The sequence below is a fragment of the Ixodes scapularis genome, unplaced genomic scaffold (genome assembly GCF_016920785.2).
Source record: "Ixodes scapularis isolate PalLabHiFi unplaced genomic scaffold, ASM1692078v2 PGA_scaffold6__148_contigs__length_123643588, whole genome shotgun sequence".
NCBI lineage: Eukaryota > Metazoa > Arthropoda > Arachnida > Ixodida > Ixodidae > Ixodes > Ixodes scapularis.
This window is the reverse complement of record NW_024609881.1, coordinates 57,319,119-57,380,066: the sequence shown is the minus strand read 5'-3', so window position 1 is coordinate 57,380,066 and position 60,948 is coordinate 57,319,119. Positions and strand designations below refer to the sequence as shown.

Genomic DNA, 60,948 nt, shown 5'->3' with positions numbered 1-60,948 from the left:
AGGGAGGGTGGGGGGGGGGGGGAACCGCGAGCCGCACTTTAACACTCAAAGAGCCGCAGCTTGGCCACCCCTGCCCTAGTCCGTCAATAAACCCTTTTCAAAAGTGCCTGCCACCTAGTGGTTGTTGCATCGATTATCGGAGTCCACCATTGTTTTGGGCACACACTCGGAGCACGTTTTGGATGCAGAGTTTGCGTCGGCGTTCGGCGTGAAGTCTGCTTGGCTCGGCTCGCTTCGAAAACTAGTGCTGCGTCGGCAAGGACTCGGATCCGATCGCGCGCGTCACGTGGCCCAAGAAATGGTGACCGCCAGCGCTGCTCGACGGGCCTTTGAAAAGTGTTCATCGCAGTACATGTGCCCGACTGCAAATTGTGTGCCTACTGTGGCAGGACCCGGGACTGCCGTCCGTCCTGAGTGCTTCAGACGCAACCTCGGGACTCGTCTGCAAAGTGGAGCAATTATGTCTTTGGCTGCAGTCCACGTCCTCCCGAGCTCGCCGTAATATCCCAACAGATGGCTTGCCTAAAATTGAGAGCGAATTAGCTTTGAATGTGCAATCGAAAAAACAAAACAAAGAACAAAGCTATTTTAGTATTTTGCCACCTGCTAAACTTGTTCTCACATGGGGGGCAATGAAGCACGGACGACTTTTCTCCTTAGTCGGAAATGTTTGCTTATTTCCTGCCGTAGCTAACTAACCTCTTTTTGGTCGATGTCACCATTGGCCCAGGCACTGTAATTATATACTAAAAATAAACTGTCTTCGTGTTTCTGAAAACAAAAAAAAAATTACCAGAAATAGGGGTAGGGCATCCTTTGGAATGTCACACCAGGCACATAAAGCTTCGGAAAGAAAGCTGCTTTCATCGTAATAAGCATGAAACAAGGCCAGGTCTTGTACTCTGGGACTGAAGCTATGGGAGTCACTCATGGAATTTCGAACATCCTGCCGACCCTTTAGCTAGTTGCTACATCTGCTTCACAGCCACAATGACTTGCTACAAACAGAGAACAAAATTGCCAGAGCAGTTCAGAGATATAATCATGGCTTGCACTTACCCGTAACATTGGCAGTCACTGGGCGGCCTTTCTGCCGAGCACGTACCTTCCACTGCCTACATTTGCGGACCTTCAAATTTGTTTTTCTTGGCAAAAACAAGTGTGAACGACCACCAGCATGAAGCGATCACGTCACATGCGAGCCACATAGAGCCAGTGTCAAGTGGTGGTCATCGCTTGCATTACTTACAATTTTGCTTCGTCATTCATCCCTGCCCTCATCGGTAAACATGTAGTGTAGTGTATCTGCATCGGCGCACGAGTTGGGAGCGTTTGCAGCGCCAAAATGACGGTGCTGCATTAAGACGTGGCAGGCTCCAGATGACCATGCAGAGAAAAAATCCATTTCACGGCAACAGCCGTTAATGACGAGGTTCTGCAGCGGGTTCTCAGTAGTTTCCTGTAGTCATGGCTGGAACAATTCCCTGCGAAGTGTGATATCTGTCACATAATGCCTCATCACAGTTTCATATCACGTGACATTATGGTTAGTGTGACTGTCTGCAGTCTGTGTGTGGTACACTTTGGCTGCTGCTGCAGTTCATTTAAAGATGACAGAAAGGAACCCGTCATTATTATTTTTTTTTTTTCAAATAAATTCTTTTTAATACTTTGGGGAACAGGACTGCCCACAGATACAGCTTGAGCTTGCATTGCCATGCCTCTGGTAGCCACTGTGCTGCCTTTAAAATCTGGTGACCTCGCTCTAGAGCTAAAAACAAGGGGCATTTTTGGCAAAATTGTGCTCCCACCCCCCCCCCCCTTCCCCCCGACGCTGGCTTCGCCGATCGGCCCACACTCTTCTACGTGCTAAGTCGCTACAGACGAAAAAAAAAGAACCACTCAACACATAGCCACTGTTGTGTTCCAGCACAAACGACACCAAGCCACACGGCCGCAGGAAACGACGGAAGGGGACAGACGACACTGGTTGTTTTTTTGTTGTTGTTGCCATCACGGGGTACTTCTAAAGCATGTGGCGATTTCATCTAACATAGTCGGGGCACACAATAATGGAGTCCGCCGAAGCGCTCTTTGTTCTGCGCGCACTGGTTCTTTTGCACTGTGCCAGGGCGGTGGCCTTCGCACACTGTTCGTGCGGGCACCACGCCGGCGTCATGTTGGGGCTGTGCCGGCATCATGTTGGGCTGTGTTAGCACCTCACTGGTGTCAGCGCTGTGTCGGGACAACCATGGCACCATCTGGTACTGTTTCAAAATGCCGGCGTCATGTCGGTGATGGTCGGGCACCACGTCGGCAATGCATCGGTGCTGGCATCATGATGGTGTTGTACCGGCAGAATGTTGACGCTGTGTTGACCCCACGCTGGCATCATGTCAGAGCCACACCGGCACCAGGTTGGTGTTATGCCTGCACCATACCGGCTGCATGCTGGGAGACCTATCGCTGTGCCTCCACCTCCATGCTGGCATGGGGTGACGTAGAGGGCGACACGGCGCCGGGGTAGCGCTGACCGCTTCCCAGGGAAGACTGGTGGCTGCTGCCGCCCATCGACGATATGTTGGTGCTGTACACGTGGCTGCGGTGGGAGGGGTGCGGGGGTGGGGCTCCCATGCAGGGGGGTGTGACCCCCATCGGGGACCCGCCCACCGGGGGAGGGGTGGCCATGGAACCGCTACCGGCCGTCATCTTGGAGAAGGACAGCAGCGTTTCTGGGAAGTTGGGCGGGGTTGCCGGCGTGTTGGCCGGCGTGCACATCTGCGGGCGGGAAAACTCGGGTCACTTACGGGTGTTCTGCATTGGAGCATTCAGGGGTCAACGTTTGCTATAGTCACCGACGGTAAGAACGGCAGGGGATGCTTCAGTTGTCCCGCCTCCAGCGCAAGCTCCCTACCTTTCACAACGCTTCGTCTTGTGCACTCCGAGCGCATGCATATAGCCAATACACGGCGGAAGGCGTGGGGTACAAGCTGGAGTCCGGGCATTTGTATAACATTCCCTGCTGTTTTCACTGCCAGTGCTGACAGGTCTACCGTGACTAGTGGGCTGGCTTCTTCTGACTGAACTGGCTGCTCATGCACAATAAACTTCTGCAATGCTGAGGAGCCAATCAAGGCAGCAAGCTTCCATTCGCACAATGTAAAAACAGTATTCGTCACCTGATGCCATAGAGGGTTGATTACTATGGGAGCTTTTGCGTGAATAACAACATTTCACAACGTCAATGGGACACTTCAAAAGATCAAACGCCACCCCCAGAAAAATAGTTTTTAAATGTCTTGACAGGCATGTCTATAACCCCCCCCCCCCCCCCTTGACAACAATTTTATCATTTACTTTGCAAGATGTTTTCAGTAAGGAGCAATTATGAAACTTTGAGACAACCTCGAAATAAAATTGTGTTGCAATACAAAATGAGTTTAGCAATACTTCTTCTTTTGGATTGAGTTTATTTGGTGACATACACATCATGCCCCGGAACTTAATGTTCTTTTAAGTTTAACTAGTGTACAAGACGCAACACAGAACGAGCTCTCTGTATAGAAGAGTGCTAACAACTCTTGGCTATACCTATATTTCTCTTTATTTCTAAGGGATGAATTGTGTGTCTTGCTGTCTTAGAAAAACAAATTGCCGGCAGCATCCTGCAATGTAGATGGCCACTATGACACCGACAGAATTGAAAACGTGCGGCAAAGTATCCTAGCGCGACATCAATTCCAAATAACAAAATTTTAAAATACAAACTCGGCAAGGTGGGCAATGATTAAATTATCTTGATGCATTGGGATGGAAGCAACATTATTCTGTTGGCAGAGTTTGCAGGCTATGGCTCCAAAAGAAATCAAGTCGCGCCAACAGTCAGCAGTGAGCAGCGGGTTCGGACAGTTACACTCGGATATCAATTTTCAGAGACTGCAAGGCTGCCATGCCCGCAGATGTCACTGGTATCCCTACCCAAATCTACACGCAGTATATGGAAACAGTAGTGCTGTGGCTAATCACTCATAATCAGTATGATGAACAGCTGATCACTAAAATTCAGTACAGCTGACTCCTGATTAGTAAAATTCAGTACAGTTGACTCTGCTAATCACTTAAAATCAGTACAGTTGATTCTGCTAATCACTTAAATTCAGTAAAGTTGACTGCTGATTACTAAAATTCAGTACACTTGACTCTGCTAATCGCTGAAATTCATTATTCACGCCGGTATGTTAACTGCCTCCGCGAAATAGTGAACCAAATACCATTTTACTGTAGCAAAGTTTATGCAGGACAATATGGCCGGTGTGTGAACACAAGACTCGAAGGACACGCACTGTCCCTGCAATCATCACCTTTTGGATATCTTTCAATACGCGTTCGTGACTGCCGATGCAAGCCTTTATTTACCCAAACACAAATCCCCAAGCGGTTTCATGATAAGCAGGCGAGAGAACTTTTTAAAGCGCAGGTCATACTATCCAAAGACGAAAATTATGTTAGTGCACATTCCCTAGGGTCCTGCCAGCAAAGAAACTACAGTATTTGAGCCTGAGACTTGTATATAGGAATGCCAACTCGCAACGGAGTCTTTGCCCTTTCTTTGTCTTTTTCTCCTTTTCTATTTTGTGTTTCTTTAATGCTTAGTCAACGCAAGAAACTTATTTATGTGCATAGCTCGTTCTTTTACAAAGAGCTTACAAATAATTATTTTCCTATTTTGATGTTTATTATTTTCTCGTTGTTTTCTTTTCTATCTACTACTGTAAACTTCGTCCTCCTTTCCTAGATATTAAAAAGTGAGTTGTTAGTAGCGATCTGTGTTGTCCCTGTCTTCTCCCCACCGTGTTCTTGTGCTATTTTTCGTTTACTATATTCAACCAACTAGCCCATCAATGAATTTTAGTAAAGGGTGGTGATTAATTGGGTGAAATTTTTTATCGATGCCCAGCCCTAATTATAATTAGTATTCCATGTTTTTGGAGTTTAGTTTTTGTGAAATTAGAGGATGAAAGATTGGGGTTGATTGCAGTTTATTTTTGTTAGATTCCCAAATTCTCTGAAATTCAGAGTTTAATACTCTATTCCCAATTTTTTTTTAAAATTCAAAATCAAAATACAGTTCGGGACATAAACATAGACTAAATTCACCTGAACTCACATGTAACGAATAATATTTCTGCGGCTGCATTTAACATTGGCACTCTGCCATAGGCAATACTAACTATCCCAGAACAAATTTTGTGAAGTGTTACCTCAATAACAGTCAATGCTCGGAAATAACTAAACTCATAAACGTGGTCGTTGGAAAGCATGGCAGCTTCAGCTGCCTTCCTTCTCCATTGAAACATCCGAGTCCATAGCTATCACTGTTCTAAAAACAATACCCCTCCTTCCTCTAAGCACACAAATAGTATGATCCAGAGTAGAAACCTATACAATGGCCTTGGCCGTGACCCAGAGGTACCTTAACCCTCTGTCCCGAACGAACCTCGACTAAGACTAAAAGGTAGACCTCCTTTTGTCACTAGTTTGAGATTTCAAAGGAAACTAAAGTGGCCTCTTCTCATAAAATTTATTTGTAAAAGACCGTCTTTTTTTCTGCTTCACAAGGGGTGGGGATTTCCTCTCAAAGTTGAGAGCAGACGACGTTGTGACGTTATTCGGGGAGAGAGACGGAAGGAAACCCAAAGGTCTTTCAGGCCTTTGTTTACCGACGCGCGAGGCAGACGGACATGACCGGGTTTCGCCGGACAGTCCCCACGCCACATCTCGACCGCCCTTGTTTCAGCCGGGGAGGCGGCGAAAGCGGCGATCGAAAGCCCGGTTGCGTCACACGCGCGCCGCTGCCCAGTGTGGCCAACCTTGACCTCGTGGCGCGGACCAGCTTTCCACGCGATGCATTCTCAAGGTCGACATAGAGGAGGACTGGGACGCGGGGGCCCCTCCCAGTCGATGACGCAACCGCGCACCGGTTTTTAAACCGTTGTCGCGCCACAAAATAAAAACAAACAGTACACCCGCTTCCCGTCCGCAGCTTTGTGAGCGGTTCGGATCAGAGCAGACGACAGGATAACCGGCCGATAACAGCCGACGGGACAACTCGGATAGCAGACGAAAATGGAGTACGGAAGAAAGCTGGGACGTAGCAGCTTCGGTAGCAGACGATCGGGCAAAGCAGACAAGATAGCGACCGAAAACACAGCGTGGAGAGCAGACGATCGCACGGCAGACGCTGACGCAGAGCTCGGATGACGCCGGCGGCGGCATTTTGCGGCACGATCATTTTCGCTGCCAGCCGGCCTAATGATTGCCGCCTCGTGCTCTCGATTGTTCCCGTCTCACGCAGTCTGGCAGCAGTCTCCCGTTCCCTCCTCCGCGCCGCCTCTCCTTTGGCAACCGCCGACGGCTTGCTTATGCCCGTCACGAACCGCTCTCACGCCGTGTTCCCGTGAAACAGCTACAAATCAGACACAAATACACAAGTAGCGGAAACGCGCCGCGGCAGGACGACGCAGCAGACGACGCGAGACTTTCGGCGAGTTGCATCACACCGTCAAACGCCGTCCGATAGATGCTTCTCGAAAGCCCGTTGTGCATGGCGACTTTATGGTGGCTTTTGCATGACTAGCATGAACGCCATTTTTAAAGGTCACAGGGCACACTAAAGCGTGAAAAGGTGTAGACGCAGTATTTAACACCTTCCTTGTTTAGGGTGTGCGACGCCGTACCGGAAATTCTCGTCGCCCCTCACAGTATCTCAAGTGTGAAAGGGTGTAGACGCAGCAGTTTACAATCTAGTTTAGGGTGTGCGCCGTACCGGAAATTATATTCGCCCCTCACCGTTATCTCGAGCGTAAAAGGGTGTAAACGCAGCATTTAACACCATAGTTGTACCGTGCGCCGTACCGGAAATTTTCGGCGAGAGCGGAGGAAACTCGGGTTGCTGCGCGGAGATCGATTTGGTGATGTTGAAACTCGGCGTTGCGAAAGATAAACAGAAGAGGACGAAACGGACGAAGTCTCAAACGCAACAGCCTTCCGGCTGTAGCAGACAGCGCAGGACGCGTCGTCTGCTACGGCGGCAGATCTTGTAACCAACATACTAAATTTTAAACAACTTATGTCCCCTTTTTTTTCTTTTTTTGCACCCTATTAATTATTGTGTAATAATCTACATTATGTACTCGTCACTTATTATAAAGAAATATATTTATTACTACGCTAGATTCCTTTAATGAACAGGTATCCCAAGCAAAGCGGCAGACGGGATCTAGCAGACAACAGAAACAGGTTGATGACAGCACAGTCGGCAACAGCGGTACATTATCACTTCAATCATATTAGTGCTTGGACCAGTTTTGCGAGTTTTGCTTTAGACACCCAAAGAACCAATTGAGTAAGTTAGCTGAGTCAACACTGCTGTGTGATAATGAGTAATAGAAAATATATAAGAACCACAAAATAAAACTGCACAGAAAAGTAACCGAGATGGCATAGTTGTCTTGGGCAATAAAAAAAAGAAAATCACCGCACGTTTTAATGCTGCGGTGACGAAATCCCCTGCAACCACAACGTTACGGGAAGAAAAAAAAAAAAAAAAAAAAGCACAATTTCCGTTTGTGAAATCAAAACCAGTTGTGGGGCAGATAAAAAAAAAAGACAAAACAAATACAAAACGCGTGAGAGTGTTCACGTGACATGACTAAGACACCATTAAATACAGATTTAAAAAAAAAAACAAAAAAACTAGTGATTTAGCATTTTTGGATGTCTATAAAACAATGGCACGAAACCAGCCAAATATACACTGCGACAAAAGGACAATTACGGTGCAAATCGTTATCGGTGTTATTAGTTAAGGAAACGAGCTACACAATAAAACAATAAAGAGGAGCGTACGATATCACCAGAGAGAGAAGTTTGTATACCATCAACAAACTTCCAATGAACGACGAATGACTCGTTCTCTTGTTTTTCTTTTCGTTCTTTCTACCTCTTTCGTGTCAAAACCAAGTGATAATATATATATTAAAAAAAAAAAAAAGAAAGAAAGAAAGACTACGGAAAGTTGGGGCAACGCTAGACACGATAACTGGCCGCACAACAACGCTTATCAGCCGCCGGAAGTGGCTCACGTTCTCGTCTTGCCGACTGCACGCACCGTCACCTCCACACGAACGCTTTTCGTCGGTGCAATCAGTACAACGCTCCAGCTACCATCAACACCCACCCTCCCAAAATTCCAACAACAAATGCACGTGGTCGCATTTAAAGAGTTCCCCGAGGGAAGGGGGGAAAAAAAGAAGGGGGGTTGGTTGTTCCCCCCCCACTGCGCGCGGGCGCAGAGCGAGCCCCAAATGCACGTCTACGGCGTAGTGGTCGCAGGTTCCCATTGAACCCCACTCACCGCGCTGAAGTGACCCGCGTGAGGATGGCAGCTCGGCACGGTTGCTTCTTGGAAAAATATGCTCAGGGCAGTCTGAAACGGCAAAGCGGAGCGAGCGTCAGCGAGCTAGACCCCTCCAAACGCTCCGAAGCACGTCGCTAGCGCTGCTGTAGCCATGTTGGCTAGTCGCGAAGGAAGGGGGGGTTGATGTTAGGATAGGGGATGCCCTTACCTCGAACTGCCAGTGAGCCGCCTGCAGAAGCTGCTTCGCCTGATCCCTGGCACATCCGGCGGCCAGGACAAACTGATTAATCATCACCTGTTCCCGCAACGAATCCATAACCGTCCGGTTTGTGTTCCCCCTGCCCGTGGCCAGCCGCGAAAACCACCACCTCTGTTTTTTCCAGGCACCGGACCGACGAGGATCTCCCGTTCGTGACGTCAGAGGCGCGGCGAGCGACGCGATTGGTCCGTGGTTGTGGGCTCCCGCGCCGCGATTGGCTTAAGGGCGCAGGGACCTATTTCCGCTTCCGTCTCCGCGAGCTCCCAAACAGTGCGAGTTGGGGTGGGGGGTAGGAAATGGGCTGTGTTTGTAAACAAACCAAAGCAGGTGCTTCGGCGACGCCGCTCTCTGCTGCCTCACTGGTCCAAACTGGTGTGCCGCTTTTTTTGGGGTCGCCTTTTCAGCAAGAGGAAAAGAAGCGGCGACGCGAAACGTTGCCCGTCCGAAGACGAAATATAAAATGCACGAGAAAAAAAATAAAATGATGTCGTGCGCGCTGTCACAGACGGCGTCAACGTTCTCGTTTCGCGGGGATGGTTAAACCCGATCGAACAGTTAGGACTCCTGTTGGTTTTGACGGGGCTTGTTTCAGTTGGATTTAGCAGGAAGCTACAACGCTTGAGTAATGTTGGTCACTGAGGTTTGCTTGAGCAGCCCACATACAACTCTGGTCTCGAAAACATGCGTGTGATATATAATGCTCGTCAGGGGATCGTTCAGATCAGCTTTGAACTACACGGGTTTAACAAATCGGATGTTCGCGATGCGAAATGGGGAGATAAAATGCGGCGCGGAATGTGCTTTTGTGATGATACGCGGCGAGCTCAAAAAGATAAATATTTACCCACGTGACACACCGCCGCTTTCTCTCTCTCTTTCTTTTTTTTAACCCGACATGATTGAAATCGATCTCATTTTATAGGTTTTGCTGCTCTTATTGTTTTGTATGACTAGGCATTCTTTGTTGAAAGAAAAGACAAGTTATCTGTAAAAAATAAAAATAAACGAAATCAAAACTATTAATGCCGCAAATATGGTCGATCACAGCTCCGCGAGCCTGGTCACATTTCGCTTTGTAACACTTCTCCTGTTGGTAGACAGCCTTATGGTAAATTAGTAATTAAACAGAGGGCGAATTGTATTAGTTTGTTCGGTCATATTTTTACTTTATGCATAAAATATTGCTCGACAAAGCCACAAAGCGTTGAATGAACGTCAGCTTGGGCTAGGCTAGGCTATTGTCGACTCTGGACTTGCTTGCTTGTGGCTTGGCCGGTGGGTTGGCTGCTTGACTGGCTTATTCATAGCTTATGGGTTGGCTTGGGTCGGGCGTCTGCAGCTTTGCTCGGTTCTTGCTGTTGGTTTGGCAGCTCTAGAAATGGATGTCGTAGACGTGTGGTACAACAAGCAGGATTACATAGAAACGGTGAGTCATCCTAGGGAGCAATAGACGGTTTCTGGTCACCTTCCGCTCTCAGCGAATGCCTTGCAGAGGTGAAGCGACAAGCTGTCACCACTACTCCACAGCAAAATTCGTCTACGAGTAAATCGGTTGTAGTGGCGAGCTATTTACCCTTATACTTCAATAGCTCCTCACATTCCTTCGTCCAAACGTCAGTTGACGTTCTGCTACAATACCATCTTCTGGCGACGTTGAGCTACTGCTCGTTCTCTGCCGTTTCTGGGTGGCGGGCTGTCAGACGCACTCACGTACGGGTTCTAACCTTCCTGCACAGCCTTGGACATCACCCAGATCATATTTTTGTCTTGCAAATAAATAATTTTTTTTTTTTAAGATTTTATTTAAGTTTCTCTTGGGGAGAACGGACCATAGCCACTGAGCTTGTTAAATATATATATATTTTTTTTCTTTGTAAGGTTAACTTTCCAGTGCAACCAAAAATAAAACGGCAAAAAAACACTTTTTTTTGTTGCTTTCTTAGAATGGTGCACAGCAAAAGTCATTTTGGAACCCTAGGCATTCCATTCTAGCCTTTATCGCATCTGTAAAGTTGGTATAACATGAAAAATGATTTGTTTCCTGTCAGCGTGACAAAATAGTCAAGTTGCCATAGATTTAAACCACAAGTCTCATTTATTCACTCCCCTTGGGGTGTTTGCATGGCGTAATTGAGACACCTTTCTAGTTAGGTGGGAGCAGGGAGAAAAAACACCCCCCAGATCAGATTGCAACAATTGTCCTTTCCCTCGAGACGTCGTCTGCTCCACTGAATGGATTGTTAAAAATGACTGGATTAGCATGTGCGCAATGTGGGAACGCATGCTGCTTAGACAATTTCAAGCGTCCTTTTGCTAGCCTAACGGGGTTTTTCGCTTCCATGGTAGATTTGAGGAACGAATTAAGTGGGCAGCATTCTGCCGTTATTGGTCGTGCCGATCAGGAAAGAGCGTAAGTTAAATACCACGCTGCCAAATAGGATAAATGTGAATGCAGCTTGTGTGCACTGCAGAAATTCCTCACCGGTCTAGACACACAATGCCGGCGGCTGTTAAATTTGGTCCAAAAAGACTTCTTGGGATTAAAAAGCAGCCGTGCCTGCTGGCGAATGGCCAGGGATCTCGGGACGACGCTCAAACTGGGACCGAACTGAGAGCAGGGTTTGGCTTAAGTCTTAAGCAAAACAGTCCCTCAATGTCTAGATGAACTATACTAGTTTAATGACTATATTTTCTTTTTTTGCAGAGCAATCGGCAGGTGACATTTGGTACGGCACAAAAATGCGCCGCCAAAACTGAAGTGTCGGGCATGCACATATCAATCATTTTTAGAAATTCTTTCGACAGTATTAATTTACCATCATTGACTCAATGTGAATGGATAATTATGCTTGGATAATTTACGGAGAATGGGAAGGAACACCCGTTATGTCGACTAAGACGGCGAACCAGCTGCACTGGCTATACCCGCCGTGCCGGCAAAAGCAGCTACTATTTGGAGTTCTTGAAGAAAGAGATTTATTTATTTTATTTATCAATACTACCTGGCCCAAAGGGCCGTGGTAGGAGAGGCAGAAGAATACAAAAAGAATACCATTGAACACCAGGGATAATGTGTCCCAAAACATTATACAATATAAATAGCACCCAGCATACAAAACAATAAATATTAATAATACGGAGTCTGAATTGGTGACTCAGCATGAAGAAATGTGGCCTAAAATGTTATACAATGTATATAGCACCCAGCATACAAAACAGTAACCATTAACAAGTCATCTAAACATGAGAAAAAAAAATTTCAATCTATTTTGAAAAAAAAAAGACAGTGGCTTTATCGATAAAATAGTAAACAGAGTCTGAATCGGCAACATCAGCGGGCAGCTTGTTCCATTCAACAATGGTCCTAGGGAAAAAGGAGTATTTGAATGTGTCCAATCGCACTTGATAGTCCACCATTGAACGCGCATGAGATGATCTGGTGTTTAATCTGCCTGAAAATGCAATGTATCTGGAAGTGTCGATATTGCACTCTGCCTTCATGTTCCACCTATAGGATAAATAAACTCGAAGAAACCGGGCCCCCAAGGGCAGGACCAAACTCTGAGGTCTTGTAAACAGAGAACCAATAAGCAAGGTGGCGTCTAAAAAACCAGGAAAAGAAAGCGGATGAAAAGTTGGGTGTGATCAGCTCGTTAGACTTTTCATCAGCCTCGGTTTTTCTTTCAGGAATGTACAATGCAAGTGTTTTCTATCCATAACGAAGCCGGAAAAGACCGGCCACAGCCTTGTGAGCGACAGTTCGCCGTTTCCTCGCGTTCGTTGAAGGGCTCGCTGGAGCTTTGGGCCTGCCGGGGCCACCGACGTCGGTTTCCATGCCCCGCCGTCCCATGGTGGCCGAACTTTGTGGGAGGAAAACGGCGGACCTTTTCTTCTAAATTAATTATACGGGCTCTGTGACTACTGCGCCCGGAAGCCGTCTCATTCTGCCCAGGCATTGAAAGTGGTCCCAAAGGAGCAGCAAATCGCGTCGCAGGGGTCGGCACGTCGTGCCGTCGAACTTTGCGATACCGGCAATTGGTCATGGAAGTGCCGGCAAAAACGGAGAGCGGATGGGAGGGTCACCATTCGTCGTGGCCTCCTGTCTCGCGTCTGCTTCGGTTTTCGTGGACTGCCTGGCGGCGGAAGAAGCGTCGCTCACGTCCGCTTTTCCCGCTTCATCGCTACCAGGACCGCATCGGGTGCGGGCATTGCACTTCCGCGACTTTGTTGGGCGGAAGTCGAGGGACCGCCCTCGAGGGCGCGGTAAATACGCAGGTCAGGGACGCGCTCCGAGCACCACACCATGGCCGGGCGGGAACCAGACGCATTCAGATTCTCCGAAATGCCTGGACAAAGATGGTGCCGCAGTCATCACAGTCCTGCATCCAGGGAGGCCCAAGTCAGATCGGCGTATACCATACTTATGGTTGCGGCTCAACTCCGGACGTAACTGATGCTACGAGGTAACGGGATGGATCGAGCAGCGTCAAAAACGCGAGTCGCTATGCCTTTTCTGTTTAATAGGACACGTACGGAAACATGACGAACACCATCATGGTGCGCTTTTGATGCTCTCTGATTGGTCCCATCAGTTCGTACCATCGGCTGTGTCCGAACTTGTGGTGAAACGAAGTACACCTGGATTGATGACACGATGCCGCCCTTTTTTATTTTCTTTTTGTTCAGGCATCTGGAAACAAAGTCAGCAGAAACTCTGTGCTCTGCGGCAGCCACAACATCGTCCTCAATGGCAAGGTACGCAATCCCAAGCACTGCTTTTCTGCGGCTCCCGCCACACTCCGATGACTTAGCCAAACTTTGGCTGGCTGGTTTGTAGAAACCTCTGTACAAAACCTTTACTAAAGTCTTAAAAAAAAAAAAAAAGTATTTGAGAGTACATAGATTTGGTAACCCTTCCCTCTCTCTTCGTGCTGGCCAAACAGGAAGGGAAGAGCGCTTGTTTATATCAACGTGGGGCAAAAGATGATCCTCGACTTTGGGACTAAAGAGTGTGGGGGTGTACGTCCACTGTGCTATATTTCATTCCACCATAACCTGGCAAAGAGTGAACACTACAAACCACCTCGAGCCAATCGGAGCAACGGAGGCGGAGCATGTGACAGCCTTTGCCAAGGGTAGGGGGTGGGAACGCAATTTGAGCAGTTGGAGAAGAAGGGAAGCTGGAACTCTCCTCATAACCCGGGCCCTCTTTTGTGTGTCCCAGACATCTCTTTCGTCCCCCTCGGAGATTAGTCCATCACTCAGGATTCATACGAAAGCGGCTTTGCTCCTTCTTCCGCCCGTTGCTTCGACAGCACTTCCCTAACTGGTGAGATAGAGTGTAGTCACGCAGCTCCCTCCGATGTGCTGAATGGCTCGAAGAGGCCTTTGCGTTTGCACTTTGCCAAGTTTTGGCAAAGTGCAAATGCAGTGCAAAGCGCAGAACAACTTTTTCCTGCGTCTCGATATTCGAACAGCTGCAGCTTGGGTCTCCCGCATTTGCATGTGGCAAGCATTGAAACGGCGAGGGCTACATTTTGTCGCCACCGTAGTTAAAGATTAAATTTTCTCGCACCGTTTAGGTGGACAACTATTCAAAAAGCTTTTTATACTTTTAAATCATACCGTAAGTTAGTACTAACTGACCCATCGAAGGCCACTAGCTCGCGAAAATGACCTGTAGCAAACCGAAATCTCGTCTGATCCCGCCTTTAGCCCCTCCACCACACGTGTTTACAGGAAACCATTGCATCCGCGATTGGCCGCCGCAGCAGAGTCGTCGGCTCTTACGCTCCCAGGAAGTTAGTCGCAAGCGACCAGCAACTGTGCCGTCTTGAGAGAAATTGACCCCGTCTGAAGTCGAACTAAAATACAAGACCGAAAGAAGCAAAATAAAGATTTTTTTAGAGCGAAATGTGTTGTATGGGAGCTCCTAGCAGTTTCTAGTAAACGCACGGCTGTGACTGGAGAGGCGTCACACTACTGCTGCGTCAGTGTTTAATGGCCACAATGCCTGTGTCGCGTCTCTGACGGATGTGTTTAGCGTCCCGTTCCGCCCACGCGTCGAAAGTGGCACCGATGCGGCAACGAATGACGTCGAAAAAAGCCCGAGCGTTGTGCTGTCGATCGTCGCGATCCCAGCGGTTGGGCGCAGTTCTGGTAAAAAGTGCGGAAGAATGCGCACGTCGAGGGCTTTCAACTCGTAGCTGTCAAAGCTCCCACGGGCTGTCAAGCTGGAGAGCGACCTGCAGCAAAATGGGCATCTGCAAAATCTGCCACCAATGTTGCGACACCGTCAGGTTCATGGCCGGCCACAGCATGACGCCTTTATGACATCATCGGGCGGATATCGAAGTACCAACTAAAGACGACCGTCCTCTTCTGTCAGAAATGTTCGCTCATTTCCCGCCATGGCCAAGTAGCACCTTTCCATTTTTGCAGAGGTCACCATTGGCCAGGGCCCTGCAATTACGATAAGTAGGCTATCTTTCTGTGCTTTTAAAGAAATAGCAAATATTGCCAAAAATAGTGGGTGGGGTATCTTTCGGGGTTGGGGCATCTCACTGGATTTTATGGTAGTAGAGTCGAGGCTGGGGGGGGTGTGCGACAGGAAATGCCGCAAACTTAGCGTTCCACTACCGTCGGAATGCTAGCTGTGGCAGGGCTTTCTTTCAGAGATATACTATGCACAACGATTTTTGTGCCATCAAGGCACACAGTGCATACCACATTCTTCTGTGTAGCGTCCCTGCGAAGTAACTCGCATTACATTCTGCTTTACCGCTGCCTCTAACCTCAATTTCGAGCGAGACGGGTGAAAATTTCTTTGATAGTTTTGAGTTTGAGTTTTGAGACCTAATACTTTAGGGGCTAACCTCGTCGTTCCCTCACAGACCATCATCCAGTCCAAGTCAATCATACGCGGGGACCTGGCCAATGTCAGGATCGGTCGCCACTGCGTCATCAGCAGCAGCTCCGTCATCCGGCCACCCTTCAAGAAGTTTAGCAAGGGGTGAGCGAAATGACATTGCCGCATGCACAGCCGAGACGGAACACCCGTGGCTCTCGCACGGGCATCCGGGGTTCGATGCCCGGCGCTGGACATTACTTTTATTAATTCGTTCTTCTCCATACTTCTAGCAGATTCGTGTTTACCCTTACCCTGAATGTTCGACGCTCGAGCATTCTAGGCCGAATGTTTGAGATGCAGAGTGTATTCAATAAGATGAGGAGCCCACCGTGACCTTGCCAAATGAATTCGGCCCTAGCCAGCTGTGATGCCAACACCTCGATGCCCGCTTCTGCTTTTTCGACGCACATTCCCTCTCTTGCTTCTGGCTCTAGTTCGCCAATTAAATCTTTAATTTCAGTTTTACGTTTGCCGATCCCTTTTCGTCTGCGACAGTATCGTCGAAGCTTCCCGACACGGTATCCAAAGATAGATAAACCACGTTCTCAAATCGTAACTATCGCCACTTGCATCCGCCCTGCACTAGGCAACAAAATGGCGACACCCACGCGACAGTCGGGGAACAAGGCGTCGATAACCCGAGCCGCAGGTTCTCTATCCGGGTTCCCGGGAACCCATAGCTTGCGCGAGAACCTTGGCGGGTTCCCTGAACTCCCAAATTTTCCCCGACTGTCCCTGCACCCAAGTGAAGTGTTCTCTCAGCATCTGACCCACCGATCGATGCGCAGCTCTACGTCGAATGCTCTACGTCGAATGTTCCTGCAATGTTGTGCCGCATCTGTGTCAAGACTGAGAGGAATTCCTCAGCTGCCACGTAGGTACGCTGCCTGGAACGGGTCTCTGGCTGGTACTAAGACGTGTTCCTGGCGCCGTAATTTAGGGTAGATGGGAGTTTCTCGAGACCTAAAAGTTTGAGAGGCCGCGCTCGAAGCGTAGCCTATGTGGCAGCTCTAGCGTGAATATTCCCGATTGGAAGCCAGCGCTGCGATTGGGTGTCCCTTCTCTCGCAGGGTGGCCTTCTTCCCCCTGCAGATTGGGGACCACGTCTTCATAGACGAGGGCAGCGTGGTGAATGCAGCGCACGTGGGCTCTTTTGTTTTCATCGGAAAGAACTGCGTCATTGTGAGTTGGGGAAGCGGCCGGGAGGGCGAGCTTGTGTACGAAATAAATGCAAAGATGAAGGTAGACCGAAACAGGATGTGGTGTACCTTTTTTTAATCTATCTTCGTCCCTGTGTTTTTGTTTTGTTTTGGCCTGTCTTTGTCCTTGCGTTTATTTCATCTCTACTTCCTTGTATGCAGTGCACAAATGAGCCGACACCAGCAGTTTGTTGCGAGCTTTCCTCTACAGTAGACTCATTAATTCAAACTCTAGGAAGCCACGAATTTTGTTTGAATTATTGGGAACATCGAGATATGATGCAAAATAACTTTAGGGTTTGTTATATGGATGATTACATGTACAAAGCAGATATGGGAGGATTTTCTTTAACTTATATCTACATAATGTACGATATAAGTTCATTCATCCCTCAAAAAGTGTGTCTATCGAGGACTGTTTAGACAGCACATGACACGTAAAAAATATTAGTTTTGTTCATCCATAAAAAAAAATGGTGTCTATCCTAGACTATAAGTCTCGTTGAACACGCTTCCTACTAAGCACCGGTGCACTGCGGTAGAGCAACACCCGCAGAAGCGAGCTCCACGGGGCATTGCTTCTCCGCAGTGCATCGGTGCTCGGTAAGAAGCATGTTGAACGGGGCCACGAGAACAGAAAGTATGGATTACATGAAAACGCTGTTCGAACTAAGCGGCTCATCATTACGTACAAAACATGGCAAAAGGGCAACCAAGATTTCTAAATTTGTTTGAATTGACCGGAAGTATGAAAAATCAGAGTTTGAATAATCGCGCCCGTCAATTTCGTGCACTTTTGTCTCTTCTTTCTTTCAGTGCGACGTCTACGAAATTGTTGTCAGGAAAACCCTTATTCTCATCCAATGTACTTATCGCCGGAATTGTGCAAATCATACCTATTTACTCGCTCGAAACGTGCACGAGCATAGTTCCATTTGTTAGCTCTTCCATGGTATCCCTCACCACTACCAACACACTTCTCAACTCGGTCGTTATCAGTTATGTCCGCTCTTCCTCCGCGCCGACTCAGGGTCGCCGCTGTGTCCTCAAGGACTGCTGCATGGTTGCCGACAACACGGTGCTGGCTCCCGAGACCGTGGTTCCTGCATTCGCCGTCTTCTCGGGCTGCCCGGGCAAGTCTTTTACCACTTTCTCGAGTGTGGTCCGTCGACTTCTGCCAAAAGTTGCGTAAAAACGTCACGCCGTCGCCGGCCGCGATCCGGTTGGTGTCGCGGCACCGGCGTTGGATGTGGCAGACGCCTGTCCCACTGCGGATTGCTCTCTGGCTGGACGGTCCATGGAAGTTTTAGCAGCTGGTAGTTGGGACACCGCGATGAGAGCGACGACGCTCGCATTCTGTCATGCTTTTTTTCCTGAACTTCTGCACCCAACTGCCGGGACTGCTGTATCCGACGGCACGACGTTCCGGATTTGGTGACGTCGTTTTTTGCCACTTTGGGACCGCTTTCGATGCACGGGTGAAATGGGACGCCGAACACGCCCGAGGCGTGTTCCAGGCGCCATGGTCGTAGGATGGATGAGTGGATGATTGCAATTGGGCTTGCACCTCGTAGCCTGGCAACGTTTCTAACCCTCCTTTCAAAATTTGAACCCAGGGTCCAAGAGTCATGCGGAGCGCAAGTTTGTCCGCCTCTTTTGCAGGGCTTGTGGTGATGTCAGAACGCCGAGATCAGAGTGGCTGTAATTGAGGGATAGTGGGTAGACCTCGAGGCTGCTTGCTTTGAGGTTTACCCACTATCCCTCAATCAAAGCTCGGCGTTCTGACGTCACCGCAACCCCTGCAAAAGAAGTGGACGAACTTGCGCTCTGCATTGAATGTTGCCAGACTGCTTTACCTTTCCACAGGATCCACAGCCAGGAATATGACTAGTATATAACTACCTAAAGCAAAGTAGGGGGCTGCATGCAACACTTGCATAGTCACTCGAGCTGTTGAATGTTGCACTGCTTGTACAGAACTGTTTCAGTTAGCTACGAATGTTTTTGGATATATAAAATCTTGGGCACAAAAATAAAATGTGTTGTTCACATCAAGTGTTAGGTTATGGTCTTGACTCACCACTCCGTTAATATTTTGCTGCGGTAGCACGTTTGCTGACAGAAAGGAACCAAGTTAGACCAAAACCAAAAAGCAGCGTGGAAAATGTGACGTCAAAGACATTGGAATTCAGTTCGGTCGTTTCACTTTCTGCACCTATGCCTTGAAAGTTTGTTTGAATTAAGGTGTGCTCGATGTTTTGGGGGCTGTAAAAATGACACTTATTGATTCTAATATTTCTTTTTTAATCGAGTGCATCAGATAGCTTAATATTTCTCATGTATGCTGAGTTACCTGCCGTCATCGCACTAGACTGAAGGAAACGTGATGTCACCCAATGGGATGGTATCAGGTGCCATGACCATCCCATTGTCACGACACCACGATGCATTCATGGTATTAAGATGAATGTGATGCCAGCCTGTGGGAATGAGGTAGTGTTTCCTCGCTCCCTTAAGCAGTCCCATAACCATAGAGACAACCAGCCCAGCACAGCTCAATACACGCTGCGCATTTTTGTTTTCCCCCAATTTTACCCGAAGGATTAAGATAGATCTAATTTTTCTCAGTTGCTGGGCCCCTACGGACTGTTTCTGTAGAAACCTATGGTCTTAAAGGTTAAAGCACGACGAGGTCCTACCACAAAGCCCTCCACTCTTTCCACTTCAGCAGAGCAAACGCTGGAGAGGAGGAAACCAGCAATTGTGGCGAGCAGTGAGCTTTATGGGAGGGGCTTCACCTGCTTTTCCTAACCTACAACAGAATATAGGCCAACGCGCTGTTCACAAACAAGTCCTCACAAGGTGTGGGCAAACGCGCAGTTTCCGCACGAGGTGTGGGCCCTGCACTTGCGCAGGAACCAGATTCCCGTCATGTGGAGCGTCTGCGCCTGTGCCCTGCCAATGCGGAGCGCAAGTTCGTCTGCTTCTTGCACAGGGATTGCAATGATGTCAGAACGCCGAGCTCTCATTAGCTGGTTGAAAAAAATAGTGGGTAGAGCTCAAGGCATCTAGTATTGAGGTCTACCCACCATCCTTTTAATCAAAGCCAATCAGAACTCGGCGTCGCTCTGATGTCACTGCAACTCCTTTGCAAGAAGCAGACGACTTGCTCTCCACATAGCAGCGCCACGGCAGGAGCGTGACATCAGCGCCGCATGTTGGTCCATAGGCGTGCATATTTGCCTGGAAAGAGGCCGTATTGATTTACAATGTTTCATTTGCAGTTTTTGTTCACTTGCTGAACTGTAGGTGCAGACAGAAAGTGAGCGTGTGCACCCTCTTTCCTGCAGGCCTGTTCAGCGGCGAACTTCCCGAGTGCACCCAAGACTTGATGATAGACTTCACTAAGGCCTACTACCACCACTTCAAGCCTACGGAATCAGCTGCGCTGCAGAGTAGCTGAGGCTCTCCTGGCAACTTTTTTTTTTGGCATTGCCTTTCAACAATAAATACATATAAATTAACAAAAGACATACAGATATTGTCCTTGAGAATTTTGTGTAATAAATATTACAGACTGCTTGGTTACAATGCTCACTGTAGCGGATATGCTGCGCGCATGCTCAAAGTGCCCGAGACGTTGAAGCCTTGTCAAAAGAAGGAACCTTGTGCTGGAGGTGGGACATCCAGAGCTCCTCTCTGCCATTCTTACCGTGTTAGCAGCAGTTATGGTTGTTCAACAGATGCCCGGACTAGCGAGAGTACTACTGTACCATGCTAAATGTCCCGAGTTTTATAGACCAATTCAGAAAAAGGATTTCTGGATGACGGTGCCATTTTCAGCATTAATGCACATTGTTCATGCTGCTCGGTTTGAAGAGCGAAAACTGTGCATGCTGGGCTGTGAATGCAATATTTCTGAAAAGTAATGTTTGCTTGTAAAACGGCGCATATAGACTACATGGAACTCTTTGAAGTTGTACCGGTGGTGCAGAAAAAAATAGAAATTCTAAAACCAACCTCCGTGAAAAAAAACAATATTGACTTTTTTAGAAAAGGGCTCATGGGCTGGTTCCATTTTCAGTGTTTGTGCATATGGTGCACGATTTGCTCGCTTTCCAAAGCGATGTACATGCGTGTGCTGGGCTGAGGAAATCACATGCAGAGCTGAGGAATTGTAAATATTGGAATGGTGTATACTGGTACAGTATACGTCATCCTCCCCGGAGTTTACAGTTGGTGGGGCTATTCTGCAAAGCCTCCGTGCTGTAGCAGAACTGTTCAGTGCTCAATTTTCCTCAGCATGGACTGTCCCCGGCACCCCCAAGACTGCTGACACTCTTCGATTCCCACATGTGGTACCACTTGGAAACGTCGAAATAAATGTAGATGATGTAATTGAAGCAGTGAGACACTTGAAACCTTCCCAAAGTGCAGGCCCGGATGGGGTGCATCGTATGTTGTTAAAGGTCGGCTCTGAACGTCTCAGCACAGTCCTTGCACGGCTTTTCACAAACTATCTGCAAGGTGACTCGGTTCCCCACAAGTGGAAACTGGCTCTTCTCACACCGGTGCACAAGGGGAGGATGACGTATACTGACTCGGCCCCCACATCGTCTGTTGCCTCATACAGGCCCATCTCGACTACCTCCATCGTGTGCAGAACCATGGAGCGGATTTTGAACAAAAGGCTTCTCCAACATCTGGAGCAGCATGACCTACTCTCGCCCTGCCAGCACGGTTTTAGGCCCGGATAAAGCTGTGGGTCAGCACTAGCCTCCACCGTTCCAATGTTGAGCTCGTCTCTGGACGAGCACATACCCTGTCAACTCCTGCAACTTGATTTTAGGCAAGCTTTTGACAGGGTTGACCATACAATACTTTGTCAGAAGATGTCCAAGATGGGTATCACCGGCTGCCTCATGAACTGGATATCTGACTTTTTGCACGATCGCTCCCAGAGAGTTATATTCGAAGGAGCCGTGTCAAGCTCAAAACAAGTTTTGTCTGGAATTCCACAAGGGAGTGTCCTGGGACCAACTCTTTTTACCATCTTCATAAGCGATGTAACATCTTCGCTACATTGCACATCCCTCCTTTATGCAGACGATCTGACCATAATTCATCCAGTCCAGTGCCTCGTACACTATCAGCAACTCCAACATGACCTTAACGCTGTTCATGACTGGTCAATAGAAAACAGGCTCCCACTAAACATCAACAAGTGCACATCTACGTTCCTCAGTACATTTAGAGGCCTCATCACCGAACAACGAGCTTCCTCCTGAACGGAGCGGCGCTCCCTGTTATCGATCGCACAAGACTCCTCGGTGTAACATTTGACTTTAAATTAACTTTTGCTGTTCACATCGGTGAGGTGATCTCAAGGGCCGTAGACTGCTGGGGTTTGTGCTCCGGGTCACTCGGGGAACTGGTCCCAGCACACTGCGGCACCTGTACACGTGCAACCACACTTGGAGTACTGTGCTTCGGTCTGGGACCCCTACCAGACCGCATTAACAGCGTCCCTCGAAAGCGTACAGCGGCGTGCAGCCTACTCAGTTCTACGTCGGCAGGCTTCCCCGGGTCTGCCGCGTTACCGCGACCTACCCACGCAGGAACTCCTAAAAATGGTTGGATGGAGCCCATTGTTTCTCCGCCGACAGGCTGCGTCACTCCGGCTTCTTGCAAGCACCCTCCTTCCAAGCAATTCAACATTCCCGCTGGCGGAAAGCCTACGCTATACACAATCCGGCGGATTGCAGCCACTCTTTGGCCGCACTACGCGACACCGGAATTCATTCCTCGATCATCAGGATTGTAGCACTGTGGCGCTCACTACCAAGGCAACTCACCAAGTGTCCCCCCCCCCCCAAGAGAAAGAGGACATGAAAGCCTGGTGCAAGGAGGCATTAGACTTCCTCCGGCAGTGACGGACACCTCCTTTTCGGACTGACATATATTCCACCCCATATGACCCTTGCATTAAATCTTAATTACTGTTAATGTTCTTGTTACTGTTGTGTTCAGTTCCTGTAATACTGCGGCACCACAGGCCTCAGGTACGGGCCAATGACCTTTCTGTGATGCTGCAATCCTCCAGGGTCGAATAAAGACTATCTATCTGTCTATCTTATTCTCAGCTGTGCTGAACGCTTGGTAAAGGGTACCTACTTTCAAATCGCGCGCGTAGTCGATGTACGGGTCAATGATGTGGCTAGTCCCTACGCTAGCCAAGCCTAGATTAGCCGAGTCAGGCAAATGCACTGGGCAAATGGCTCAAGGCTCAAGCCCTCAAAGCAACTTTTTGCTCTAAATATAGTTACAAATAACGCATTTAAATTATTAATAATGGTAAGAAATGTAAAACAAGATGTGCATTAGTGGCAGCGGTAGCAGCAAACATCAAGTTAAATTATAGTGTCACTAATTATAATTCGGCCGTAAAGAGTTACCCCGCTTTTGTATGTCGCACCTGTCGCACGATGTCGCAAAACGAAGGTGCACCACACATGATTTTCCATTGAACAACACATGGCGGACGTGCCTGCAGACGCCCCGGAGAGTAAGTTTTGTTTCGATGGTATCCTGTCCGTGAATAGAAGCTGTTGAGGGAGTGCCGAAGGACACATAACAGATGACGACACAAAAATCTTCAAATGTCGTTGAAACGTTCCAAATGTGAGATCCGGGAGAGGCATTCCGAGGGCGATGCTTTCGGACGTGTCATCCCGCTTCAAGGTTTCCTCGCAGATTCAAAGCTGCGCGGTATGTCGTGAAAACACTGTCGCCTGATGTTCAGGTTGTCCCGGTACGGCCAGCGAGCTTGCCGGCAAGGCATCTCCGTGCCAGGGCTGCCCCAACCAGTCCATCTGCGCATCCGGAGCTGCAAGAGGACCGGATCCCGGTGAGGAATAATCGTAATATTTGTTTTGGTTGAAGAGATTCGCCACAGAAAGGCAAGCTTCCCATACCACGAAGGTCAACGGCGCTACCATACCACCTGCAACACAAGGCCTGCGCATTTTCTCCTGTAAGCGTCATCACTAGTAGACTGGTAGCAGAGCCGTATATTGGGAGAGTTTGGCCAGTGGGTGTGGCGACGAAGGCGCCGGAGAGGAGAAAAGTAAATGAAAGGGAGGAGAGCGCCGAAGGAGCGAGAGAGAAAGAAGGGAGCAGAGAGGAGACGACCGCCATTTTTTAGCAGCGCTGTCGAAGACGGGTCGGAGAAGAGCACTGCTGAGGCTACACGTCGTCTGCTACGGGCCGACTTCTTTTTCGTCTGAATAAAAGTTTGTGGCCATATGCCGAAAAATCTTCATTTATTAGCTTTTTAACCCATCGAGGAATAACAATGTCATTTTCTTGCCAGAGCCAGCGATATAAAAGGCAGTAATCGAGATTTAGATGCCGATCCCACGCATTCCGCCGGGAGAATGATCGAAGATGGCGGCCCTCCCCACTCAGGTGGGAGCAGCCCAGAGTTCACGTGCATGCGCTCATGCCTCTCGCTCCGCGCCGCGTGCTGATTGGCTCACTCGGGAGGAGAGCGTTACGGCGGCGAGATCATAGACTGACCAAACTCTCCCCATATATGGCTCTGACTGGTAGACCCCCTCAGCGCCCCCTAGCTAGCCCGGATGAGCAACATTGTCTGCTACATCGTCCGCGACATTGTCTGCTCCATTGACTGCTTCAGTGGTTAGTGTAGCAGATAATGAAACAGATGCGCATGCTGAGTGTCCCTTGTTGTTGTTGAAAACTTTACTGGCTATAGCATACAATGAAGTTAGACGTTCACATGGAGCGTCAAATGCATGGGTGAAAATGCCTTACTGCTGTGCGAAGGGCTGCAAAGCCCTGCGCTGGACGTTGGCATTGGACGCCATTTTTGAGGGCGCTGTTGATACTCCTGAGGTCGCTGTTTTGGAGCGTTCTGCGGCAGAACGAGCGCACGCACTAGATCTGCTCGTCTCAAAGCCAGGAGCGCATGCTAGCCGGCGCTCCTGGCCGAAGGAGTGTTCGCATGCACGTTACAAATGAACTGGAAGCTTGCTATCAGCTCGTGCTCAGCAGACGCGCACGCAGCTGTGGCCGCAAGTGAATGCGCCGTAGTTGGTTGTGTTCCAAAATTTACTCTATCTTACTCCAGGGTAAGGTGTTTATACCTTGGCGTCCTAAAACCTATCCACGTCCAGCGTTTTTCAATCTGTGTTGTCTCGGCTATGTTCGAAATATTACCCGAGTAACCTGCCTCCTATGTCAGCGGGTAATATCACGTGACATCGCGAGTAAATGATCCGCGACTCGATTTTGGAACAGCTGGGACAATACTTGGGTACTATGCGAATTGGCTTTGTCTTGGGCTACGACAAAAAGAAAACACAGCAGCAATGGCAGAAAATAGCAGACGATCCTTTTGATCATCAAGAAAGCAATCGAAGAGAGAATAATATTAATAACGATGCGGTGTTTTTTGAGGTGGATTCACCAGCTCCTTTTACTCACCTTCTTTTTGAGCTGTATATTGAGATGAAAATTACTTACTTCTTACAGCTAGACATTAAAAAAGTGTTTTATTAATCAGCGTGATCGCCCTAAACGCATATATTCCACGCATTGTAATTTGCATTGATCATGTTTTGCAGGAATTGATCCCGCACAATGTAGTACAGCGTGAGGGTGCTTTCTCAAGAATGATATGAAACTTTGATGCGAATATGATCGCAATAAAAGTTTTGAGGCCTTCACTGCTTTACACGTGTCATCCTCTCACTACACACACTCTAGACAAAACAAAGATACTACTTTATCATTTATTGCATTCAAACATTTTCAGCCTTGAACGTGAGAATACGGATTCCCTCCAAGTTCGAAGACGAGAATGCGGAGAAGCTCCTGTTTACGCTTGCACTTCTCGGGGAAGGTGCACGGTCTGGATGTAATGCAGTGAATTCGTGCAATGAAAACAGCAAATCGCAATAAGCACACATGCTGCACCCGATTCTTTGTCATTTCGATTGGCGACTGTCCGCCACCAAAACCAACGGAGCAAGCGAGCTTTGACGGCTGTCGGCGCAGAAAGCAGACGACGAACAGATCACGTGACGTATTTACTCGATTTGATCCGACGTTACCCCCCGATCGAGGAGGGTAGCGTGAGTAATTACTCCGGAGTAAACAACCCGCTTCTGGAACGCGAGTTCTGACGTCATCGAGTAAGCTCGAGTAAGTTTTGGAACGCCACGGTACGAAACCTTTACTCCAAAGTCGGCTTGAATAAATTTTGGAACACAGCCACGTGACACGACCCGCCGGAGTAACTCGGATCCATTTGGGCAAGATTTGGAATGCAGTCATTGTGACGTGGCCCCTACTCTCGTCCAGCTTCGGAGTGTTTACCGCTTGGGGCGGGTCGGGGATCTACTAACGAAACATCATGCGCAGGCCTTGTCTTCTAGTTGGTATTGATCTAATGATGATGTAATCACCATAATGATCATAAGCACCTTCACTTTCATCACCAGACGCGATCGGAAGCAGATGACACAATATTCACGATATACTAAACAGGATTGTCTGGTCGTATTTAACATAGTTTTTTTTTTCTTTTAATGTTATGCATAATTGTGCCTTATAAGTTTTATGTGCTAGAATCTTCGTAAGAGGCAAGCCACTGTAGCCAACTTCATAGCGTGAAATTCGGATTCTTCGTTCTATGTCGCTCTGCTAGCGTTGTTGCATGTGACGCTGAACAGAGAAACTCCGGACGAATTGTAAGTTTTAACAGCCTAGGTAATAATAATGTAAGGTAATCTGCTGTAAAATTTTAAAGTGAGACCGCCTGAAATGTACAATTTTGTTGTATTTCAGCGCCAACAATATCTCGCGATCGTGTCGCAAAAATCGGCGATTGAGCGTAGCAGGCTGAAATTACCCGTGAGTGTGTATTCTACTGCACAAATTGCGGTGTTATATGTTCAAACAGCAATATACCCTAAATAAAAAATAAAAATTATGGTCAGAGAACAGCCTATACACCAACTGATGTTCACAAATAAACCGGAGCGCTCCTAGCGGACGCCATTGACGCCGCGCATGCGCGATGGGGGCGTGGGCAAGAAGCTCGCCGTCGGCCATAAACAAACCATTGGAATGGGATGTTGTCGGCGTCGGTGTGAGTCTTCATGCTCTTTTTCGCGTTGGAATTGTTGATTCTACATCTCCCTGGGCAATGTCCGGTTGCTTGAGCGGCATCAGCGAAATTAACGAGGCTCGTTACAACGCAAAACTTGGCGTGAATAATGTAACGTGCGGCGATTCATTCCACGTGGACGCCGCAGAATGGACGTTAAAGCCTGATTCACATGGTGAGGTTGTGCTGGCTGTTTTCAGTCATGACGTCACTCGAGCTGCAAAAGCCTGAACCGTGGCTGAGATGTTGACGTCGGTACTGAAAATCGCAAGCAGAATTGGACCGAGTGAATCAGGCATAACAAGTTGGTGTTTGTGACTGGTAGCAATTATCAACATTTCCTTATATCTACTGTTTACACCGAGCTTACTTACCCGAAGCAACCTTCGAACTTAAACGTCTTTTGACGCCTGCACATCTTATTGCAATTACCAGGTCAACGTTTGGTCTACGGGCCGCTGTCGTTTGAACGAACAGACGACAAGCAGAAACGTTTGAGAGAGCAGGCGACAGCTCGAACTATTAGGCAGTCGTTTGAACGTAATGACGCACTGAACGTAGTCCGCAAGTGGTCCATGAAACTAGACGGTTTTTCCGCGTTCATGTAGGAAGAAAACAAATAAATCTGACGACCACAAGTATCCGTGAATTTAATCCAAAGTGTTTTCCGCCCAAGCAATCGTGGTCCAACAGCGTCTTTCTTTCTTTTTTAACGGCCCCTATTCATGTCCTCGGACGAACCGAGCCTCGGACGAACCTTCAAACCTTTCCCGACTCTTTTGGTACAGCTCCATTTGCGGCGTTTTGACGAGAAGGCAGGTTTTTGTATGGTTCCTCCCAAGGTAACACATGAATGCACGTGCCCCATGGCGGCTTCCGCTCACAGCCCTAGACCAGAAGCGCGCCCAACGCGCCACCACCGCGCCGTGACGTTACAGAGATGAGTTTGTGAATAAGACAGGTCACATTCTAATCCTCTTCTTCAAATTGCAAGACCTATACCTGTACGTTCTAATACACTTACAGGCTCTCTGCAATCATGGAGGCGATATATAGAGTGTCTGAAGTAACCAGGCTTGATCTAAAACGGACTGTAAAAATAGACACCTTCAAGAAGCAATCTAAATTTTTCGTGAAAGGTGTATTTCACAGGCCCGTTTTATCTTATGAAATTACAAAGTGAAGCTCAATTTCTGTAAAAAATAGGGCCAACAAATTTGCCAGGGTCAATGGCAGGCAAGGAGGCAGACGACTGAGTCGAGCGGTGGGGCACCTGTAAAATATACCTTTCTATCTTTGCCCTAGCACAGATTGTGTTATATCGCTGGCACTTAACCATTTCCATTTCCAAACCAGGGACGGAAGTTGATAAGCTGATTGGCAAACAAGCGCTGGCGCAGCGCTCGTCTTATTGATTGGACTATTGCCAGCTGAAAGTCTTCCTAAAGTGCATCCGTGATCCGTGTTACTTGCAGGGGGGGGGGGACCATTTTGTGCTCAGGCATACGGCGTGTCTCTGCCACATGAAATGAGCATGCTCCGACGTGCTCATTTCACAAAGAAAGAGTGCGAGAAAGCGTGGCTTTCTCGGGTTGAGGTAGAAAGGGACACTGACACCCCCCAAGAACATTTCTTAATTTTTTGCCAGGCGATTCATTATGGTGCCGGAAGACTACCCAATTAATATTTTGCAACGGAGTCGCATATATTTTTAATAAAGCCAAAAAACACAACCGCTCGAAACCGAAACTGAAACCCGCGCACGGAAGTTGGAGAAGTGGAGACGAGCGAGTGAGTGGCGGAAGTCACGTGGCTACACCCAACCATGCACTTTTGTTTTTCTGCGCACAGCAGACGACATGCCTGGCAGGAACAGTTTGCTGTGTGATTCCTATGCAGCTATGTTTGTTCCGCTCACTTTTCTGTACTTCAAGATGAGTTATTTTGTACATTGAAGAGTTCCACACGAGTAGTGAGTGCCCGTGGTGAATTTCCGTGATCGGCTCCGAAAAGAATACCCCCAAGATGTTGCGTGAAGAGCTGCCTCACATGTCCTGCGTCCGAAAAAAGTGGCATTGTGCAGCAGAGTCTGCACAAGTTTCCGAAAGATCAACGGGATTGGGACCAATGGCTGGCTGCATTCCTCCAGAACATTTACGGGCACCTTGGAAAGTGTACACTACCCGATTTATATGCTCCTTGCATTTTGTGCAAAGCGATTACATTGAGTTCGCAGGTATCAAAAGGGAAATCCCATACCATTTAGTTCAGCGACGTTTCGTCCACAGCATTTGTTTTTTTCAGTGATAATTGTAAAAAAAAAAATGTACCTAATTATCGCAAAGTGACTAAAAAATAAAAAAAAGCTACGCCTACACTAGGGATTGATCCTGGGCCCGCTGCGTGTGAAGTGGACATCTTTTCATTGTGCTACTGGGGAAACTCTTTTGTTAGTAATAATGTAGACGGTCCTGCAGCAAAAGCACTCCCGGGTCAAAGTCGGGCAGCACCATGCATTGGCCACATTCACACCTAGTAAGGAAATCGTACGGGTGCGTATTTAACTCGAAGTATGCACTTCCTGCTTGTTTGTGCGAGCGATGTCTTCAGCCATGAGAGGGGGGCAACGGCTCGGCGACGTCTTCGTGCAAATTGGCTTGGTGGTCAGGCGTGTCGTATGGGATGTATACCGATTCTTTTAATCGGTCCAAAATTTTTCTTTCAAAGGAAGACAGAATTTGCCGGTACCGCAACGACAGTTCTGAAGTAGAGGTTCCATGCCCGTCGTCTGCTGCATTTGCTGTCCCCGTGATTCCCACGATACGTGAAACGACGCCGTGTTGAGAATTACGCAATGAATGCACAGAATGCTTCTGGTTCTCTGTGCAACTTTCTTTTTTTTTTTCAATCAACGAATTTGCAGCTTTTTAGAAGCCACAAAAAATGGGCTCAATATTTTTTTTCTATTTTTAATATTTAGTGTGCCTTCAATGACCATTGACTTTGGTTAAAGGGGCCCTGCAATCATATTTAAGCAACTACCTTTTTTGCGGTTTCTATGTCTCTTGGGGTTCGGGCAAGCCAGCGGGCACGGAGAAAGTAACTAAATATCAGTGCGTCATATTTTAACCGAACGACGTGGAAACCACCTCCACCGACGAGGGCGACCCGCGGTACCGAAAGCGCGCAAAATGTGACGTCTTTGGTCCTAGGCTTACTACTGGTCAGAGCCGCTAAAAGCTTTTTCGTAGTCGAAATACAAAATATAAGTGGCGCGAACCGTTTCAATTATTTATAAAAGAAGTTTTTCTTCAGTATTCTAGATCAGAAAAGAAACAAATGCAGTTTATAAAGTACGGAAACAAGAAAAGACCCGTCGACATACCCGCCACCAAGCGGCGGAAAAAACGGCGCATACTAGAAAGAACTAGGCTACGAAGAACGGCCAGCGTAGAAAAGCCCCGGATGTACGCAGCGGCGCTGCGGTCGTATACCGGCTCAACGATCCGACCGGTTCCAAGCGTTCCGAAGGCCTTCGGCGCGGGCCCCGCTGGCGATTTGGCCATTTGGCGGCATGGCAGCGCGAAGTGGCTCCCGTTCTGAACTGATCTTTCCCCCGTGTTTGCTGTCGTTTGTGGCCAATGAAGTGTTATGCCGAAATAGTCTTTAATCGCGCAGCAAATGCAATGCGAGCCGCCCCGGCCGCCCGCTTCATAGAGCTTATCCAACATATGCTTTAGTGGCGCCCTCTCGAGCCGTTGACCCGGAGTGCGGCAGCCGTGAACGCTCGATGAGCTCACTACCCCTCTTCTAGTTCACGGCCACTCAAGCCAGGACCTACTACGTCATGAAGGAGGTTATTTTTTGCTTGTTTTTGTAATTCTAATTCGCCTATAACTTTTAAAATAAAGCGAAATTTGAGAAAAGAAAAGTTTGATTAAGTTACTACGTTCAGTGCGCTCAGGTTCGGTGCAAATTAAAACCAGTCAAAAAGTCATTGCAGGGCCCCTTTAAATTTGGTGGTCGTGTCTAAATCTTAGAAAACAGCCCGTGACTGAAGAAAAGAGTGAGCGCGACTTAAACCCGCCAATTCTTGATCGGCAGTTTTCAGGCGAAAAGAAACCGAATTTCGAGCCGCAAATTCTGTTCTGGGTAGTTGGGCTCTCATATGCCACATACAAAAAAACCTCGGCGAACATAAATACGCTGTCAGTGTCCCTTTAAGCGTTTGGTTCTCTTTTACCATGAGCAGTGTGCCAGGGTTCTGCTCGACGCTGCGGCACGCCCATTGTTCTGTTTTCATCAGGCTCTGTCTTCTGCACCTCACACTCCAACAGGCTCTGAGAAAGTCCCACACTAACACATCACATTCTGTGTTACCACTGCCTTTGTTTTGCCTCACCAATATGGCAAAGAGGCAACTTTTTATTTTTTTTGTTCCCTCTGTTTCGAGCGGGAAGAAGTCTAAAATTTGAGCAGAGAAATGTGTGGGACATTGGATTAGAAATATTTTTATCCGTGCACCTTCATCGCTTTGTTTAGTCTCTTTTGGCCACCTTTCCGTCGGTGGGATTACGGTTCTTCGTATTTTTCATGCTCTAGTATCGAAACATTGCCCATCAAAAGCGAAGATGCGGTAAGCATACCGGTCGGAGGTGCGTTCGAGGCACCATGTTGATACTCTGGGTGCAGCTCTTGAGCGAAGCCCAAGGCTGGTTCACATATTTGCTACTGCTTATGACCGAGCACCTTTAAACTGCTCAGGATCTCTTACGGTGAAAGAATGCACCGGCGCCATCTACCGGGCAGCCGGAACATCCTGCATTTCTGCATATTTCCTCATTTTTTTCGCACACTGTTGTGACTAGCTCTAACGTGGTGCACTCGATGCCGTGCGGCCCCTCCTTTATCTGCAGATGTGGTGGCCATAACGCAGCGCCTCTCCTCTGTGAAGCATGTGCTGCTGGTTCTCTCTGGCAAGGGCGGAGTGGGCAAGAGCAGCGTGACGTCGCTGCTCGCCAGTGGCCTGGCAGCCGGCGCCGGAGAACCCAATGTGAGGGCTTCTTTCTCGTTTGCCTATTGTATCGCGTGAGACCAGTAGGAGGGTTCTCGACGCGGAATGTGTTGAAAAAAGTACCACAGTGATTTTTCGAGTAATCCAAACTAACCATATTTTCTTAATACCCTGCCTTTACCCTGTGCGGATTGTTATTTACTATATCTGAATTCGGAATAGTTGCCGTGAAATCAGTGAAAGGGAGTTATGCCAAAACCGAGATTCAAATATACCCACGCTTCTCGGTGCCGCGATGTCGCTGGCAGGCCGGCTTGCGGGTCAAGCCGCCAGCCAAGAAAACGCAGTATGCCGCACATTTGTTTCGTGCTGCTGCCCAAAGGGAGAAGCAAACTTCGAAAGCTCTCCTTTGACACCGTCAAACTTTTGTAATCAGTTGCAAAATAATTCTACACCCCAAAGAATATACCCCCCTTTTTCATTTGTTCATTGGTGCCAGTAGACACTTTCATTTTGAAAAAGAAAACGGTAAGGTCCAAAATTGAAAGTTCAATAACTTCACGAAAAAAGTTATAGTTCTGTTCAGCTATGTTTGTAGGTACACTTTTACCATTTTGGGGCAAATCGGAGACCACGAAAAAAATGCAGTACCCCTCTAAGGACTGCAGTCATAGAGGAAAGTGTAACATGATGCCACAAAACACTGTCACTGACGCTGTAATGTGACGCAGCGACGTCACGTGATGTCACAGTCACATTGTGGTGTCAGATTGGGGCATTAGGGATGGCACTGTGTCGTGTGGCACGACACAGTGGAGTCACAGTCTCATGTGACAGAGTACATAAAATCACCGTGTCATGTGACATTGGGATGTCACGTGACACTATATCACATAAAGGGACACCGGATATACCACGATGTGAAACTACAACGTCACGTGACTTATAGTGGCACTGACCATGGGACCGCTGGGTTGCTACGTGCATGACAGAGAAGGAACGCTTGTTCATGCTTCTGGAAGCTTCGAGTTTCTCTTACCCCAAGTGTAAAAGATGAGGAGGCCAATGTGACCTTGCTGAGTGAGTGTTGCCCTAGCTCACCCCGAACATTCTAGGTCAAATATTCAAGGTACCGAGTGGAGTCGGTAAGGAGCCGAGGGTGGCCTTGCTGATTCACTCTCGCAGTCCCACTCCAGCCCGCTGTCACACCGCACTTCGACGCTCGCTGGTGCCGTTTCAGCGCTCATTCTTTCCTTTTCTGGCACAAGTTCGCCGATTAAACCCTTATTTTCGATTTATGCTCGTTGGGCCTTTTCGATCCGCGACATTATGTACTGCTCATACAGCAAACTCAAGAAAGCGCATAAACACCCAGCACAGCTCAAAACAACGCGACCCATCTGGGTCTCACGACACAATTTGCTGGATTAAGATTCATTTAAATTATTCTCAAACTTTTCAATCTCGAGAAACGCCTATCTCTCTCGAACGACTGCCGAGAAGCCCTTTCCGGTCCTGGTATGGATGCAGTAGAGCAGCACAGAAATCTACAGTCCTTGTAAACAATATGCCAGGGAGTGTGTGGCACCTTGTTATGCATCAGTAGATGGTTCAGGTCATAAAATGGTGTTTGGGCTGGAAGAGCACTGTACTTAGGGACAGGGGCAGTAAAGAAATTGCAGGGGCTCTGAAAACGGTCTAGGGTACTCTAGGGAACCCAGTTTCGGAACCCATGGATCAAACCATAGCCTCTTGTGTCATTAGTCTATGTCTGTGAACTTGGAGCAGGAGCGACTCAAAGACAGCAGGCACGAAAGTGCATGTGGCTTCTGCATGGTGGCGCCAGGTAAGAATTTGCATTGTGTGGGGCAAGGTCCACCCATCATTTTCTAGGGAGCAGGCGAGTTGATCGCCCGCTAATGGCTCCTCGCACAGCAGTTACCATTCCATCTTGCTACAAAAACATGACAGAAAAACAATTTCGACCACGAGTGCCCGGGAACAGCTCTGAAACACTGGAGACGTTGAAATGCCTCCTGAAAGAAACAGTTAAAAAGCACCTGCTTTCAAAATTCCACTGCATTGGTGTAGTTGGGCACTTATGGGTCATAGTTTTGTAGAAATTTAGGCATGCATGATTGCCTTCAGAAGCGAAAACCATTATTTTTAGAAAGTTGGGAATCGCTTTCAGCATGTTTCCAACCTGGGCGCGTACAGGTTGCTGTGCTGGACGTAGACGTCTGCGGGCCCTCCCAGCCGACCATCTTGGGTCTCCAAGGAGAGCAGGTAGGTCCTTCCAAGCGATGGCCGCCGCTTCGCCATTATTACCAACGTTTCTAGATACAGTGGAATCTCGTTAATTTGAACCTGAGGGGGACCAGAACTTTGTTTGAACTATGCAAAGTTTGAATTATCGAGAGTTTTCTTCCTAGAAACATAAAGGGCGGGACCTGCGTGTTAGATTGATTTATCCGCGAGTTTGGTTCCTCGCGCGCGACGAAGTGTGGGCGATGGCGATTCTGTCGCCTCCGCTCCCACGAGCAACAGAGGAGGACTTATCTAACGACGCTCTCTTTGTGGAAACGTTTGCGCAAACTTTGTGTTCATTTTAACCACAATAAAATAGCCTTCCATCGCAGGAATTGTGCATCCGACGTGCCACCGGTTTGTTGCTTTTGTCCGTAGGGCGGGCAGATAGTGTAGCGAGCACCACAGGGCGGATGTGCCTCAAAAAGGCTTCAGGCCGTCTAGGCAGCTTGTCAACTGAGTTTGATCTAGCATTGATCGTTACGTCATTCCCTGGCAGCCATTTTCTTGACATATGTCTGAGACGGACATCCTCGTCGCTTCGTCATCCTAGGTTCCGACTTCTTCCCGTGGAGCTTGGATTTTTTTCTCATTGAAGGACTTTTCCTTGTGTGAGTTCTTCAGTTCTCCCCGATTTCGAGAAAACCGGCCTAGGAATTACTTTTCGAGGTTCATCAATGTACACCAAAAACACGGAAGCCCTTGACTATGGTGGTGTCACAAAATTTGTCGGGGTAACATTGATCCAGAGGTGGTGTCGACGAGCGGTTGTCCGAATAAAGCAATGTAGGCCTAGCATTGAGACTTGCATATTGTACAGGGACAGTTGTCATTGGGCCGGCCATTTTCACAAACATGTTTAGAACGCGAGTTCTTTTGTGTTTCAGGTGCATCAGAGTGGCTCCGGTTGGTCTCCTGTGGTGAGTCTTCTAATTGAACGTTCAAGGCCATGATCAAGGTTTTAGGTCTCGGGCTCGTTATGTACAAAGCGTCGCCAAAAACATTTTTGGGGTTTTTTTGCCGAAAAAATGAACTATGCATCGCTGAACGCTCATTCTCTGCCCCAGTGTAGTGCTAGTGGTTCGCACCAGATGCCTAAGTTTAAGAGCTTGCCACCATGTTATTAAAAAGTTGGGTGATTTTCTGAAAATTTCAGTGGGAAAATGGCGGACGATGAAGTCCATCAATACATGGAGCTGAATGATACCAGTTGCCGAGAGTGGGGCCCATTTTCCCGTTGAAATTTTCAGATCACTTAAAATTTTTGAATGAGATAATGGTTAGGTCGGAAACTTTGGCATCTGATTCGTACTGTTTGGGCTACATTTGAGGCGAGGATGACTGTTAGGTGACGCGTCATTTATTTTTGTGGTTGAGCCCCGCAAGCTCTTTGGGGGTTTTACATCTCATCTGGGCTTTTAGGGTTTCACATCCTGCTGCACATCCGTTATATCTCATTCGTCGTTTTGAATCACTGACCTAAATCCACAGCGCAGTACTAAGTAAACCGCATGGGGCAAAATCGGCACTGCTTGACCACCAATGGGCATCAAACAATATCCTTTTCTGGTCAACTGCCTATTTTTGGGGAGCGAGTTTTACGCTAACTTACCCTACAAAGCGGCACCGCCCCCGATGGTCCAACAGTAGAAAACACTGCTGGTCATAGTCACCCAAAGAAGGCACGTGCCCCCAAAAATGCACCCCTGGTTCGCCCCAAGATGACTAGTGGAATTTGCTTAAAGGGTATGCTAGTAGCTGTACCATAATGCCTCGAGTGCACCTCCAACCGGTGTATCAGTCGCGTCCTCATTGGTGGTTCCTCGATCTCCGCCCGACAACGTCGCAGAAGTGTCGTGCTGTTGCTTGCCATTATCCTTGCAGTGTCGCGGCGGTGGAGAGCGTAGATGTGGCAGTCGCCCGTTTTGCTCTATGTCGATCTCCAGCTTGAAAGTTTGCAGAAGCTTCGGTAGCCATAAGTCGGGACGCCGTGATGATAGTGACGCTTGCATTCATTACCGGCATGTCTACATAAATCTGGCAGCATGACATGGCGGCTTTTGGAAGACAATTTGTTGCCACTTCGAAACTGCTTTCAATGCATGGGGGGGGGGTTGGGGGTTGGTATATGGGAGGCCAAGTTCCCCAGTCAAAGATGCATTCTAGGCACTGTGGCTATGCCTCAGGGTCTGTCTCGTGCTTGCCTCTTAGGTTTTCTTGAAAGAAAAACTGGCTTTCTTCACCAGTTATAAGTCTTCTGCACTGTAAATTCTTTTATACATTAGACCTTTTTAAATTTTCTCGGGTGCAGCGTGGCTTACGTTGAATTTTGTGACATTGAACTCTTAATCGTCTTTGTCATTCACACACTTCCCCGACGCCCCACCCTTTGTTGCAAAGTTTACGGAGGACAATGTGGCCGTGCTGTCGGTGGGATTCCTGACGGGCCCCGACGACGCCGTCATCTGGAGAGGTCCGCGAAAGAACGGTGAGTTGTTCCGCGTGCTGTCGCTTTGAAGTAGGCACCAAAACGGAATTCGACGCTGAAACTGCAGCTTTTACGCTGTCGCTTACGTTCCAGCGGACCAATGGGCATCAATGTTCTGCACATTGTGACAGCTTCGTGCCGTTGACAAACGATACAAATAACGGAGAATGTGCAAGTCGAGCTGGTGAACTTTCAACGTCCTGCATGTCCGAGACTCGGGAACGAGGAAGTGAACACGCACGCCTGTATGTGTGCTGTCTGCTTTTCATTGCATTAGTATTTATTGCTCCGGCACATGGAGCCGTCTCTGGTTTCGACTGGACTGTGGGCTGGTCTGGTCTCGGGAGGTTGCGGCACGGTTCCTGCCGTGCGCTTTCGCTCTGTTTGTTTGCTCGTTATGTCCACTTTTTCTCTTGTGTAAGATGGAAAGAGCCATTCCTTCCAAGGACGCGCCGCCGTTGACGCGCGCTCGTCTTACAATGGCATCGGTGTGTAGGCATGCGATTTTGTTTCCGCGATATGCAGTACATAAGCGACAACGTAAAACCGAGGCACAGCAACGACGCTGTGTGCGCGAAACCGCCGACACCTGGGAGGAGAGACCGGCTCTCGGGAGACAACCGTCTGTGAACCGTTTCGAGGTTGGAATTCCCGTCCTCTGGATTCGGAACCCCCATGCTAAATGTTAAAGCATTTCGTTGAGAATCGGCGTAGCGACAGCGGTATCGTTTTATTTTTGTTCTTATGTTTTGGGTGTTAAAGGGATGATGAAACAATTTTTCAACTTTTTCCTTCTTGTCTTTTCTCCTCAACTCAGAAATCGTGCATTGTTCCAAACAGTTAAAAAAAGACAGAACGGAGGGACTCCCCTTTTGCCTGGACATTTGTTTGTGTACCCAGACACCTCCATTCTCCCCCTAGGAGATTAGTCCGTCGCTCAAAACTCGGACAAATGTTGCTTTCCTCACCCCGTTCACCCCTAAGCTGACAGTGCTGTGGAAGCTACGTGCTCGTTGGGCCAGCCACGCTTTTCCCACATGGTCACGCTCCCCCGCGCATACCCACGCGCAGAGAATGAGTTCAGTTGATGAAAGGGAGGCGGCTGATTGGTCCGGTAAGCACATAGCTTCCACTGCACTGTCAGCTCAGGGGTGAAGGGAATAAGTGATGTACTGTGTCGTGTGACATGCGTTTGGGCCGGGTGACGCGCTTTGGGTACCACGGATGTATCACAATAAAAAGGCAGAGAGCTTTCGAAGGTAGGGAGGTGCGAACAAGTCCGCTGTGTTCTCAAATTTTTGTACCAAAAATCAGGCTTTTGACTTTCTACCTTTTTTCTTTTGGTCCACTAAACGATATGCTATTACCGTAGAGTACCGCGCTTCCACCCATTCCGCATTAAGCACCCATTACCAAATTTGTAAGATCTGACAAAATACGCACAGTAGATTTATATGTGAAATCGATGACCGGACAAGCGCCAGTGTTTCATATTTTTGCAATCATCTCCAAAGTTTGAGTGGGCGCTTGCCCGGTATTTTACGGTAGTAATATCCCAATCTAAATTCATTTATCCCAGCCCAAAGGCACTTGGTCGTAAGTGGTCACAAGTGTGTGACCCAGTTTTTATGGTGTAAAAGAGTGTTTAATGTGGACAATGAGCACACGTGGACCGTGCAGGTATGATCAAGCAGTTTCTGCGGGATGTGGACTGGGGCGAGGTGGACTTTCTGCTGGTGGACACCCCTCCCGGAACTTCAGACGAGCACCTGAGCCTGGCACAGTACCTTAAGGACTGCAACCTGGACGGGGCCCTGCTGGTCACAACGCCGCAGGTGGTTACCCTGGGTGGCACAGTGTGGGACTTGCATGTTCATTCTTTATTTCCGTCTATACCCGCTGCACCGTTCGGCATTATGCAAGAGGGTGCATAAGTGCAAATATAAAAAATATGTGCAACTAAGGAGCAAAAAAAAAAAAAAGTTAAAAATTCGAGAACAATTATTTTTTTATTGTGAAAATGAATTATTTGTTGCCAAACACTCCATCTCCACCCGATTGAATCGCTAGCGCTACAGACCCCGATGATGAGGTTTTCTGAACTAACCGTTATCTTGTTAAAAAGTTTTGGGCAATTTTTTTTAAAATTTCAACGAAAGAAATAGGGCCTGTTCTTAGTAGCCGACACCATTCATCTCCACGTATTTGTGGGATTTACATTGCCTGTAATTTTCCCATCTAAAATTTCCAAAAATTGTCTTCAACTTCCGCACTAGATGGTGGCGAGCTCTGAAACTTTGGCATCTTGTCCGTACTGCTGGTGGTGCATTTTTGCAGAGACTGAACATTTGGAGGTGCATAGTTTAATTTTGCAAAAAAATACAATATAAATTTTAAAAATTTCTAATTTTGGCGTGGGGGGGGGGGGGGGGTGTGGAGGGTGGATTGACATGCTGAAATTCAAATTTTGGGCTTTTACGTGGCAAGCCAACGAAGGGCATCTGGCACGCGCCTGCGGAGGACTGAGAATCATAATTTCGACCGCCTGAGGACCTCTCGAGCTGCAACCGTTGTCTCGGTTACCCAGCGCCCTTCTCTGCAATGAGCCTCTCTCGGGTCGCGGGCACCTCGGCCGAGATTGGAACCTGCTACCTGGGGATCAGCGGGGCTGGCGCTTTGCCTCGGAGCCACCGAGACGGCCGGTGACATTCTGTACTATGTCCGAGCATGGAGGAAGGCTGTTTGTGTCTGTCTACAGGGAGTTCTCGAGCACTATTCGGGTTTACAAAAGAAAGCAACGAATGGAGTGCAATGGAGCTTTTTGCAAAGGTGTCTCTAGATGGTGCATTTATGCTCGGATTTTGATGAGTGTAGCTTCGCAGAGAAAGTTGCAAGCCCCAAAATAATTCTGTTACTCCTATGCACAGTGAGGAAAACAAACAAACAGCCTGTTTGACGCTGCCGTTCATAGATAGTAGTATCCCACACTCTTGGATCTGGATCCGCATTTGGCTGTTCCGTCTCGAAGAAGCTTTCAAGTTTTTATTTCACGTGGTTTAGTCTTTGAGTAGTGGCGACAACCAAACTGCATGCTTCTGTTTCCCTTCCTGTGCATAGAAATAATGGGATATTTTTTTATTATATTTTTTCCCAGAAATTTACATTCATGAAGTTTGGGTACGATGAACGCACCACTTAACGACAGCTTTGTGAGAAGTTTCGTCGCGTTCCGTTCATTGGCCTTTTTATAAACAAAATTTTTATGCCAGTAGTGTCCAGTGACATCTTGTAGATGGATCCTGCATTGCATTTAAAAAAAATAGAGACGACTGTTTGTTTCTTCCCCCACCGCACGAGTTTGTGTTTTATAAAGAAATAAACTCAGATAACCCAGAAGCTTACTTTTCATTAACCCAAGCCCTCGCACAGCTTCTTCACCACATTTCCCCGCTGGAGCTTTTAATGCGGAATTGCATTCCTACTAAAGTTATCGCCGACTTTGCCTTGAAAAAAAAAGTGGGTGAAGCTTGACTGGCTGCCAAACACCTTTGTCGTGGGCCTTTCACGCAGGCCACGCAGTGAAAGAAAACAACAACAAAGAAAGTGGAAGCAGGAGGTGGGACTTCGAGATACTTTGAGAAGGCTTCGCCATTTGCAAATACTTTAAAAAAAACAACGAGAAGAGGAAGAAGAAAAAAAAACCAACGATACACAAGGAGGACGTCTCTACTCTACATACGGCGTCGCACGCTTGAGAGGTTCAGACTAGAGCTAGTGTCTGCTGCGTTCTTCATAAAACGCAATTCTGCATACGACTGTCATGAAACTGGCACAAAACCGAAACAATGTTTTCTTTCGTGTGCATTTCAGGAAGTGTCGCTGCAAGACGTGCGGAAACAGGTGGGGTTCTGCCGCCAGGCAGGAATTCCGATCCTCGGCATTCTGGAGAACATGCGGGGATTCACGTGCCCCAAGTGCAAGGTGGGGACCCCTCACTCACACACCAGTTCTTTAGTGAAAAAAGGGAAATGAAGGTCGCATAGCACAAACTTGAGTTGCTTGCCTGCATAGTACAAACAGATTTTAAGAAAAGAGCAAACAGATGATGAGATGACAAGCACAGAGACACAGAAGTAGACAATACTCAGTGCTGTTTCTGAGTACACCTGTTTTGTTTCTTGCAATACTTAGTGTTGGTCGATACCATCAGATATTTTAGAGCGGAACTCTTATAAGTAAGGATGAGAGCAGTTTCGTGAAACATTTTTTTTATTCTCCACGTCTTCAAGATGGTCTTGTGCTTTCGTAAGTGAGACAGCTATGCTCAGTCCCTTGGGAGTTCCATTCAAAAAGAGTGGATGACGACGGTTAAAAGTATGTTGGCTCAGCAGCAACACAAGTCTACAGCACGCCAAACTAAAGCTCTACTGTACTCAAACACGGGCTGTGGAGGCTTTAGACTACCTCAGGGGGGATCGGTGGCCGAGTGGTCTAGCGCACACCAGCTCGGAGCACGTGGAGCGAAAGCTCGCGCTGCAGAACCCAGGGATCCTGGGTTCGAGCCCCACCCCTGCCCGTTTCGATCTGGATGAGCATCGTACCGGCGTGCGGTCGTGTATCACTACTGCGTGGTGCACGTTAAAGACCCCAGGCTAGCGGTTTTACTGCACTGGCTAAATTTCTCATCTACAGCTGGGAGACTCGTCGCCCCTGTGAGGCAGACCAAGTTCTAGGCTGTATAAACACACACACAACCCAATTCTAGACTACCTCAGATTACGTGAACAATGCGTTTATAGTCTGTTGCAGTTGAAACAGCTCGACAGCTAGGCCTCTCTCAGAAACCCCTCTGCTCACCATTATTGGCGGTTTTCTCTTCTACACTCATCTCCTGTCCAGTGTCTACTCCACTAAAGTGGAAAGAGTGGACGGCTTCATGGGAGGAGCTTGATCTGCTAGTTTTAACCTGAAAAAGGCTCCAGATCAAGTGTGGCGAGATGGACGTAAGCTGAGAGGCATAAACAAGAACCATTTTACCGTAGAATACCGGGGGAGCGCCCACCCCGCTTTCACTGAAAACTGGGTTGATCTAGGCGTGGGCGCTTCGTCCGGTCCAATCGGGTGCTTAACATATAATGTGCAGAATTCCAAAGTTTGGGAAATGTGAATAGTGGGTTTGAACAAAGTGGGTGCTTCCGAAGTATCTCGCAGCAAGCAAAAAGCTGTAATAAAGGGGGTGGGGGCACTTTGTTTTTATTTCTTTAGTTTCAGGTGGTATCCATACCAAATTTCATTCGTAAAGCAATCGCCCAGTTTATGTTCCTCCGTTGTTCATCCCCGTCTGTGAAAAGAGCACATTGATATTCGGCTTGAACAACATTGTCGCAGTCATGAGGAGCTTGGATGGGCGCCTGTTCGTCAAGGTGGCACACTGCTTCAATTTTACCGCCTTCATGGTTAAGAAGAGTACCTTATATTAGCATGTATGTGATGGCACGAGGCAGTCCAAACACAAGCTGACCTTGAATGCTTTAGTGTTTATTGTTCCAATGCCTGCAGCCGTCAGTAGTTTGAACAGACGTGGTTTGGATTGGACCGGTCTGGGCTGTTTGGGTGAGGCCTCAATGCGGTTCGTGCCGTGCTCTTTCGCTTCGTTTGTTCGCTCATTATGTTCACTTTCCCTCTTACAAGAAGGAGTCTTCTCGCACGTTTTCAGTGATGTGCCGCGTGAGAGGAGGGAATAGAGCGGCCATGGCAGTGGCACAACATATGCGACGACATAAAACCGAGGCGCGGCGGCAACGCCGTTTGCGCGGAACCGCCGACGTGCCCGGCAGGGAAGATTGGCCCTTCAAAGACGGCAGTATGAGGACCGCGGGTGCCAATTGAGGGAAGCTGTGGTGGCTGCGTCCGAAACCGCCAACACCCGGGATAACCGACCGACTCTCTGAATGAACAGTGTGTGGACAGTTGCAACGTTGGAATTCCCGTCCTTCGCCGAGTTGGAACCCCCGCGCTAAATGCTAACGTATTTCGTCGAGAGTCGGCGTACCGACAGCAGCGATTTCGGCATCATTTTTATTCCGTAGCTCTTTTCTTCCAATCTTGCAAGTGGCAGGTTGGGGGAAGGGGTACACTCACAAAGAAGTCGCAAACTGCACTTGGACCCACGAAAATCCGCACACGGCTCACGAGCCGCAGTTTGGTCACCCTGCTATAGATGCTGTCTCGCTGTCTCGAAACTGGGAGTGTTGCGCTGCACGGGGGCGTGCTGTCACGTGACTTTTTTTCACCAGGTGACGAGCGAGTTGTTCCCTGCCAACACGGGAGGCGCTGCCGCTCTCTGCCAGGAGCTGGGACTGCCATTTCTAGGATCCCTGCCGCTGGACCCGACGCTTGGTAGGCGGACCGAACAGCGTGCCATTGTTTCTACGGTGTCGGCTGTTGTTGACATTGATGACAGAAAGACGGAGAGGTTAACCTGGGGCTCCAAGTTGGACACTCAACAAGAAAGTCTACGAAATCGCTGATTGCTGCGATTGGCCAGCACCACGCTTGAGCTTGGTGCCACCCAATTGTAGCGGACAGCGACCTCTTCGACCTTATTGCCAAGTGTCAAACTTGGAACCCCTGGACGTTTGTCGTAGGTGGAAGTTCTGGAGCTTCGATGGAAAAGTAGATCTCAGAATACACAAGAACGAAAGGGCGGAATATCAGGTTTGTTAAGAGGAGACAGTATCAAACGGCATTCGGAGCTGTCTTGTGGGGGGGGGGGGGGGGTGGGGGGGGGAAACAAAAAGCTTGTTTTTCGGGCAGTTTTTCTAACTTTCCTTTGGGGCTGGAGTCTGGGATTCATTGAACAGGAGTGTTCTTTACAGGCGAATCCGATCCCTTCCTCAAAAGTGCTTGTGTCCCTAGATTTGGGGAGTCGCAGAGGCTAGTGTGGGGTTTGATAGCACATTTATTTTCGCATCTTCCTTCTGGGGAACGCGATGCAAAACATCTAGTGTTTCTAATACCTTTTAGTTACTCACCATTCCTGGCATAAACTATATTGTACTAGTACACTGTCGGGGCTAGCACAGTATTCATGGGATCTGCAGCCTCACACCGTTGCAAAAGCTCGTGGCTTTGCTTTGCGTCTCATTCGCACACACTGTCGTGCAAGGGAGACACGTTGGAGCCCCGTGGAAGCTATGCCAGCCTCGGTAATGTAGCGAAAAGTAGTTGGCACCAAGTGTAATGTACAAAGGTCGCACAATATTTGTCTTCTGTTAAATCTTTTTAAGAACATTTTTCGAAAAAAGTGTTGATGCTCTTTGAATTGAGTAGGGTTGTTTCTTTGCTTTTTAGCAAAGCTACGCTTGCCCCGCTTACCTAGGGGCGAGGGAGATGTGATGCCCATGCAGTGAACCCCTAGGGTTAGTCTGGGGAACCCCTGAGGATAGTTTGGGGAACCCACTGATATCTATTGTAGTAGGCTGGATCGCGAATCGAGGCTCACCTTGCTGAGGTTGAGTGGCACCAACGGTAGCCATCACTGGACACCAGTTAATGCATGAGACTTGCGGACTTTGGGGAAAATCGAGGAAATGTGCCGTTTCCCCCATTTCTAAGCTGTTGTCGGCACCGAAACTTTTTGGCCGCTTTTCAGGAAGCCTGCCAAGTAGCTTGTGCACAAACATTAAAACTGACCGCCCCCGCAGTTCTGATAGATAAATGTTCTGTGGTCAAGAGTGACTCCGCTCGGAGAAAAATGTAATGCAGCTCAATGGAGGCAAGAGTTGCCTAGAGTTACTGCGGAGTCGGTGGCGGTTTCAGCAAGTTTGGTTTAGCAGACGACAAGCTCAAAGGCTTTGCTACGTGGAATTCGCTCGTTCCTGGAAAGCCGCTGTCAACACGGAACTTTTTCGACATTCATCAACTTCTGGGCTTCCTCAAGACGGTGTTATTGACGGCAAGTTCCTTTGCTTACTCCACTACGAGAGCAAGCTTGCCAGCTCAGCCGTGGGTGCTACGGCACGTTTGATTGTTTTAATCGGCATTCGAACGCTTCACAAATGCTGATTCAATCTCTAAGCAGCACACCATAAAATACTTGTCTACGAGCACCGCGTATACACTTCAATATTTCTACTCTTGTGTGGTTCTCCCATAGACTCGCGTGTATTGCCTGGTGTCAATTATTGGCCAGCGGTGGTGCCACTGACGGGCTCCCGATCCAGAATCCAGCCCACTGCAATAGAGATCAGTGGGAGAACCCTCGAGGATAGTTGGGGGAACCCCCGAGGAAACTCTGGGGAACCCCTGGGGTTAGTCTAGGGAACCCGTGATCAATGCTACTGGAACAACTTGCAGCCAAAGCGTGCGACGAGGGAGTGCCCTTCCTCCGCCAGTTCCCAGAGGCTCCCGCTGCCCGTGCCTGCACCCAGCTGGTTCAGAGTAAGGCTGTTGCCGTCCAAAGTAATTGTGTTGCGTGTTTGTCTAGACAGGGATGAGTGCGCATCCGGTGTCTCTAACTTGGTGGGGCAATGTGGCCAGTGCAGTGCGACTTGTAGTAGCCTGGGGCCGCATTGGGCAGGAGATGGAACAGTTACAACCCCTAGTGCTTCACTTCGGCCATGTGGGCAACCAACTTGTTCCTTCTCGACACAGCAATCGGTGAAACACCGAAGGCGTACGCAGAACTCGTGCTCAGTCTGCGCACAGTGCTCCATGAAGTTTGGCAATGTAGAGACTCCGACGCACGGGCCTTGTTGTGGGTAAACACAGAGCTGCGTGGTGAACGAGCCGGACAAAGCACCACCCGTAATTCGATATCCCGGGCAATGGCAAAATTAGCCAAGGAAGAAACTAGCAATAAACGCGAGTGCTATCGTGCACCTTGATATGAAAGTCTAAGATTGAGTGGGCTCAATGACCTGTCGTACATGGGTATGAAGATGTTTGGAAGAAATATGAAACCAACAGATGCGTTTGAGGTTTAACAATTCAATAATTTATTTGCAAGTGTAACTGCTTAACATGTTGCCATACCTACAACCTTTCGCTGAGTGCATTGACAATAGTTGCTCTGTTCAGTTTACCTGCAGCTCCCATATCAACCGCACTGCTGTAAAATACCGATGAAGAGCCCACCCCCCTTTCCCTGAAAACTGGGTTAATCTAGACATGGCCGCTTGTCCGGTCAAATTGGGAGCTTAATGTATAATTTGGAGAATTTCGAAGTTTGGGAAATGTTAATAGCGGGCGCTTCAGTGGCATTTTACTGCAGGTGCGTATTACCATATCCGATTTACGAGTGCAGCTCATACCAGCATACAACCATAGGTACATTGCCCCACACTTTTCTGCGCTGGTGCAGACTGGTGCGGGTAAACCAAATGAGCTCAGTGTACCCTTTAATCTTATAATACAGAGAGAAGCCAACCTCAAGGTCTTGGCTCCATATTAAAGTCCTTCTGTAGAGATTCACCTATCTGTGGCAGTCCATCTTCCTGCTCTTGTGATCTGCTGGCTGGAAACATAATATTCCTAGACTGAACCAGTAGTGGTTCCGATCATTTTGGCGGGTAGCAAACATGACAGTGCGGAGAGCAAGTCGTCTGCTTCTTGCGCAGGCGTGGCGATGACGTCAGAACGACGCCGAGCCTTAATTGGTTTTGATTGAAAGGATAGTGGGTAGACCTGAATGCTAGATGCCTTGAGGTCTACCCACTATTGTTTTCACTCAGCCGATAAGGGCTCGGTGTTCTGACATCATCGCAACCCCTGTGCTAGAAGCAGACGTACTTGCGCTTCGCATAGATAGAGCTGTCACACTCCCAGACTGCTGCCGATTTACTCAAGAAGTAGCAGTGCAAATGTCGATAAATTTTCGATACATGAACCAATATTTTTATAATCCACGATGGTCTATTGATCATGCCTAATAAGATGGTCAAGATCTTTGCATGTTCATGTCCCTAGAACTGTGCCGATCGGTATGCCATTTTCGACAGTCTCTCCCCGACCTGAACCATGTCTTGGCGCAGGGAAAATTCATGCACTAAAATGAATGTCGTTGCTCGTCGGCCCGTCTTTTATTTGAGCGTCGCCGCTGGAGCTTCGCTCGCTATGATTATAATGCAACTAAATGCGAAGGTGCAAGCGAGCTGGACAAGAATGACGAAAATAAACCCTGGAGAAGGGTTTGCATTATAATCATAACATTAAATTGCAAGCTTCACCCTTGTTGGTGTACGACTGGTGGCAGCTGATAAAACCCGTTTGCTCTACTGACGTCTAACCCCTGGTTAGCTCAGTTGGTAGAGCGCTCCACTTGTAATGGAGAGGTCCCGGGTTCAATACCCGGACCAGGCGGATTTTTTCGGTCGCGCACCAGTCAACTAGCTGTGTTTGGAGATTTATGTTTGTCCTTTGTCCCCCTTGTTCCCCTTCTCCAGGGTTAATTTTCGTCGTTCGCTCGCTAGTTCATCGTCCAATAACTAATACAAAGATCACACCATTTTTGATCTTGTACTTAATACGACTTGAGACCGTTGGATTTATTGCCTAAGCGCTCTGGACAAGCTATACTCTATGTCACCTGAGGATGGACTGCAGTGGATGCTGTCGGCTATTAGAGCCAATCCAGTGTTGTGCAAGCGTCACATGACCTTCGGAAAAGGTGCGACAGTGTGCAGGGCACATGATCATGCAATACTTACGCAGCAGTGGATTGGCTGGGATAGCTCATAATGCCTGCTGCAATGCACCACAAAGCGAAATGAAGTATGGCTCTTCGATGTGTGCATGGCTCATTAGCAGACTAATACCTCTAACGAGGTCTTGTCTTGGCGACCCTCGTAGGCTGCGGTGCAGGGTACACACGAAACCGATTTGTTGGCGTTGTAAAAGTATGGTAACCTATCATAAATTAGTACTCACACACATTATGCATGGCCGCGTTAAAAGCTTTCACCACAAATGTCCATGTTCTCGCCTTTCCAGATCTGCTAGGTCGGCTGACTGGTGGCGACATCCGATCCTAGCGGCCATTCCGAGACCTGCACAGAAGGAGCGTTGGGAGGAGCGTCGTCGTCTGCGAGCGATCGGTTGATAGAGACGGTCCTACTTGTTGCGAAGCCAGGAGGCTATTTCCATCATGACAAACTCGCGCACCATGTCGTCGGGTATCTTGGCGATGGCCTCTTGCGCCTTGACCCCGCCGTCCTTGTAGTAGTCGACGAGGGCTTCGGCGTACTTGAGCCAAACGCAGTTGGAGCAGCCGCTCTTGCAACAGTCTTCGTCGCCCGGCGGCGTCGGCGGTTTCTTGTTATCCGTCGATGAGTCGTCGGACTCTTCAAAACGCCGCGAAGGCGGCTGGCTGAAGCGACGGAGGCGCATCATGCCGCATCGGTCGGCTAATAGCTTGGTCAACGTTTTCGCGCGCATACCGATGCTGTTGATCAGCAGGCGTTGCGTGGCTGGAGGTCGGCCCTTGGGTCATCTCGGAGTCATATTTAGGTGTTCTTGAAATAAACCGCTCTTGTGCGATGTTTTTCTTCGGTGCTGGAGTGAATTTTGAGGTTATTCCGTCGTGCTGCCTCTGCGGATTTCGAGTTGCGCCCTTGATAAGTGAAGACAAGTTGAATTTCGTGCGGCCGACGATTCTATTCGTGTCTGCTCCGCCCTCAACGCCTTCGACGACCTTTCCAGTTTCGCCATTTTGTTCCGGTGCTCGCGGCTGCTGGCGTCATCTTGTGTCGTCATAAATAAATTTTAAAACTGGCGTAATATCTTTGAGTATCCTTAGAAACGGTAAAGCCAAACGTAGTTAGTGTTTCGTTCGTAACATTAGTTTGCAAGTCGCAGGAGCTCCTGTCCCAGAATATGATGCAAAATCTGGTGTGAAATGTAAGTTTCGGTTTCAGTTTGAAAAGCGTTACTTTTTTTATGGCATGCCAACAAATGGTGGGCAGTGTCTATTTAAATACTTTTTTTTCATGTTTTTAATAAGGTATCGATGTTCCAGTTTTAAAGATCAGGTATTATTAAAATAAAGATATTTTGAGCGGACACGTAAGAAAGCCTCACGTTTAACCGCGTTTTACGAAAGTGACGTCACAGATGCTTGTTGGAACTAGAGCACTATATAGCTCCTGCGGAGCAGAGTAGCGCAATCGTTTGAACCCCGTGTTTTGCCGACAACATGGCCGACAGAGCGGCTCGGCGCGAGTCACGTGGTACTCAGGGTTCCAGGAGGCGGCCCGCCCTATGGGAGAATACATGGAGATCGATACAACACGGCTGATTAAAAAGTGAACGGCGAGTTCACACTTTTCAAAACTAGTCTGTCGTAAAGTTAGTAAAGCACTAAACACTTTATCAAAGTTTTAATAATATCGGATGCGTGTGCAAATCTTGAGAAGGCAATTTCCAAGGCAATGGCGTTTGAAGCAGACGATTTTTGCTCGCAGCGGAGATGGGCTTTTCGGGTTGGCCGGAGCGGGTCACGTGAATGGTGTGACGTCGCCGTGTCGTCTGCTGCATGATGCCGTTCAAGCAATTTAAAAAAAAAAAGTCAGGTCCTTGCGGGGCACAAAACTTCACGCAAATTATTCTAAAATGTTCCATTATTATGTCAAAAACGATTGTCATTCCGTACATTCCCACAATACTGAAGAAACAACGATTTTCTCACGTTCTCCATGCATTTCTGACCGCAGTTGGAACCTCCGGGCGTTCGCCGCTAGTCGCCGAGAGGCGGCGTTCTAGATTGCGCTACTCCAGAGCCGTATATTGGGAGAGTTTGGCCATTCATTGGTATCAATGGGGCGAAAATCTATTGGTCGAATAGTTGATTGACAGGCCGCTCGTGGCCAATCACAAGCCGCAAAACTTCCCCTAGCGGTGGTCGTGAGCCTCAAAAGTAAAGCAGGGTTCGGTAATTTCATTTTAGCGTCGCTAGAGTTAGAAAAGTTAACGCTCGGTGACTGAAAACTGGGTGCATGTGAGCTTTTCGTCATAGCCTTCTTTAATGGTAGAATAAACGAATGCGCACGCGAACACGTGCGTTGAAATAACGTAAACAAAAGTTTGTGTAGCCGCGGGAGCTCCGCCGTTCCGGTCTTGTTTGAAAAATGGGTCGTTGTTGTGCTCTGAAGTGCCGGAACAGAGCTTCCAGGGGAATTCGCTTGTTCAAGCTGCCGAAATCCCCGAGGAGACGGAAACTGTGGCTTTCAGGAATCAAGCGTGGCGCGGGGTGGAAACCTCCCGACAGAACGTACCTTTGCGAGGTGAGGTATTGTTCATTGTTAATATTGTGACGCGAGCACGGTGGACGCGAGTGCACTGTGACAAAACCGTGTATTTTGTGATCTATTCTCTACTGCCGTGGAAGCGTCCTGTGCGCTTTCGCTTCACCGCAGAAAGACGAGTGGTTCAGGCCTGTGGCGGTCGTGCGATGATGGATTTGTAAGATCGCGTATTTTGAAAGCGTGAGCCTCTCGTCAGCGGGATAACTGTACTGTGACGCGAGCGGCTGAATACACAGTTTTGACGTCTACCAAAACGTTCTTCGCTGCAGGACCACTTCGAGCCCTCCCAGTTCCAGACGAAGTGCTCTGACGGCTGGAGGAGGCTAAAAGCCACAGCTGTTCCGAGCTTGTTTCTGCATTCTGAAAGTCAAGTGACTGCGTGTAACGAGTATAAGTGAGATTTTTGTTCTTTTGGTATTTACCTAGATTATGAGAGTGAATTAAAAGCAATAATTTATCTTGTGTTAAGATGTTTTTACTGATATGATTTGAAAGAGGCACAGGTGACCTATAATAATGTGGACTTGGTAGGCTGTTGACATCTCTGTTCCATGTCAGAGACCTTTTTTTTTTTTTTTTAAATCGGAGTGGTCCTTGTGCAAGAGTACATGAGACACCATCATTCAGTGTTGCAGCCTGACACAGCACAAAACCCCACCTCATGGAATTGTAAGTCAAAACCCAATCACTCATATTCTGTTGCTTCTATTAAGTTAATGCATGAGGCATTCATCACTCTCAGCTGCCTTGTAATGTTATGACAGCCTCACCAGCTAAGTATCTGTCATGGTTCTTGCATGGCTTGGAGTGATCTCGTGAGGTGGGCAGCACCCAATGGACCATTTGCAGAATTAGTGGTTCGAGAGTGCGTGGCTAAAAGACGAGAGTTCCCTGGCCGCAGGCACGTCCACTGCGTCCCGTTGGCTTATTGTGTCGCAGTGACTTAGATAGAGCTCCCCCAAAACCACTTTTGTCCCCCTTGAGGATTATCTTTCACCCCGAGGTAAATACAAAGAAGCCTTCGTCCCTCTCCGCTCGGCCAGCATGAAGAGAGAAAGGGCGACAAATCCATTTATTCTCGAACCCATATTTCTGCAAAACGAGGATTCTCGTACCGTGTTTCCAGCAACCAGCGGCCAGGACCTCCGGAGCGACCCTGCAGATCGGCCTGCTGACGCAGCCGCTCCCCACCACCAGCGGGGCGTGCTTCGTAAGCATCTTCCAGGGTCCTGCATACCCCCGTGTAGCAATACCACCACGCTCTTCGCCGCAGGTGACCAGTGACAACCAGCGCGGCCAGGCCAGCTCAGCTGCCCGCGGCACCTTGGTGTCGGCACACTCCACCAGCTGGGTATGTGGTTCTTGCACGGCTTAAAGTGATCTTGTGAGGTGGGAATCACCCGATTCTCATACCGTGTTTGCAGCAACCAGCAGCCAGGACCTCTGGAGCGGCCCTGCAGGGCGGCCTGCTAACGCAGCCGATCCCCACCACCAGTGAGGCGTGCTTCGTAAGCATCTTCCAGGGTCCTGCGTACCCCCGTGTAGCAATACCACCGCACCCTTCGCTGCAGGTGACCAGTGACAACCAGCGCGGCCAGGCCAGCGCAGCTGCCCTTGGCACCTTGGTGTCGGCGGCCTCCACCAGCTGGGTATGTGTCATGGTTCTTGCACTGCTTGGAGTGATCTCATGAGGTGGGCAACACCCAATTCTTGTACCGTGTTTGTGGCAACCAGCGGCCAAGACCTCTGAGCGAACCCTACAGCCTCTTTCTCCATCACCCGTTTCACCTAGGCTCACTGAAGATGTCTTTCTTCAGATGAGCCGGAAGATCAAGCAGCTGGAGAACGAGAATCATCGCTTGGTGAGGCAGGCTGCCTTACAAAAGACAAAGGAAGCGACATTCCGGTCTCACTTACACAAGTTCTTCATTGCGGACCAACTGGCAGCTCTATCGAGATCCAGCAACAGGGGGTCCAAGTGGTCTAATGAGACGGTGAAGAAGTCGCTGCAGATGCGATCTGCATGTGGCAGCTTGGGCTACGACTTGCTACTGGAGGGGAGCTTCCCATTGCCGTCGTCTAGAACTCTGGGGCGGCGGCTTGAAGGCAAGTTCGTTGTCAGGCTACTCAAATGCTTCAAAGCTCCCTGTTGATTATTTGCAGATATAATATCCTTGTTAGTAACTGTAGTGTTTTTGTATTTTACACAATTTATTTTTAAATGATAAGTTGGTGTCATGGTTCCTTTTTCACTTAGTTGCAGTGTGGTATGAAGGGGTAGATTATTGATATTGTGTTGGAATGATTCTCTCATCGCAGGCATACAGCACTAGTTTGACCTCAGTATCTTGCACGCGTCGAGATGTGAATTCAAGTTTAGAGGGGGAGTGTTTCCTTCACTCCCAATTTTTGTAACCTTGCTGATGCGACCATGGAGGTAATTATGCTGACGGTGTCTAGGAGAGCACCCTGTGGTAATGATGGTCGAATGAGGCTTATGGATTCCATACGAGCACTGCATGAACACTTGACTTGGGTTTGTGACAATAAGTGCCTCGGCAAACATTTGGGCAGCTCATGACTAATCTCTGCACACGAATGGCCAAAATTAAACATTGTTTACAGCTCAGCACATGCTGCACATGTTGCCATCCCCAGCCTATGGCTATACACAGTTCTCACGTGACGTCATTCTAGTCACCATTCCCAGGTACTAAGCGTCCCATTAATGTAGTGGAAGGTAGGTCTAATCTGCACCCCGTGATTGGCGCGGCCTTACTAGAATAAAACGTCATCATCTCATCTACCAATCGTGTGTGTCCTGTGTCCTGTGATGTCGAGATCGCTCTAGCGCTCTTATCAGTTGCCTTTGGCACTCGCGATGAGTTGGCTGCATGCCGTTCGTTCGGTGATGTGCACAGTTTCTAAGTGCTGGCAAAGTCGCGATTGCAGCGAGTTAGCGCAGTTGAGTGCGCTTCTTAACGAGCACCGGTGTGCTGTGCAGAAGCGACACTTACAGAGAAAACACCGTGATCGTGCGTATTTCGCAGGCACTGCGATTGTGCATTGAGTGGAAGGCACACCTCCAGAGAAGAAGAGGTCACGCGCGTGTGCGACGAATTCAGGAAAACATTGTAATGTAGCGTAAGGATTGTTCATGTTCCTGGTCAATATAAGTGCTTACCTCAAGGCCAAAAAAAAAAAAACTGGCTTTTACCATGAATATGTGTTACTCTACAATTGAGGTCCCGTCAAGCAGTGTGCATCATTGCTCATCATTTCTTTAGTCTAAGATTTAAAACAAATATTTGGGTATAGCAAGAGGACTAACAAATCTCTCATCTACTTACAATCTCTATGTAGGGCTTGATTTATTTGAAGCGAGAGTCATTCAGTAATTTAGATCAGAATTAACTGAGCCTTGGCAGTGGGTAGGCAGATACTTGAGAATAACCTAAATGAAACCAGCTAGATTTTCCTTTACAAAGTATAATCGTTGCTCACATGCTGAGTTTGTGCACTAGAAAGCTATCTCTACAGGAAAAATGCTGTTGACAAGGAGAACTAAATGACAAGCTTCATTTGTTGCTTCGATTAACAACTGCAGAATTTACGCACATCCTTGAGAACGTGAACAAAACATACTCAAAATTACTCTTGTCTAACCTCATTTCAGTGGATTACTGTGTGCCCCTTGATATTAGGTGTTTTAGGTATGATAGTCTTTATATCATATCTAAAATGACTTTTTATTCATACTCGTTCACACTCATCCATCACTCAAATACTATAATGTTTTGAAAAATGTGTACTAAGGTAAGAGTGCTAAGCTAAGTTAGCATGTAGCTTAGCTTGTTTGTAGCTAGCTAAGCTAGTTACACACGACTGGAAGCTAACTTAGGTTAGCTTCCATTAAGCTAAGCTACCTTCCGCGATCTTGACATCAACACTGTCAAGATGGCGGAAGCTGAGCGCAATGGCAGTATCAGAAAGGCACCGCAAGTATTCAATATGCGATTCGAAATTATTCGACCCAAGTCACTATTAGCTTCTTATTCGCTTGAAACATAAAATTCGTTATTCGCACGTGCCTGCTTAAGGGGAAACTAAAGCGGTTTTGTACCTTTAAAAAACACTTGCATCATCTTCATATGGCCTCCAGTATCACGAATATTAAAATTATTTGTCAATTTGAGGCCCGGAGTAGCCATCAAAGCATTTTGACCATAGCGCTGAAACCCCGCCCTCCCGAGGTGTAAGAAGCTAGGAGGAAATTTCTGAGAGACAGCAGCGTCGCAACAAGGATCCTCGGAATCTCTGCAGCTATTGCAAGCTTATTTGAGTGGTCGACAAATTGTGTGCGATTCACCTCATGCTCACGATTTTCGCTCGCCTGTTTGTTTTGACGTTAGTACACCTATAAACTTTCATAAAAGATTTAGCGGATGTTGGTCAGGCGTGAAAGATTGTAGCGGGAACTAGGCGTCTGTAGCAGATGACGCACCATTTCACAAGAATAAAAAAAGCGCTGCATTGGGCAAGGCTGGTCATATGTGCCGGAACACTGCATGAGAGATGGTGCTTGAGCTTCGGTGGCCAGGTGAAAGTTCTTGACGTGACATCATGCCGAGTGAATTTTTTAAATATTTCTTTGCGTTGGGTGATACTTCTTGAGCAAATAGTGCATATTCAAATTTGCAGGATACAAATACGGAAGAATTTACCTCTAACTCATTTTTTTTGGAGAACCTCTTTAGCTTCCCTTAAAGTGTTTTCAACAAAATCAGTCAGTGGTTCACAAATCGGAGTCGGTGACACTTTTAGCAACGCACAGCTACCAAAGTAACCATACTTTACTTCAGTGCTGGCATTCATCACCTTTGCTCATGAAGTGGAACTGCCAACTTTAAGAGAGTGGCAAAAACTCGTAAAAAACCAGCAAAAACCATTCGTATGGACAACAGGAATGGAAGTTAGCAGCCTTTTCTTCGTTTAGTGCCCATGCTGTTCTTTTATTGACTGAGGGGGAAGTTTCAAATCATTGATTCCTTCAGTCCAGTTTACCAAACATTGCATACACTTGATGATCTAAAGCAGTTCTGTGTTTGTAGGTGAGCACTGCCCTACGGGTCCTCAGTCACTCCACGGCCACTGCCCTGCGCTTCCTGGTGGAGAATCATGGCTGGAGCACCAACTTCCTCACCACGGCTTGGTTTTTGGAACAGGTCAACAAATGGTTTGATCTTATGAGCAGCAGGCACCCAGTCCTTGCGATCAGCAGGCAAAATGAGGCCTGCTACAAGAACACCCTTGACTTTCTGGTCAAATTTAAGGATCTTTTTCTCCACCTCACTATTGGGGATGGGGCGTTCAAGCCAGTGCAGGCGGGGGTAATCCTCTCTCCCAAGTCCATTCTGGACCTGCAGCAAAGTCTCATTGAGAGACATTCTTTTTCATTTGTGCTCACATCCAGATTCACGCAGGACTGCCATGAAGACTTGTTTTCGGTAGTGCGACAGGGCAACCCTATCCCAACTTCTTGGAGTTTAAGATGACCTTGAAAATCATCACACACTCGCAGTACCTGAAGGCGTCCAAGGCAGGGTCCTACGAACTGGACGATGCCTCCTTTTACCTGGCTGACCTCGCAGACTTGGATGTACAACCTGCTGTGCCCACCGACATTTTTCTTGAGGAGGTAGAACTCACCATGGCACAACCTGAGGAGAATAGCTTTGGCTATTAAGCGGGTATGTGGTACGAAGAGTTGTAAAAAATAATGCTACATGTGACACGTGTGCTGCAGCTGTTCAAGTCTCCATGGCACCTGCAAATAGCCTCCTCAGGCTAAAGAGTTATGTCCCTGACGCTCTGACCTGCCCCTCTGAAGCTGCACGCGCCCTCTTCACAATTTGTGAAAGTGTCTTTCGCAGCCTCATTGCGGATTTGATGCATGCACGGGGCATCCTGGACGGCCTATCGGCGAGGATGGTTGCAGAGAGCCAATGTGTTCAGCTGCCCGACTGCCATGAAATCAAAATGAAGCTCATCAGGCGATCCTGCCATGCACGGCTGCAACTGTTCCTGCGGGAAAAAAGTCGCGAGTTGGCGGCTGGGGCAGCTGAACGCAGGGACTTCGGCAGTCGATGGCAGGACCTCGGAGAACTAATTAGTGTTTTAGATTGCCTTAGTTGATGAAACTGTTGTCCCGTTCTCATTTTTTTTTACTTTGCTTTCTTCTTTGTGTTAAGAGAAGCTTTCATTTTTTGCGTTCCTTGTTTACCGAGGCACTTCTGAATTTTTTTTACTCTTGCAACGGTTGTTTCTGCGAGGCCCTTTTTCTTGTGATCTCCATGTAAGCCTACGTGAAGCCTCTGCATTTTTTTTTATGCTTGCTACAGATGTTTGTGGGAAGTTTCTTGTGCTGTGCTTGTAAGCATCTGAATTTTTTTATGCTTGCTACGGGTCTGTGAGAAGCCCATTTTCTTGTGCTCTGCCTGAGGCCTCTGAATTTTTTTATGCTTGCTATGGGTCTTTGTGGAACGCTTTTTTTCTTAGGCTCTGCCTGTAAACCTGTGTGAGGCCTCTGAATTTTTTTTACGCTTACTAGAGATGTTTGTGGGAAGCTCTTTTTCTTATGCTCTACGTGCAAGCCTGCATGAAGCCTCTGGATTTTTTTCATGCTTGCTTCAGATGTTTGTGGGAATCCTTTCTTTTTCTTGTGCTCTGCGTGTAAGTTTGCGTGAAGCATCTAAATTTTTTTCACACTTTCTTCAGCTCTTTGTGGGAAGCTTGCTTTTTCTTATGCTCTGCATGTAAGCCTGAGTGAAGTCCCAGAATATTCTTTTACTTTTACGCTTGCTTCAGATGTTTGTGGGAAGCTTTTCTTTTTATTGTGCTCTGTGCATATGGCTGCATGAAGCCTCTGAATTTTTTTACGCTTGCTTTGGTTCTTTGTGGGGAGCACTTTTTCTTCTGCTCTGCGTGTAGGCCTATGTGAAGCTTTCGCTGTCATGCAAACTTGCTCTTCTGTATCATGTTTTTTTTTTTTTTTCTTGTCCTCCTTCTTGTGCTGTGCACTGCTTATGTTTCACTCATCCCTTTTTGCTTCATGTGGATGTTTGTAGCCTACACTTTCCTTCCTGGTGTCTTGCATGAAAGCCTATGCAGAGACTTCCTGCCCATGTTAGCTTGTCTTTTCCCCTGTCATTCTTCCCCTGTCACCAGGGTGGTGATTCCACAAAGTCTGCGGGCCAAGGTGCTGCAGCTGCTGCACGCGGGGCATCCTGGCATCGAAAAGACCAAGATGGTGGCCCGGTCGCACGTTTGGTGGCCTGGCTTGGACCAGGACATCGTGCACCAGGTGCAAGGCTGCCAGGTCTGCCAGGAGAACCAGCGAGCCTCGCGCCACGTGGAAATCACCCCCTGGCCGTTCCCACAGAGGCCGTGGTCCCGCTTGCACGTGGACTATGCGGGACCCTTCAAGGGCCACTACTTCCTGGTGGTAGTGGACGCCTTCTCAAAGTGGGTGGAGGCACTGCCAGTCTCCAGTCCCTCGGCAAGCGCGACCATTGCGGCTCTGCGGCAGGTCTTCGCGGCGCAGGGATTGCCGGACATTATCGTGTCTGATAATGGTCCCGCTTTCGCCAGCGCCGAGTACCTGGACTGGCTGCAGAGGAATGGAATCCGCCGGATGCTGGTTCCGCCGTACCACCCCGCTTCCAATGGTGCGGCCGAGCGAGTGGTCCAGACCATCAAGGACAAGCTCAAGAAGAGCCAGCCCGGGGATTTCCGTACTCAGGTGGCCCGGGTACTGTTTCAGTACCGGACCACACCGCATGAGGTCACTGGCCGTGCCCCCTGCGAGCTTCTGCTGGGCCGGATGGTCAAGACCCCCCTGGACGTCTTGCATCCAGACCTCCGGTCCACTGCGCTCCTGAAGCAGCTGAAGCAGAAGCTGGGTGCTGACCGAGGGTGCCGTCCCGGGCCTTTGCCGGAGCCGGGAGCGTCGGTGTACGCCAGGAACTTCCGTCCTGGCCCACCCTGGTCTGCCGGGCGTGTGGTTTCACCAGCGAGTGCCTCATCGCTGCTCGTCCGCATGCCCGACGGGACCACCTGGCACCGGCACGCCGACCATGTCAGGCCTCGCCTCGGGACCTGGCTTCCACCCTCGGTCGTCGCTTCAGAGGACCAGCCTGCAGGGGGCCCAACAGCACCAGTCGCGGCCAGCGGAGCGCCATCCACCCCGGAGGCGACAAGCGTCGCCACTCCTCAGGCACCAGTTGGACCGGTGCCAATCCCTTATCCGGTCCCTGCAGCTCCACCGGGTGGAGCGCGACCGGTACAGGCAGCGCCCGGCGTTGCCCCACCTGGCCCATCGACTCCAGTGCCCAGGCGGAGTACGCGGCAGCGAAGGCCACCTGACCGCTACTCGCCTGGGTGATCTTCGCCGTCGACCAGCCAGGACTTGGTATGAGCAGACGCCGAGTTGGTGTCGGCCGTGTGTTTTTTTTATATATTTTGTTTTGAGAAACAAACTGGGGGGGAGGGATGTGACAAGTATGTAGCGCCCCCCTCCGGTCCGCCCGCCTGTGGCCGCCAGCCTCGGCGGGCAACATTGTTCATCGCGCCCCAATAAACGCCGTCGAGCACACACTGCTCGGGTCAGTCATCGTCCACCCTCAACCAGGCTGCGTGTCGTCTCTTCTCGGCGGGTGCTTCGGCCCCCTTCGTCCACGTTCCAGAAAGATCGTGACACTGTTCACTTTCCTCGTGTCATTCGCACACCTCGAAATATGCACTCTCTCTGTATCCTCAAGTTTTTCACTTCTGCACTTGCTTAAGACATTTGCAAGCCATCCCTTTACTTCATGAGCTTTCCATGTGAGTCTTCACCGTGCAGCACCTTTACGCTTCTGGGAGCCTATGCTTTGCCTCCGACCCTTTTGGTTTATCCACTTGCCTATTTTAATTTTGCAGTTTCTGTGTTTTTTCTTGCAGAGGCACGAGACCCATGTCCCCTCCATGGTCATCGGTTGCAGCTTTTGGGTCTGTCTCATTTTATTTCATTGTAGTTGCAGACTTAATTATTGTCAGGTATCTGTGTGTTAGTTCGTTTGCAGTAGACCTAACTGCCGCCATTTCCTTTCCGTGAGTTAGTTTTTGTCAGACGCTCGTACTCAGTGTAACAGGTGCAAGGGCTGGGTTTTGTTGCTGTGTCCAGGATGTTGCAAGGAGACTGCTGGCCAATGGACTTCTTCCAAAACCGACGCGCCCCATTGCGGCGAAATACCATGCAGTGCATTCTGGGAACTAGTTGGCCACTCAGTTTCGGTTTCGACTAGGCAGATTCACCTCATGCTATCACGCCGCGACCGAACGCACTGCTTGCAGTTTCGATTATCTGACTTTTTTACGAATGTACAATATACTCATTCTCGAGCGATACAAAACGAAGGCCGAGGCACTTTTTTTCGTTCCCGAAACACCGGATATTTGAGTGCGTATGCAAACGTAGTAGGACGTGGCTTAGTCACATCATCTTTGAGTTCAATTTCAATAATCCCGTCTAGTACCAGTGAACTACAAGTGAAATTCGGTCACCTGGAGCATTACACATATTTTGTTTGCCAAATGTCCGCTTCTTGTTACTTCATTGGGCGAAAAGCAAGCCGCATCCTCACAGGAGTATCAAAGTTGAGCCCAGCGTTGACGCGTGAACTTCTAAGGAAACGCAATAAATTCGACCTCACTACTGCATCAAAGTTACTATGATGTCTTCCTCGTGTCATCATATATCTCCCACTCAAATTTTATGCTGATAGACGATTAAGTTTTCGCAAACGCGGAGATGGGCTAGCTACGACGGAGGCCCTAACAAGCGTCCCCTACTCCTCGCTAAGCCTTTTTGGACGAGCTTTTACTGACGCTCAAGATCTGTGCCTGAACGGTGTGTCCGAAATTATCGCGGCATACTCAGGCAGGAAGAAAGCTAACACATGACAAATATTATGGCCATTAGCAACCGTCAAATGCACTTTGAATAATTTCGTTTGTTTGGCGCACCGCATAGGGGTTCATACCCGTCCGGCGTACTTCTGGCGAATGGTGCAACATTTTTCACACAAGTGCTCGACTTTTGCTTTCTTAAAATGGTTTGTATGCGCGAATGTGCCTATACGATTGCAGGATAACTTTACGTGCATACGCGATGTTGGATATTAGTAAAATGCAAGTGGGTGGGGACTTCGCTTCGTGCAGTGCTGCGGGTCAGTACAGATAAGAGATAAGAACTGTGTTATAATTGAGCTTTTCAATGGCACCTCCGAGTTTTACTTTGCGTACACAGGCGTATTAAGAAAACAGTAATTGCAAAAAGTAATATTTCTTCTATGGACGCATGAAACAAACAAACTTCCTGATCAACAACATATAATGTAAAGGCGCGAGCTTGATGTATGCATACTTATTGGTTGCTACAGCCTGTTGATTCGTACATAAGCAAGATCCCCGAGCTTCGCAGCGTCGAGATTCCCAGCACTGGCTCGTCCAGATACCTCGAAACGCTAACAAAAAGGCTCAAGTACAAAAATAGAACAAGCATGTGTTAAGAGAAGCTATATACGTCTCGAGCTTGTGCTAAAGCTTCGAGGTCTGGCCATTTAGGTTAGTTTATAGACCACAAATGACCAGGGTATCGGAACAAAACGAAAAACGAAAAAAACAATATTTTTTGGCGGAACGGAAACGTAATCGAAACGTTATTTATTATTTTGTTCCGGAGTGAAACCGAAAAAATTTCTTATCGGTTTTTGGTTCAAGGGAAAATATCAGGTATTTCAGTAATTCGTTTCACG

General features: G+C 48.3%; 5 protein-coding genes across 5 annotated transcripts in view; 3 read left to right on the top strand and 2 right to left on the bottom strand.

Annotated features, from left to right (window-relative positions):
* Positions 1 to 1,637: 1,637 nt before the first annotated feature.
* On the bottom strand, positions 1,638 to 9,133 carry LOC8037872 (UBA-like domain-containing protein 1). The gene is made up of 3 exons (XM_002405790.5): positions 8,628 to 9,133; positions 8,417 to 8,488; positions 1,638 to 2,778 (listed from the first exon to the last, which is right to left on the bottom strand). The coding sequence occupies exons 1-3, from the start codon at positions 8,733 to 8,735 to the stop codon at positions 2,461 to 2,463; spliced, it is 498 nt and encodes a 165-aa protein (XP_002405834.2). The 5' UTR covers positions 8,736 to 9,133; the 3' UTR covers positions 1,638 to 2,460.
* Positions 9,134 to 9,971: 838 nt separating this feature from the next.
* Positions 9,972 to 20,320, top strand: LOC8037873 (dynactin subunit 5). The gene is made up of 6 exons (XM_029990985.3): positions 9,972 to 10,104; positions 13,365 to 13,433; positions 15,572 to 15,690; positions 16,659 to 16,770; positions 17,818 to 17,920; positions 20,138 to 20,320. The coding sequence occupies exons 1-6, from the start codon at positions 10,057 to 10,059 to the stop codon at positions 20,248 to 20,250; spliced, it is 564 nt and encodes a 187-aa protein (XP_029846845.1). The 5' UTR covers positions 9,972 to 10,056; the 3' UTR covers positions 20,251 to 20,320.
* A 2,970-nt stretch (positions 20,321 to 23,290) lies between these two features.
* On the top strand, positions 23,291 to 48,354 carry LOC115329398 (cytosolic Fe-S cluster assembly factor nubp1). The gene is made up of 11 exons (XM_042294683.1): positions 23,291 to 23,352; positions 23,590 to 23,694; positions 31,899 to 32,035; positions 34,214 to 34,282; positions 35,191 to 35,223; positions 36,704 to 36,791; positions 38,472 to 38,626; positions 40,662 to 40,772; positions 43,088 to 43,190; positions 45,150 to 45,233; positions 47,784 to 48,354. The coding sequence occupies exons 1-11, from the start codon at positions 23,322 to 23,324 to the stop codon at positions 47,822 to 47,824; spliced, it is 957 nt and encodes a 318-aa protein (XP_042150617.1). The 5' UTR covers positions 23,291 to 23,321; the 3' UTR covers positions 47,825 to 48,354.
* Positions 47,904 to 48,227, bottom strand: LOC120837174 (oxidoreductase-like domain-containing protein 1). Its single transcript, XM_040206404.3, has one exon. It carries the CDS (start codon positions 48,225 to 48,227, stop codon positions 47,904 to 47,906), a length of 324 nt encoding a protein of 107 aa, XP_040062338.1.
* A 7,255-nt stretch (positions 48,355 to 55,609) lies between the features above and the next one.
* The window catches only part of LOC121838494, a 14,133-nt gene continuing 8,794 nt past the window's right edge, over positions 55,610 to 60,948 (top strand). Inside the window, exons 1-2 of the mRNA XM_042294772.1 lie at positions 55,610 to 55,790; positions 59,093 to 59,140. Coding sequence (XP_042150706.1) covers positions 55,644 to 55,790; positions 59,093 to 59,140 — 195 coding nt within the window. The 5' untranslated portion in view covers positions 55,610 to 55,643. The remainder of the gene's footprint in view (positions 55,791 to 59,092; positions 59,141 to 60,948) is intronic.

Bases quoted from the DNA above. Each gene is read 5' to 3' on its own strand.
- LOC8037872 (XM_002405790.5), bottom strand. From the start codon at position 8,735: ATGGATTCGTTGCGGGAACAGGTGATGATTAATCAGTTTGTCCTGGCC. The intron at 8,489-8,627 runs GTAAGGGCATCC...TTGCCGTTTCAG, and splicing joins CGGCTCACTGGCAGTTCGAG to ACTGCCCTGAGCATATTTTT. The intron at 2,779-8,416 runs GTGAGTGGGGTT...TCCCGCCCGCAG, and splicing joins ACGCGGGTCACTTCAGCGCG to ATGTGCACGCCGGCCAACAC.
- LOC8037873 (XM_029990985.3), top strand. From the start codon at position 10,057: ATGGATGTCGTAGACGTGTGGTACAACAAGCAGGATTACATAGAAACG. The intron at 16,771-17,817 runs GTGAGTTGGGGA...GCGCCGACTCAG, and splicing joins TCGGAAAGAACTGCGTCATT to GGTCGCCGCTGTGTCCTCAA. The intron at 17,921-20,137 runs GCAAGTCTTTTA...TCTTTCCTGCAG, and splicing joins CGTCTTCTCGGGCTGCCCGG to GCCTGTTCAGCGGCGAACTT.
- LOC115329398 (XM_042294683.1), top strand. From the start codon at position 23,322: ATGGCGGACGTGCCTGCAGACGCCCCGGAGA. The intron at 23,695-31,898 runs GTGAGGAATAAT...CTTTATCTGCAG, and splicing joins TGCAAGAGGACCGGATCCCG to ATGTGGTGGCCATAACGCAG. The intron at 32,036-34,213 runs GTGAGGGCTTCT...GGGCGCGTACAG, and splicing joins CCGGCGCCGGAGAACCCAAT to GTTGCTGTGCTGGACGTAGA.
- LOC120837174 (XM_040206404.3), bottom strand. From the start codon at position 48,227: ATGCGCGCGAAAACGTTGACCAAGCTATTAGCCGACCGATGCGGCATG.